Raw genomic sequence first — 72,089 nt, forward strand, 5'->3', positions numbered from 1 at the left:
CAGACTCAGTAACAGAGGCCCCCCCCCGCCCCCCCTCCCCTACCCTGCAGCAAGGGGACTATAAAGAGACAGCCGTGTTCCTCCTCTCCTCTCGTCGTCCCATGTCGTCATGCTCTTCCTCCCACCCTTTCTCCTCCTCCTCCTCCTCCCACCCCCCCTCCTCTACCTGTTCCTATCCCGTCTCCTCCTCCTCTTCCTCCCGTCCCATGTCCTCTTCCTCTTCCTCGGGTATAGGGGGATCTGTGCTGGGTTCTGAGGCAGGGGCCTTGGGGCCTCCCTGGGAGGATGAGAGCACTAGCAGTGAGTCCAAGTCTAGGTGGGTGCTGGTGAACAGAAACACACATTTATACTGGCCTATACAGGGCTTTTGGAAAGTATTCAGACCCCTTGACTTTTTCCACATTTTGTTACGTTACAGCCTTATTATAAAATGGATTAAATGAATACAAATTCTCAGCAATCTACACACAATAACCCATAATGACAAAGCGAAAAACTGAGCAATCGGGGGAGAAGGGCCTTGGTCAGGGAAGTGACCAAGAACCTGATGGTCACTCTGACAGAGCTTGAGAATTCCTCTGTGGAGATGGGAGAACCTTCCAGAAGGACGGCCATCTCTGCAGCACTCCACCAAATCAGGCTTTTATGGTAGAGTGGCCAGACGGAAGCCACTCCTCAGTAAAAAGCACATGACAGCCCGCTTGGAGTTTGCCAAAAGGCACCTAAAGGACTCTCAGACCATGAGAAACAACATTCTCTGGTCTGATGAAACCAAGATGGAACTTACTTCAACTAACTACTGAGTAAAGGGTCTGAATACTTATGTGAATGTGATATTTCCGTTTTGATTTTTTATAAATTTGCAAAAATGTTTTAAAGTTTTTTGCTTTGTCATTATTGGGTATTGTGTCTAGATTAATGAGAGGGGAAAAAATGATTTAATCAATTTTAGAATAAGGCTGTAACGTAACAAAATGTGGAAAAAGGGTCTGAATACTTTCCGAATGCACTGTACTTCCATATAGTCCAAGTCCATGTGAATGTTACACAGTAGAAGGCTTATATAACAAGTGTTGCTGTAAAGTTTGATCTCCTAGCTTGTGTAAGTTAACCTTTTACAGTGCTACCTGCTAAATGTTTGACTCTCCAGTTCTTCTGGTGGTCGGTGTTACCGGCCAGCCTGGAGGCCACGGAGGGAGGCCCTGAACATCGACAGCATCTTCACCCGCCAGAGAGGCTCTCCGCTGGGCTACAGCACCCTGCCCGGGCCCCGTCTACCTCCAAAGCTCCATCAACACTGTCCAACTAACACGCCTGATCTGCAGGGGGCAGGAGAGGTGGCCTGGGGTGTAGCGGGCTTGGGGGGACACACTGGCGGGGTGGCCGGTGTGGCAGGGATGCCTGGGTTGCTAGGCAATGGTACGGGCTGCCCCCCTCCTCCTCCCCCGTTGAGAGGGGTGGAGCTTCAGCCCTGTCTGATACAGAGGATGGAGAGTGGTTACGAGAGCAGCGAGAGGAACAGCAGCAGCCCTGACAGGTACACACACACACACACACACACACACACACACACACACACACACACACACACACACACACACACACACACACACACACACACACACACATACACACATACACACACACACACACACAATACGTTTTGTCCTTGTTGCAGTCTCGCAGAGTTTCTCTCTCTCTCTCTTTTCCCCTCCCTCTCTCTCAGAGAGGTAGGTCAGAAGCGTGTGTTGATGTCTGGTCCGTCGTGGCGCTCGGTGCCCAAGTCCAAGAGCACCAGTGCCATCCTGCAAGAGCTGCCAGCACCTAGCTGGGGCAGCAACAGCAACCTGGGTGTGTGTGTGTATATATGTGCGTGTGATACGTAACGGTGTCAGAGTGGCAGCGTGGGTTTGTGTGTTTGCATACGTATGTGCATGTGTGTTGTGTGTTTGCATACGTATGTGTGTGTGTGTTGTGTGTTTGCATACGTATGTGTGTGTGTGTTGTGTGTTTGCATACGTATGTGTGTGTGTGTTGTGTGTTTGCACAGTATTCAGACTCTAAAGTTTGTTTCTCCCACCTCCCCGTGCGTGTGCTTGTGTGTATGTGTGTGTGTGTGTGTGTTTGCATACGGTGTGCGTGTGTGTTGTGTGTTTGCATACGTATGTGTGTGTGTGTGCAGGCGCTGGCCGTAGCGAGCTGGATGAGCTTCAGGAGGAGGTGGTGAGGAGAGCGAGGCAGCAGGAGCAGCAGAGGAGGAAAGAGGCGGAGAGAGAAGCTGCCGTGGGATTCAACCCTAGACCCTCCAAATACATGGACTTAGACCAGCTGCAACACCAGGGTGAGGGCAGGGAGGGGCGTACGTCACCGCGACTGTCTGTTCCTTACACCTGTCTCCTTGGGTGGCTGTCTGTCCGTCCCGCCCTTTTGTCTTGTCAGGACACGAGAGAAGATACTTTTGTGTAGTGGCTCATTTTGGGTGTGCTTATGGTTACCTACTGTTTGTGTGTGTGTGTGTGTGTGTGTGGGATGCTATAACAGCGTATAGACGAGTGTTCTCGACTCCCTGGTTCTACCTAGACCTACAGTGGGTGCAGGCTTTTGTTTTGGCCCAGCACTGACACACCATCACTGGGTGGTTTTAATTGATCCGTTGAATCAGTAGGGGTGTGTGCCCCTGTGTGTCTGGTTGTCTGTCGTTCAACTTCTTCAACACACACACACACACACACACACACACAGACACACACATAACCTGCGGGTAAATCGGTGGCATTATTTCTAATGCGATTCAAAGGTTTTAGCGTCATAATGCCGTCAGTGCTTGAAGCTAATACTAACCACCTCAATCTGCCTGGTTCCATGTAACACATCACAGCTAACAACAGGAGAGGAACCGCACTGCCTGCACAGTACAAGTCAACATTAATGCAACTCATTGGGAACCTGCTTGTCGTCTCTGAACGTACCCCAGATTTGATGGTTGCTCTCCTGCTGTGTGTCTCTGCATCTTCTCCTAACCCACTAGCACCTCAGACAGCAGGGGGCACGTTCACTAGGGTTAAATCTGCACGAGCTGATACTCGATCTGTTCTGAAGGCCAGCGTCTTCCCCTGACCTCACGACCCCAGCTCTGCTCTCTCTCTCTCTCTCGCTCTCTTGAAAACCCTCATCTTTCTGTCATTGACTAACCGTCACGCATGCACACACACACGCGCGCACACACACACACGCGCACACACACACACACACGCGTGCACACACACACACATGCGCACACGCACGCACACACACACACACACATGCACACGCATAAAGGAGCTGTTTGCATGCTGGCCCCCTCAGAACCACTCCTCTACTCTGCTTCTCTTTTCTTCCGCCTCTCTTTCCCCTCTCTTTATTTATTTCCAACTCTCTCTTCTCTCTCTCTCCACCCTGTTCTCTCTCTCTTTTCATCTCTCACTCTTTCCATCTCTCGCTCTCTCTCTCTCTCTGTCCTCCTGCTCTCTCGTTAACATTCTCAGCTGTGCTCAGCCCCTTGCATGAGGCTAATGCTCATAGTGGATTGGCTGTAGCTGCGTGCATGAGGAGCCCTTGGGAACCAATCACACAGGATCAGGATATGGAGCAGGAGACAAGAAGCGTCCGTCCACAGGGGCATCGCAGGTACCATAACTGTCCCCTGTATGTCCCCAAAACCCACCCCAGGACCCTTCTGTGTGTGTCCCAGCTCTGCCTGTCCAAAAAAACACCCCTAACTCCTCTGTGTGTAGTGCAGTGGAGTGGAAAGTGTTTCTGCTCTGAGGTAGTTGGTCTGTACTGGTCTGTATTTGTCTGTGTTGGTCAATGTTGGTCTTTACTGGTTTGTACTGGTACCTGTTGTGTTGATGGTGAGATATCTGGTCCAGACCTGTCTCTGAGTGGGCTGTAGGTCTGTCTGCCTTTTTGCCTGTCTGTCTGTTCGTGAGGGGCTGGTGCTGTGTTGGATGGGAGGTATAATGTATATGTAGTCAGTAGGGGAAGATGAGGAGAGGAGACTAGTGCTTTCCTCTCATTCTTCAGTCCTCTCTTCCTCCTCTCCTCTGTCTGGTTATTTATTCCACTCTTCCTCTCCTCCTCTCTCTTGTTCTTAACTGCTCTCTCATTTATTCTTTATTCCCTTATTATATTTTTTTCCTCTCCTCTTCTATTGATCAACGTTGAGCTGTGATTAATGGGCGACTGCTGCAAAGGCTGCTGGGTAATTCCTGAGCCAGCGGAGATGTAGAGAGTTAATGTGGGGGGTGGTGGATTTTGTGTGTGTGCTTGCTTGCTGACTGGTGTCTTGATGATGAAGTGCCTTATAGCTTTATGAATCCTACATTACAGTCATGAGCCTGACATAAGATGCTTTTGTTTCAACACATTCCATTTGAAAAGTGTTTTCGTTTCATCCTTTATTTACTCTGATTGTGAATGGCTGCTGAGCGTCTCTGTCCCGCCCTTTCTCTCCTGTCGCCCAATCAGTGAACAGCCTGGCCCGCTCCAAGTACTGCTGACGCCCAATCAGGAGGGGGAAGAGGTCCGGCCAGCCTACCAGGATGCAGCCCTGGGCCCTGGCCAGCCCCTTCTCTCCTACAGACCCTCCCCCAACCTCACCCTTCTCCACTCATCCCTCCAACCCCCTCCCACCAACAACACCGCAGCACAGGTTGAGGAGGGGAGAGACAGCCTTTTTAGCGGGGGAGAGGGGAGAGAACGGGTCAGGAGGGAGGAGGATGTGGGGATGAGTGAGGTCGGGGGACAGGGACTGAGGAAAGTTGAGGAGGAGGAGCGGTTGAGGAGGGGTGAGGAAAGGCAGGGGGTGAGGCTGGAGGAGTTGTTACAGGTCGGGGGGGTGTGTGTGAGACCTCTAGGCAGACACCTGGCCATCTCTCTTCCCTCTTTACCTCTCAGACTCTGGGATATATCAGACACACACACTACCCCCTCACACACACATTCACCCTCTGACCCCCAACACACACGACCCCCACCCCCACATTCAAACACGGACTCCCCACACATGTATACAGACCCTGAGCCCCCACACAAACAGTCTGACCCTCCGCCCACCCCCCACTCATCCCGCAGTCAGCCCCACCACTCCCCGCCCACCGCCTCTTCTGATTGGCCCAATCAAGTTTCCACCTTCAACACCATCACAAGTCATTGGTCCTCCTGGAGCTTGGACCGCCCAGATGCCGTGGTTACGCCATATGACACACCTCCAGATCGCTGCCTCCCCATTAAGGCACACCTCTCCCACAGAAAATACAACTCCCAGCCTGCCCCTGCACAGCATGAACCCTGTGACCCTGAGGAGGCAGAGTTATCAGAGCTGGACTTCCTGTACCGGGCCAGTCTCCAGGCAGGAAGTAGAGGTACATACTGTAGATATTGTAGTTGTGTGTATGTGTTTATGTTTAAATTGTGTGCATGTACAGTAGCTGTGTGTCTAATGTGTGTATGAAGCTATGTGTGTATATAGTGTGTCTGATCCCTGACCTCCAGCTTTTCTCCTGCGTGGGAGCAGGTGGCAGCCCGGCCGGGAGCCTGCAGTGTGGGGTAAGAGGGCCAGCCCGCTCCTTCACTCCCAACACGGAGGGGAGTGTGTACCAGACTGACAGCAGCAGCACAATGGTCCGCAGTCTGAGCGGCACAGTCATCACCCCGCGTCGCCACCGTCTCACCGCAGCACGCAGCTTTGTGAGTTTATCATACGCAAACGCCACCGGAGGTTGGTGGCACCTCCAATTGGGGAGGACGGGCTCGTGCTAATGGCTGGAGAGGAATCAGTGGAATGGTATCAAATACATCAAACACATGGTTTCCATGTGTTTGATGCCATTCCATTTGCTCCACCCGTTCCAGCCATTATTATGAGCCGTCCTCACCTCAGCAGCCTCCACTGACACACACACACAGGCACTGCTGCACTCCAGTGGTCATGTTGTAGAGCTGCATCTCTGTTTTCACCTCCAATTCTCATCTGCAATACCATCATACTGCTGTTCTCTCTCTCTCTCTTTCTATCCCCGTCTCTCTCTCTCTCGCTAACCCCCGTCTCTCTCTCTCTCTCTCTCTCTCTATCCCCGTCTCTCTCTCTCTCTCTAACCCCCGTCTCTCTCTCTCTCTCTATCCCCGTCTCTCTCTCTCTCTCTAACCCCCGTCTCTCTCTCTCTCTCTCTCTCTATCCCCGTCTCTCTCTCTCTCTCTATCCCCGTCTCTCTCTCTCTCTCTCTATCCCCGTCTCTCTCTCTCTATTCCCCATCTCTCTCTCTCTCTCTCTATTCCCCGTCTCTCTCTCTCTCTCTAACCCCCGTCTCTCTCTCTCTCTCTATCCCCGTCTCTCTCTCTCTCTCTAACCCCCGTCTCTCTCTCTCTCTCTATCCCCGTCTTTCTCTCTCTCTCTATCCCCGTCTCTCTCTCTCTCTCTCTCTCTCTATCCCCGTCTCTCTCTCTCTATTCCCCATCTCTCTCTCTCTCTCTCTCTCTATTCCCTGTCTCTCTCTCTCTCTCTATTCCCCGTCTCTCTCTCTCTCTCTATTCCCCATCTCTCTCTCTCTCTATTCTCCGTCTCTCTCTCTCTCTCTCTCTATTCCCCATCTCTCTCTCTCTCTCTCTCTCTCTCTCTCTCTATTCCCCGTCTCTCTCTCTCTCTCTCTCTCTATTCCCCATCTTTCTCTCTCTCTCTCTATTCCTGTCTCTCTCTCTCTCTCTCTATCCCCGTCTCTCTCTCTCTCTCTCTCTCTATCCCCGTCTCTCTCTCTCTCTCGCTCTCTCTCTATCCCCGTCTCTCTCTCTCCTTCTGAAGGTGAAGCAGACAGATGTCAGTGCCTCTGCTTACTTACCTAATCTCCTCTGAGACCCTGTATTGTTACACCATCATCATCTTCATCATCACCATCTTCATCTTAGTCATCATCATCATCTTCAACTTCAGTATCTTCGTCTTCATAATCATCATCATTATCATAATTATCATCACCCAGTCCTTTCATGACCCATTACCCTTCACCTCTGGGGCCTGTCCGTCACTGTGTTGTCCCTCCCCCTGCAGGAGATGCCCAATGGCGCGGGGAGTTTCTGGTGTCTGACGGGGGTGAAGCTGACTTCAGACCACTTAAGACAGTGGTCTTCAAACCACTGACGTGCCTCCATATGCATCTACGCTACAGGCACCTCCCAGGGCAGCTCGCTGGGGTCCTTACCCTCCACACCGCTACAAGCACATCCCACATTGGACCTCTAGGGTCCTTACTTACCCTCCACACCACTACGGGGACCTCCCAGGGCAGTCTTCTAGGGTCCAAACCCTCCACAGTTCTAAAGGCACCTCCCAGGGCAGCTCTATGGGGTCCTTACCCTCCACACAGCTACAGGGACCTCCCAGGGCAGCTCTTTGGAGTCCTAATACTCCACACCACTAAAGGCACCTCCCAGGACAGCTATTTGCAGGTCCTTACCCTCGACACCGCTAAAGGCAGTTCCCAGGGCAGACATCCGGGGTCCTAACTCTCCACACCGCTACAGGCATCTTCCAAAGCAGCCATGCACCTCACCCAACGCCACGATAGGGGGTTGGTCTAGGACCCCCCCAACCCCAAACATACACCTCTCCCCACGTCCATCCCTCAGTGGTCTACTAACCTCCCTCTACCCCCATCTTGCACCCTCCGCCCTTCTTCAACTATTCAGTCTATGCAGTCATTCTTAGTCCCCCTCAGCAGGAATTACTCTGAAACCCAAAACAACAAACTCACCTAATTACACTTCTAGCTAGCTAGCTTGCGACCTGCTAGCCTGTTAGCCTCCTAATATAGTCCGACTCTGAACATTATCCTGCTAGCCTTCCCCTCTTTGGGCCTATAAAGGAGGGAGTAGATTAGCTAGCTAGGTTTAGCCTATGATCTCCCTGCTTTATCTGCCCCAATCAGAGGGGCTCTGGAACCTTGAGGTGACTGAAACATCCACAGGGGGAGGAGAGGGTTACCGATAAGCCACGGCTTCTTCCTTTTTCTTTATGGGCATTTCCTGTCTGATGACAGCACAGCACACCTGGATATGTTGTTTCCAAGGGAACCCCAGGACCAGTGTGTACGTGCCTACATAGCTACGTATAGACTGAACTCTAATAATAACTAAAGTCATGTACAGAAAAACGATATATGAAACCTGTATGTTATTAAGACCTTATGGAATGTTCATACTAATAATGATAATAATGAAGATATTGATAACTTTAGTGGTGACTCCTGGTCCTCCTGGTCCTGGATTGAGTGACCTTCACAAGTGTCCAGCTGGAGGTCACCTGACTGACCGTTGTAACGGCTAACGCTGCTCTCCCATTTCTATCGGGAGAAACTACCTTCCTTTTTCCTTTTCTAAAATTTAATTTATATTTTTTTTTACAGATAACGGTAGCTAAACAGAAACAAACTTTTGCACACCTGATGTAACGTGAGAGAGAGCGAGAGCTTTGACCGAGCGAGGGTAAGGGAACTAAATTGGGAATTTGGGAAGTGTGTTTGCTGAAGGGTACTTAGGAAAGTGTACCGGCTGAACAGTACTTGCTGAAGTGTACTCGATGAAGGGTAAATGTAATCTAATTTATTTGAGGCCTCAGGTTAACATGATTGGTTCTTAGTTACTGAGATTCTATATCTTCTTCTGGACCTTTCCGTTCAGCTCTGACCCTGATGTTACTCAGATATGAATGGTGAAACACTATATTATAAATATACTTCATATGTGTACTGTAGGTATTGTCTCTCATGCTCCAGTTATAACAGGGTTCTCTGACTTACCCCTAACTGAATAACACTGACATGTCTTGAAAATGTTATGATATGATTTAACCTGCTGAACATGTTATGACATATGTACATATAATATGTATGTATATACATAATAAGTACATACATTTAATACATTATAACTAATCCCTATTTGGAGACCAATGGCCAGTGCAGAACGAGATCTAGACAGAACTGATAAATGATTGTTGAATCTAAACCAAAGGTTGGCACTTAGACAAAGACACAGCTCTCTGTCTGTCTTTTAACATTGTGATTTAAAAAAAAAAATGTATTTATTTGATTATTTTGTTGCTGTTTGTGTTGTGGATGTTGGAGAATGTAGCCAACTGTAGCGCATGAGTCTGCTATGCAAATCAACCTTCCCTCCTGACCCTTGACCTCTGACCTGACAGATAGGAAGCAGGAAGTGGACACGCCCACGAACGGACGCTTTATTTACGAATATAAGTCAAGAAGATACGTGATTAAATGCTGCTGTTGAACACTGTCATAGGCTCGATTCCAAATGGCACCCGTCTCCCTATATACTACACACTACTTTTGGCCAGAGCCCTACATAGGGAATAGGGTGTGATTTCCGATTCGCACCATATACATACATAGTACTGAAGTGGTTCACTATGTAGTAAGAAGGGATAATGTATACCAAGGATATTCAACTCTGACCCTACGAGGTCCGGAGCCTGCTGTTTTTCTGTTCTACCTGATAATGAATTGCACACACCTGGTGTCCCAGGTCTAAAGCAGTCCCTGATTACAGGGGAACAATGAAAAGATGCAGTGGAACTGGCTTCGGGGTACAGAGTTGAGTTCGAGGGCTGTATACTATGCTAGGAACAGTCAATGGAAATTCAATGCAAAGAGAGAGTGGAAGAAAGAGAGTAATGGCGAATGAAAGAAAGTACATAGAGAGGAGATAAAATGATGTACTGTTTGTGTGTGAAATAGAGATGATGTGAGGATGAAAGAGGGCTAGGAGTCGTTTTTAGAGAGCGAGTTGTATGTGTTTGTGTGTGTGTAGGGTGTTTGTGTGTGTTGGTACTGGGTATCATTGCTTGGCGAACGAGGGAAAGAGGGATCCTGTATTTTTGCAATAAAGTTATTACCACTGCTCTCTTAATGGGGCGTAACCACTCATCTGACTCTGTCTTCTCATTGGCTGCTTTCTATGTGAAGGGAGGAGGCTGGGTATCATGGCATTTCAGCCTTATTTCTACTGTACCTGAGCAATTAGCTATGCAAAATGGCTTCCCTGCACAGTTTCGCCCATAGCTGCGCAAAGTAGGGGTGCTGGAGGTGTTGCTAATGGTAATACTCCTGTCTGAACAGACATCAATAAAATCATTCAAAATACTGCACCAGAGAGCCACAATTTGGGCAACACGCTCACCAAATATCAAACAGCTTGTTGAGTTGCCGCCATACAAAATAGAATCTTAACACAATTGAGATCCCTACCTATATGTACATGCAGTGCCTTCGGAAAGTATTCAGACCCCTTGACTTTTTCACACATTTTGTTACATTACAGACGTATTCTAAAAATGATTCAATAATCTACGCACAATACTCCATAATGACAAATATTATTTTTTTTGCAAATGTATTACACTACCGGTCAAAAGTTTTAGAACACCTACTCATTCAAGGGTTTTTCTTTATTTTTACTATTTTATACATTGTAGAATAATAGTGAAGACTTTAAAACTAGGAAATAACACATATGGTAAGTGTTAAACAAATATATTTTATATTTGAGATTCTTCAAATAGCCACCCTTTGCCCTGATGACAGCTTTGCACACTCATGGCATTCTCTCGACCAGCTTCATGAGGTAGTCACCTGGAATGCATTTCAATTAACACACATGCCTTAAAAGTTCATTTGTGGAATTTATTTCCTTCTTATTGCTTTTAGAGCCATTCAGTTGTTTTGTGACAGGGTAGGGGTGGTATACAGAAGATAGCCCTATTTGGTAAAAGACCAAGTCCATATTATGACAAGAACAGCTCAAATAAGCCAAGAGAAATGACAGTCCATCATTACTTTAAGACATGAAAGTCAGTCAATACGGAACATTTCAATAACTTTGAAAGTTTCTTCAAGTGCAGTCGCAAAAAACATCAAGCTCTATGATGAAACTGGCTCTCAAGAGGACCGCCAAAGGAATGGAAGACCCAGAGTTACCTCTGCTGCAGAGGTTCATTAGAGTTACCAGCCTCAGAAATTGTGGCACAAATAAATGCTTCACAGAGTTCAAGTAACAGACACATCTCAACATCAACTGATCAGAGGAGACTGTGTGAATCAGGCCTTCATGGTCGATTGCTAGAAAGAAACCACTACTAAAGGACACAAATAATAAGAAGATACTTGCTTGGGCCAAGAAATACGAGCAGTGGACATTAGACCGGTGGAAATGTGTTATTTGGTCTGGAGTCCAAATTGGAGATTTTTGGTTCCAACCGCCGTGTCTGTCACATCTGCTCCTGCTACGCCTTCTGGTGTTCATCCGGTGTCTTCTTGACCTGCAGTTACTCCCCCTGTACACTCTCTCCCTCTCCCTCTCTGTGTGATTGGAGACAGGTGTGCTGGAGTCAGAGCAGATCCCTACCAGCTGCAACTCGTTCCATAATCAAGACCTCTACAATTACTCAGTCCTGCCACTTCCACTCTGCCAGATTGTAATCTCTGCTTAGTCAGTTCATGATTCTAGACATGTATGATTATTCACGATCCTGTTACTCTGCTGTGCCTGTTTCCCTGCCTGACACCGTTTATCCTCTCATTGCAGTTACCGCTCTGTCTCTGTCTCCTGTTCCACATCTCACCACCCAACTATCTTGCTCTGGATTTTACTCAACCCCACCACCACCTTGGATTCCCCTCGACCTGTTTACCCTGTTCTACTCAGCTAACTCCAACCTCAGTCTCCACATCTGTTTTTTCTGCAACTCATCCGAGCTTCCCCAGATCTGCACTCCATATCTCTCTGTGTAACAAATATTTTGGTTCATGCATCCCTGTTTCCTCATCTGAGTCTGCTTTTGGGTTCCACTTAAGTGTCTTTGTGAGACATGTTGGTGAACGGATGATCTCCGCATTTGTATTTCCTACCGTAAAGCATGGAGGAGGTGTTATGGTGTGGGGGTGCTGGTAACACTGACTGTAATTGATTTAGAATTCAAGGCACACTTAACCAGCATGGCTACCACAGCATTCTGCAGTGATATGCCATTCCATCTGGTTTGGGCTTAGTGGGACTATCATGTTTTTCAACAGGACAATGACCCAACGCACCTCCAGGCTGTGTAAGGGCTATTTTACCAAGAATGAGCGTGATGGTGTGCTGCATCAGATGACCTGGCCTCCACAATTCCCCTACCTAAACCAAATTGAGATGATTTGAGATGTGTCAGACTGCAGAGGGAATGAAAAGCTGCCAACAAGTGCTCAGCATATGTGGGAACTCCTTCAAGACTGTTGGAAAAGGATTCCAGGTAAACACATGGACAAATACGTTTTCGACTCTGTGTGTTGTGGAAAGATAGTGTTTATCTTGGCATTAAATGGAGTCGGGAGTTTAGAAGCCTGCACGATGAAGAATGTTCCCGATATTAGCTACAGAGGCAATGCTTCTAAAATGCCTTTGCATTATATTTAAGATGTTATCTATTTCGCAAATCTGAAACATGTATGCGCTGCAAATAAATACAATAGGCACCTTTACATAGGCTGAAACACCGGACACTCTTCTAGCGAACCGCGTTCAGATTCCTGCGGGTGCAGGCATGGCAATGGAAGCTGTTCTTGTGGCTCTGTCGGCTCATTGTTTTCTTTATTTTAGTAGTTACCTGTATCAACTACTGTACATTGCATTTTTGTTACACTGCTTATACACACTGGCTATTTATATACAGGATTCTTGACATAGCTCACTCTAACACACTAAGTGTGCAAAACATGCTCTTTCCATCACGTGGACTGACCAGGTGAATCCAGGTGAAAGCTATGATCCCTTATTGATGTCACTTGTTAAATCCACTTCAATCGGTTTAGATGAAGGGGAGGAGACAGTTAAAGATGGATTTAAGCCTTGCAACAATTGAGACATGGATTGTGTATGTGTGCCATTCAGCGGGTGAATGGTCAAGACGAAAGTGCCTTTGAATGGAGTATGGTAGTAGGTGCCACGCGTACCGCGTTGAGTGTGCCAAGAACTGCAGTGCAGCTGGGTTTTTCACGCTCAACAGTTTCCTGTGTGTATCAAGAATGGACATCCAAAGGACATCCAGCCAACTTTGCACAACTGTGGGGAAGAATTGGAGTCACCATGGGCCAGCATCCCTGTGGAACACTTTCCACACCTTGTAGAGTCCATGCACAGACAAATTGAGGCTGTTCTGAGGGCAAAAGGGGGTGTAACTCAATAGTAGGAAGGTGTTACTAATGTTTTGTACACTCAGTGTATATCTACTGCTGAACATATAATTCTTAGATTGCATTTGGATTACTGATACACGGTTATTTGGGTACTTATTTGGATTCGTTCAGACAATTTTAGATTTTCTTGATTTAATTTTTTCTGTACTTGTTTGACATTTTACTGCACAGTTAGGAGCTAGTAACATGAGCATTTTGCTACAACCGCTATAACATCTACTAAATTCTGTACACGACCAATCAACTTTTATTTGGTTTGACTGATAAACTCATGGGTACACTTGCTATGGCTACCAGTTCTGACTTAAATGGAAATGTCCGCTCTATGGATTGTATTTCTATGCTTCTGTTTTCTATTTTTTGTTCACTGCTTCTGTGAGTGAACAGCAGCTACAATAGTCATTTTGCAAATGTCTAAATACAATGGTGGGAACAACTTAAGTTTGGAAATCAAATGATGCCTACTGTTGAAAAGAGAAGACTGATCTGTCTGTAGAAGCTACCAAATGTATTTTCAACAACTTCAATATTGAGCCAACCAGTAAGTGACGTTAAAGATGAGGTAAGTGGCGGTAGACGTTTCATGAGCATGGCCTTGTTTCTATTACAGCTGTAACGGTTTTCTTCCGCTGAAGGAGAAGAGGACCAAAATGCAGCGTGGTTAGTGTTCAACATCTTTAATATAGACGATAAAACGAGACCACTACAAAATACAAAACAATAAATGTGAAAACCAAAACAGTCCTATCTAGTACAAAGACAGAAGACAACCACCCACAGAATATGGCTGCCTAAATATGGTTCCCAATCAGAGACAACGATAGACAGCTGCCTCTAATTGAGAACCAATCTAGGCAACCATAGAGATAAAAACTACCTAGAAAGGAAACAGCCCCATAAACATACAAAACCCCTAGACCAGAAAAAACACATAAATCCCCCATGTCACACCCTGACCTAACCAAAATAATAAAGAAAACAAAGATAACTAAGGCCTGGGCGTGACAACAGCATATTGGATGACTCATTCATTTTCAAAATTGTCAAGTAAAAATTGTCAAAAATGTGAATAGTAAAGTACAGATAAAAAAAAACGACTTAAGTAGTACTTGAAAAGTAAAAAAAAACTAAATACTTTACACCACTGTCTGTACTTTACAATTTCTATTTTTGAAAAAACTGTATTTTACTCCACTACATTCATAAAGCAAATAATGTACTTTCTACTCCATACATTTTTCCTGACACCCAAAAGTATTCGTTACGTTTTGAATGCTTAGCAGTACAGGAAAATGGTCTAATTCACGCACTTAAAGAGAAAATGCCCGGTCATCTCCACTGCATCTGATCTGGCAGACTCACTAAACACAAATGCTTTGTTTGTAAATTATGTCGGAGTGTTGGAGTGTGCCCCTGGCTATCCTTAAATTTAAAAAACAATGTACTGTCTGGTTTGCTTAATATAAGGAATTTGAAATGATTTATACATTGATACTTAAGTATATTATAAACCAAATACTTTTTTTTACTTTTACTCAAGTAGATTTTACTTTTACTTTAGTAATTTTCTATTAAGGTATCTTTATTATTACTCAAGTATGAAAATTGTGTACTTTTTCCACCACTGACCGGTGGCAATAAATGAGTAAAACCAAACGCTAAGCTTGACTTGGAAGAGTTCCAGTGTTGTGTTGGACAGCCATAGCCAGGTAGCTAACATAGCATCCCTCTGTTTGAGAAGGGTGTTTCAATAGGCTAAACTAGCTAGCTGCATTTGCTAGCTAAGTCAGTGAAAAGAAATTAGGAAATCTTTCTCTCTCTCTCTTGCTTCTTCTTCATTGTGGAAGAAATGAATTTGTTCTAAACTGTTCAACTATTGTCTTTCTCTTTGAGTCAACTACTCACCACATTTTATGCACTGCAGTGCTAGCTAGCTGTAGTTTATGTTTTCAGTACTAAATTAATTATCTGATGCTTTGATTGGTTGGACAACATGTCAGTTCATGCTGCAAGAGCTCTGCTAGGTTGGAGGACGTCCTCCGGAAGTTTTCATAATTACTGTGTAAGTCTATGGAAGGGGGTGAGAACCATGAGCCTCCTAGGTTTTGTATTGAAGTCAATGTAGCTAGAGGAGGAAGGAAGCTAGTTGTCCTCCGGCTACACCATGGTACTACCCTACAGTGTGCTGTTGAAGCTACAGTAGACCTTTGCCAAATAGTGTGTTTTAGTAAATTATTTGGTGATGGCGTGATTATATTTAGTATAGTTTTATCTAAAAAGGATAACTTTTCAAATCTTTTACAATTAAAAAAAAAATTCACTGAGGAGGATGGTCCTCTCCTTCCTCCTCTGAGGAGCCAACAGCTCTGTTTTTCAAAGTACCCTATCTTGACATAGGCTATTGGAATGAGCACATCCAAGTCGGCCATCACTGGTGAGTAGCCTATGCATATTAATGCCGTCTTTATCATTGGGTGACTGAGTGCCACTGGAAAGTTAATTTAGTAGCCTATAGCCTACCCCAGCCTTTAAAATCTAAATTTCCTCCTAATATTGTACAATCTGTGTGTCTCCCCTCTTTTTTATTGCCCTAGGCTATTTGTTGCATTTGTCAGTGTCAGAGTAGACACTGATTTCTGTCATATGTGTAGTATAAAATTTTTTTCTGCTAAAGTCTCCAGTCATGTAAATGAAGTAGAGTTGCATGAAATGTGTTTTATAAAATGCAACCCCCCAAAAAAGGACCTGTGCAAATTCTAAAAATACCTCTGCTCAACTGTATGCTTCTATGCAAATGCGATGATACTGTAGAAGCATGCAATGCTTTATTATGAAGAGCATCCCAAACTCAAAATGTCTTCCCGCAGCTATGCTTGCACTGCAAAATTAGCTAATTGTGTTCTTGCATTACATACTTGCATCCGGTACGAATGAAGCTTCACGGAGTACAACACTACGTAGTGAAACTCATAGTGGTCTGACTGACTGATCCACAAGTCCCGACCAGCCAATGAGAATTAAGCTGCAGTCTGCCAATCAACCAGAAGAGGTCAGTATAGAAACTTAAAGCCTCTCTCTCTCTCTCTCTCTCTCTCTCTCTCTCTCTCTCTCTCTCTCTCTCTCTCTCTCTCTCTCTCTCTCTCATGCACACAAGAAAGCATGCACACACCGTCACGACTATTAGCTTAACGTTTGGTATAGTTAAATTGGGATTGACAGTTAGCTGTAGTGGTTCCTGGAAAGGAAACAATAACTTCATAACTTTCAATACAAGTATTAGTGCGTGTGTGCACGCGTGCATTAGTGTGTGCCACCTGAATGTAACTGCATTCCCATGTGTCTCCTCTCCTCAAAGGAATATTCATCTATTTGATTAACCAGCTGCAGCAATTCAATCTCACTCTTTCCATCCCTTTGTCTCTATTTATCTTGTTCTTTCTTTATGCTTCTCTCTGAGTCGTTTCAATGAGTCACCTCTCTTCCTTTCTCTCATCCTCTCCTCTTTCTCCCTCCACCTCCTTCCCTCTCTTCATCCCTTACGTCGTTCCTACATCGTTGAGCACTGTGAGTGTGAGTGTTAGTGCACGTGCCGGGAGCCTGCACGTGGCAGACTGGTACACGCTGCTCTCTGAATGAGAAATGTCTTGAGCTAAAAATAGGAGGAGAAGAAGGGAGGAGGAGAGAAATATAGAAACTGCAGTTTATTTTTACCCCCAGAATCCCCTGCCTGAACCTAAAGCGTGACATCCTCATTTTATATTTATTTATTCATGCATTTCTGCCACTTCTTTCTCTCTCTGTATCTCTCCAATTGTTATCTCTCTCTCCCCATCAGAAAAGGTATTTTAAGAAGCAGGGTTTCTACAGGAAAGGTGTTTCCTAAATGTAGATTTCCTCCTAAATCAACATACCCAAAAGTAACTGCTTTTCATGTGTAATTACATGATTCTGACATGCAGAAAACGTGGTATATTTGGAAAGAAGACATCTTGGAAACCATGAGGAAATTATCAGAAGATAGATAGGAGTTACATACTTCAGAATACACCAGATCAAGCACACACAAAATAACTGTTTTTTAATTAATTAACATGTTTAATTTTGAATAATAAAAAAAAGGAACCTATATTTAACCAGGAAAAGCCCATTGAGACTCAGAGTGTCTTTTTCAAGAGAGACCTGGCCAACAAGGGAGCAACAATCCATACATTACATAATTAAAACACACAACAATACAATAACATGATCCAGCCTAAAAAACTAACATATCTAGATGAAGCATCGATTGTAGACTATTTCATGCATCTGGTGCACAAGAAGAGAAGGCAGTCTTGCCTAATACTGTGAATGTCCTGGGGACTTTAAGTAGCAACCACCTAGCAGACTGGGTATGGTAACTGCTGGTGGTGAAGGAGACCAGACTACAGAGGTAAAGAGGGAGTTTACCCAAAAGGGCTTTGTAGATGAACACATACAAATGTTTCTTTCTGCGCATATAAAGTGGGGTCCAATCTACCATTTGGTACAATGTGCAATGGTGGGTGAGTGACTTGGCATTGGTAATAAAGCGCAAGGATGCATGATAAACAGAGTCCAGTCTCTGTAAGACGGAGGAGGCTGCATGATAAACAGAGTCCAGTCTCTGTAAGACGGAGGAGGCTGCGTGCATATACAACAAGTCACCATAATCAATTACAGAGACAAAAGTGGGCTGAACAAGCTTCTTTCTAGCCATAAGTGGGAAGCAAGCCTTATTACGAAAATAAAAACCCAATTTCAACGTAAGCTTTGTCACAAGATTATCCACATGAACTTTAAAGGACAACTTGTCATCCAACCATACATAGGTATTTGTAGGATGACACTTTGTCAATGGATAAGCCACCAGATGTGACAATGCTAACCTTCTCTGGCAGAGGTCTAGCTCTGGTAAAGGTCATGAATATAGTTTTTTCTACATTCAAGACCAGCTTGAGACCATAAAGGGAGGCCTGCAGTGACTGAAAAGCAGTCTGGAGCTCTCCAACAGCCTGAACCAGAGAAGGAGCACATGAATATATGACTGTGTCATCTGCATATATATCTTTGCTGGTTGCATCCCATTTTCTATTGTGTAATTGACTGTACGTTTGTCTATCCCATGTGTAACTCAGTGTTGTTGTTTTTGTCGCACTGCTTTGCTTTATCTTGGCCAGGTCGCAGTTGTAAATAAGTTAATTATTGATGACTAGAGCTGGAAACACATCAGATGGCTTCCACAACATGTGAACAATATCAGAAAAAAATGGGATTGATGGACCTAACAACTAGAAATGGGCAGATGTTTTAGTCAGTTGTGGTCACGGGACGTTTCCAAGTGTCCCTAAACCTCTCCAAAGTGGCATATTTCTGTAAATTAGAAAATTCCAGTGATACTACATATTTGCAATCCTTAAATGCTATTTCTTCAGTATAAAAACACAATTTCTACCATATCAAACAACAAATAAGATATACTCATGATCTGTGGAGTCCTGGCTTTCGTTGTGTATCAACGTATTCTGTGTTTATTTTGGCTCGGCTCCCCTTATAAATGCGTATGCCCATGTATGGTAGTAAGTCATACAAAAGATTTGAAGGCACCGATCAATAGCCAAGATACTCAGCTTTCCGCAGACACCCTGCTTTTGCAGATAGGGGCTACCGTTCTCATACCAGACTGAATTGAATAAAAACAATCTAATAGGGTCTTTACATTTAAGAGGTTTTAAAACACACTGTTTTGCAACAAAGGTCTTCAGTAGCCTCAACTGGACTCTCTGGGGTTGCACCATGGTGTAGCCAGAATACAGGTATTTTCCATCCTCCCCTGGGTACATTGACTTCCATACAAAACGTAGGAGGCTCATGGTTCTCACCCCCCTTCCATAGAGTTGCACAGTAATTATTACCCTCTTGCAGCACAAACGGACATGTTGTCCACCCAACCAAAGGATCAGAGAATGAACTTAACACTAAAGCATAAACTACAGCTAGCTAGCACTGCAGTGCAGAAATGTGGTGAAATTAATTTTTTTCTCTTTCCCTTACTTAGCTAGCTAATTTATCCTACTCAAACACCAGGCTCAAACAGAGAGGAATGCTATTTATTTGAGTTAGCTAGCTAATGCTATCCAACACTGGAACTCCTTCAAGTCAAGGTAAGCTTTCGGTTTTATTAATGTATTGCCACCGGGGCTCGCCGGTGTAACTGCTAAACTGCTTGCTGCAAGCCACTTTACTGCTTGATTGTAGCGGGTTTACTAATCCGTTAGTTATAGTAGCTATGTTGACTATGACGTTAGTTAATATGGTGACAACGATGTAGTTGTTAGCGGTTATGGTATAAAGGTTTGGCTTGGAATTTTTTTTCCGCCTGGTCGTAGACGGCTGTTGTGTTGTGCACTGAAGCCCACAAGCGAAGGGAAAAGGTGAAAGGGTGAGAGCGAACAGACAACGTACCACTGTTACAAAATTAGAGCAAGCAGGTAAGATTATCTCTTTCATTTTGAGCCCACGGCAAGAAGGCACAAGAGCCTGCAGTGCTAACAGTTTCCCACTAGATAACCCAGCCACAAAGTCTGTGAAGCGCGTTAGCCAGCTTGAGCTAGCTACTGAGCTAGCATATGAACTTGGTAGCATAGAGTAGATCCTCCATATGATGTTGAAAATAGTGCATTGTGGGTAGTTCCAAAGATATCCAGAAATAAGTTAATAATTATGTTAAAAAAACACAACTATGTTTCTAGTTATAGGTAACCAAATCGTGACTACAACTAAGTTACTAAGTCTTTGACCACACTGTGTTGTGACTAAAAAAATAATAATGCTTGCTACCCTTTAAGAGAAAGATACTAACATTACTTGCAAAGTCTCCAACCCCCTAAACGGGAAACTCTCTGCAAATTTCAGGAGAGTCTATATCCCCTTCCCTTCTGAAATTTGAAAGATGCGAGTGCCTGCAAAATTGTGAATTATCCAAATAATCAGAGACGAAAAATCTACGTCCTGAATCAAAGTTCCTCGTTAGTCATCGCATCCCACAGCCTGTTGACAGACGGATGCTACAACCATTTATGTTAGAGATTAGAAGCCACAAGGAAGATGGGTATCGGCCATAACATAGTCGTCACCTCCGATAAACAATATGTAAACATAAACATAAGTATAAAGTATAAACAACTAGCCCAGGGAGCAGTGGTGTGCATTCATGGAAGCCAAGGGAAGCTGGGCTTCCCCCAAAATTTACCCCCCAAAAATTATATAAAACATATCAAAGAATGTATCTTTCATATCTCTGTGTTTCATAATTTTGCTTCAATTTTCAAGAGACTGGACGTATCTCACCGGAGAAAGCATCCAAGCGAGCGAAACAGCACCCCCGTCCGTATGTGTAGAAAAGGTTCAAATTTATCTCACACTTTTTATTTAACCGTTCCTTTAATTGCACTTTTTTGTTCACGGTTCCTTTAATTGCAGGCACCTCTGAGTGAAGAACTTTGTGAAGAACTTTGAAAGTGTCTTCAAGTGCATTCGCAAAAACCATCAAGCGCTATGATGAAACAGGCTCCCTGAAGACCGCCACAGGTAAGGAAGAGCCAGAGTTACCTCTGCTGCAGAGGAGACGTTTATTAGAGTTACCAGCCTCAGATTGTAGCCCAAATAAATACTTCAGAGTTCAAGTAACAGACACATCTCAAAATCAACTGTTCAGAGGAGACTTGCTTTGGCCAAGATACACGAGCAATGGACATTAGACCAGTGAAAATCTGTCCTTTTTTCCATATCACTGATTTTTGCAATAAAATGCAAATTAATTACTTAAAAATCATACAATGTGATTTTCTGGATTTTTGTTTTAGATTCCGTCTCTCACAGTTGAAGTGTACCTATGATAAAAATTACAGACCTCTACATGCTTTGTAAGTAGGGAAACCTGCAAAATCGGCAGTGTATCAAATACTTGTTCTCCCCACTGTATATATATATATTTTTTACCCCAAATTGAATTTTTCTCCCCAAATTCATGGTATCCAATTGTTAGTAGTTACTATCTTGTCTCATCGCTACAACTCCCGTATGGGCTCGGGAGAGATGAAGGTTGAAAGCCATGTGTCCTCCGAAACACAACCCAACCAAGCCGCACTGCTTCTTAAAACCTCTTACTTCTACCCCCTCCTTTTTCGAAAATTCTGTTAAAAATCGCGCAACTTTTCAGCGTCCTGCTACTCATGCCAGGAATATAGTATATGCATATGATTAGTATGCGTGGATAGAAAACACTCTGAAGTTTATAAAACTGGTTAAATCACGGCTGTGACTATAACAGATCGTGTGTTTCATTGAAAAACGCAAGAAAAACTGCTCTCTGAAAGCTAAAAATAATTTCCATAAGTCACTTCCACGAGTTGTTAAAAGAGAACAGAATTTAATATCGAACTGCCTGCAATTCATACAAATTCCGCACGATGGCGCCATTGTCCCCATTTTCAATTGAATTAATTGTTGGAAAATCCATCTATCTGACCTCCATTTTCCCAGTCTTCACCCGGATGCAGTTGATGAAGACATTAGAAGCCATTGTTTTGCAAGTGAAGACCTATTGAAAAGACATCGCCCTGTAATCATTTTGATAGATTATAAACGTTTACTAATACCTAAAGTTGGATTACAAAAGGATTTCGAAGTGTTTTGTGAAAGTTTATCGTCAACTTTTTTAATTTAAAAAAATTACGCAGCGTTTAAAAACGATGATTTTTTCTGAATGACACAGCTTCCATACAAAGCTATTTTGGGTATATATGGACCGATTTAAACGAAAAAAAGACCCAATAGTGATGTTTATGGGGCATATAGGAGTGCCAAGAAAGAAGCTCGTCAAAGGTAATGAATGTTTTATATTTTATTTCTGCGTTTTGGGTAGCGCCGGCTACCGCAAAATCTGTTGTTTACGTGTCGTGCTGGCATTTTGGGGGGTGCATGCTATCAGATAATAGCTTCTGATGCTTTCGCCGAAAAGCATTTTAAAAATCTGACTTGCTGGCTAGGTTCACAACGAGTGTAGCTTTAATTCAATACCCTGCTTGTGAATTTTGATCAAAGATTGAGTTGTAACGAGTACATTTAGCATTTAGCGTAGCGCATTTGCATTTCCAGGGGCATACTTGAGACGTCTGCGTCTCAAGTATGGTCAAGAAGTTAACACAGCGCGCATCCAACCCGGAAGCCAGTCGCACCAATGTGGTCGGAGGAAACACTGTGCACCTGGCAAGCTAGTTAGTGTGCACTGCGCCCGGCCCACCACAGGAGTCGCTAGTGCCTGATATTCAGACCACCTTTTGATATGAGACTCAAAATTGAGCTCAGGTGCATTCTGTTTCTGTTGATCATCCTTGATGTTTCTAAAACTTGGAATCCACCTGTGATAAATTTAATTGATTGGACATGATTTTGACAGGTGTGTGCCTTTCCAAGGTCCCACAGTTGACCGTGCATATCGGAGCTAAAACCAAGCCATGAGGTCAAAGGAATTGTCCATAGAGCTCTGAGACAGAATTGTGTCGAGGCACAGCATTGAAGGTCCCCAAGAACAGTGGCTTCCATCAGTCTTAAATGGAAGTAGTTTGGAACCACCAAGGATCTTCCTAGAGCTGGCTGCCTGGCAAAACCTGAGCGATCGGGGGAGAAGGGCCTTGGTCAGAGAGGTGACCAAGAACCCTATGTTCACTCTGACAGAGCTCCAGAGTTCCTCTGTGAAGATGGGAGAACCTTCCAGAAGGACAACCATCTTTGCAGCACTCCACCAATCAGGCCTTTATGGCAGGTTGGCCAGACAGAAGCCACTCCTCAGTAAAAGGCACATGACAGCCTGCTTGGAGCTTGCCAAAAGGCACCTAAAGGACTCGCAGACCATGAGAAACAATATTCTCTGGTCTGACGAAACCAAGTGGCAGGGACTAAGAGTCTAGTCCGGATCGAGGCAAAGATGAACAGAGCGAAGTACAGAGGTCCTTGATGGAAATCTGCTTCAGATCGCTCAGGACCTCCGACTGGGGCGAAAATTCACCATCCAACAAGACAACGACCCTAAGCACACAGCCAAGTCAATGCAGGAGTGGCTGCATTTGGGACAAGACAGCCAGAGCCCGGACTTGAACCCGATCGAACGTCTCTGGAGAGACCTGCAGCAATACTCCCCATCCAACCTGACAGAGCTTGAGAGGATCTGCAGAGAAGAATGGGAGACTGTCTAAATAAACGTGTGCCATGCTTGTAGCATCATACCCAAGAAGACTCAAGGCTGTAAACGTTGACAAAGGTGCTTCAACAAAGTACTGAGTAAAGGGTCCGAATACTTATGTCATATTTCCATTCATTTTTTTTATAAATGCGCAAAAATGTCAACTGTTTTTACTTTGTCATTATGGGGTATTGTGTGTGTACATTCAGGTAAAAAAAAATATATTTAAAAAATGTGGGAAAAGTCAAGGGATCTAAATACTTTCTGAATATACTGTACTGTAGGTGCGCTCAGAAGGACTGGTAGCAGGTACAGGTTCCCTCTCTAGGGCTTGGCAAATGTCCACATCTACGTCCCAGAGCACAACTCGAGAGGGCAGAATTATGGGTGCACTCAATACATACGTCTCTTTAAAAAAAAAACCTGGGCGACATGTCAGCGTGAAATTGAATCTGGTGGGAAAAAAGGGCCCGCTCACTGTCCGTAATGTACTCCACGGTTCCGATTGGTCGGTGATAATAAGACATTTGTCCTGGGTCCCCATACCTACTTCTGAAGCGTCCACCTCCACCACGAAGGGTAGCGTAGGATCTGGATGTTTGAGAAATGGGGTGGAATTGAAACTTCCCTTCAGTAGGCAGAAGGCTTTGTCAACTGCAGGATTCCACCCCAACTTCCTGGGACCACCCTTGACATGCTTGGTGGTCGAGCTAAATATCTTACTGAATCGGCGGTAGAAGTTGACAAATCCCAAACTGTTGTAACTGGCCATGACCTGACGCTGATCTGGTAATCCAAAAAGGAGACATCCTCCTGATAAAATTGGCCCTGCTACGCTTTGACATAGTTGGTTAACCAGAAGGCGTTCCAGGACTACTCTGATGTGAGAGACGTGATCCTCCAAGGTAGCAGAGGTGACCAGGATGTCGTTGATATACACGACCACCTGGCGTCCAAGCATGTCCTGGAACACATCGTTGATGAATGCCTGGAACACTGGTGGAGCATTGAGCACTAATCCAAAAGGCATCACCAAGTACTTGTAGTGACCAGACATGGTGCTGAAGGCCATCTTCCATTCATCCCCCTCCCAGATGCGGATCAAATTTTAGGCACTCCATAGGTCCAACTTGGTTAACAAAAAAAACTGGTCCCCGCTGAGTTGTTAGATTGTGGCCGACACCAACTGGAGAAGGTATCGGTACTTCGTGGTGATGGAATTCAGATTTCTTTATTAATCAATGCGCAACCTTCCGTCCTTCTTGGCCACGAAGAAGAAGCCTGCCGACGTAGGGGAGGTGGACGTGCGAATGAAACACTGCTGAAGTGCACCCTGGATGTACTACTCATAGCCTTGGTTTCAGCCACTGACAGTGGGGTGGATGCAGCCGCGCAGAGATCGAAGGCACAGTCTCAGGGGCAATAAGGAAGACCGGTGGCATGGGTCTTGGGGAAAAAACTCCTGAAGATCCTGGTATACCTCCGGGATGTTGGGCTGAAGGGCAACCACAGGACTCTCAACCGACATGGAACCACAGGGAAAGGAAAAGTAGGTCTTCCGGCATTTGAGTGTTCCGACTGTGATTTTCATTGTCGGCCATGAGATGGCGGAATTTTGACAGTATAGCCATTCGAGGCCGAGCACGATCTTGTGTACGGGTGCACTGATGATGCGGAAAGAAAGCTTTTCTTGGTGTGTGTGTGTGTGTGTCCCGGATCCTAGTGGTTGACTATCGAGTGCTTGAACTGGACAAGGAGAGGAGAGCGGGTATGAGGGGATGTTAAGGTAGGATGCGAGGGCCTGTTCAATAACATTCCCTGTTGCACCAAAGTCCACTAGAGCTAGAAGGCCAGCATCCCAGAGTCGCCTCTTCACTGTTGACATTAAGACTGGTTTTTTTGCGGGTACTATTTAATGAAGCTGCCAGTTGAGGACTTGTGAGGCGTATGTTTCTCAATTCTCTAATGCACTTGTCCTCTTGCTCAGTTGTGCACCGGGGCCTCCCACTCCTCTTTCTATTCTGGTTTGCGCTGTTCTGTGAAGGGAGTAGTACACAGCGTTGTACGAAATCTTTAGTTTCCTGGGAACTTCTTGCATGGAATAGCCTTAATTTCTCAGAACAAGAATAGACTGATGAGTTTCAGAAAGTTCTTTGTTTCTGGCAATTTTGAGCCTGTAATTGAACCGACAAATGCTGATGCTCCAGATACTCAACTGGTCTAAAGAAGGCCAGTTTTATTGAATCAGAACAACAGTTTTCAGCTGTGCTAACATAATTGCAAAAGGGTTTTCAATTAGCCTTTTTAAAAATGATAAACTTGGATTAGCTAACACAACGTGCCATTGGAAAAGAGGAGTGATGGTTGCTGATAATGGGCCTCTGTATATCTGTAGATATTCCATTTAAAAAATCAGCTGTTACCAACTGCAATAGTCATTTGCAACATTAACAATGTCTACACTGTATTTCTGATCAATTTGTTATTTTAAATGGACAAAAAATGTGCTTTTCTTTAAAAAACAAGGACATTTCTAAGTGACCCCTAACTTTTGAACTGTAGTGTATATTCATGAGCTCACCTTGACTGACAGCTCTTTGAAATGCCTATGTTGAGAAACTTGGATGCAGTCAGCAATGTTCCAGTAAAATCATCTGAAAATAATTTGGTGACACACAAAGCAACTCAAACAACATAAAAATTGCATCCGTTGCTAGATTTCAATCTAACGTGCAACAAATTTTCATGACAATGTGCATTTTGCCACCAGATATGTGTTCCCATCATAGTGACCCTATTGTGGATAAAAGGCTGTGTAAAATAAAACATTTAACTCTACTGATGGTTTTATCACAAACTGCTGTGTTTATATATAGAAAACATGCTCACTCTGGTCTTGGGATGTGTGCTCTATCCAACAGCTCGCAGATACAGTGCGGATAGGCTACCTGCATTGAGATTATTATGGATAAGAGCGATTTAGTTTTTGTCAAACGACAGCCAAGCATCGATCATCATTCACCAGAATAAGATATTTATTGGAAAGGAGCATCACGTGCACTTTCACCACCCTGTGAAGTCCATAACTTATTTGATCTGTAGCTTAATAAACTGCATGGTTTTCCAAGTCGTAGTGGATTACCACACAACATATCATCACGTGCCTTCGATATGATAGTTATTATCTCAATATTTGTACAGAAAGGCACTTCCACCACCATTTATTGCATAATTAGTTTACTGACACAACGATCAAACCATGTCGAATGAACAAATTGTTGGCATTTATAAAATTGTGCCAGCATATCCTGTTTCCATCAGCTCGGTTATTACTTTTTTTTTCATGCGTCAGGTAATTCATCTGCATGAAATGGTTGGATGGAAACTTGGTTATTGATATCCATTTTTACACAGCCTACTCTCCTGTTTGGCATGTCTCTTGTGATGCAGTTCACAGCATCACTGATGGATGTGTTGACGTGACAACTGGGTCAGAGTTTTGAACGACCCTTCCCGCTCTTTGGTTCCAGGCTGGATTAAGCCCTAGCTAGCCAGTAACTAGCTAACACTAGGGATGTTACGTTTGATACTGGAGCGCTGAGGCATGCGTCGAAATGAGCAGCTAACGTTGAAAGAGTGTGCCGATCCGTCTATCACTTTATCAGTTGTACGTCATCGATGGCGTCCAGAGCTTCGTTTGATGACGTGCTTTTTCGAGCAAAATGCGAGACCCCACTGACATCAAGGTGCTTTCTGCTTTCAAATGTCAACCTCTACTGGACACTGTACTTAAAAATATGGTTTGGATTTTGTACATGTGGTTTCACCTGACTGGTAGCTTAGCAGGTAGAGTAGGGAACTATAGAACATTTCAGGGTATGAGGTCGAATCCTTTTGAAGGCACACTGTTTTGCACTGTTGCTCAAATAATTTGTTATTTAGTATAAGCTTAAGCGTCCCAAATAATGCCATAGATTCCCTTTTTGAAAAATGTGTGAACTTGAAGGCATAAATGGAAGCATTATGTAAGATGCAAACCTGGTATTCCAACTGATTATATGCTACTAAACCCAAACAACTTCCATTATCGCTGTGCTACACAATTTTTATGAAAATGGTGGAGGAAAACAACTCTAATCACACGCTGCTATTTATTGCTAATCGGCAAATGTCACTAATGTACATTCTGAACCGATAATGAAGCTCAGCGTAACAGTTTCTCCGCACAATTTGGTGAATGCTCCTAAGTCAGTTTTTTCCCCTCTCCCGTCACTAGCCAACACCAGATACAGATGAAAGGGGAAACATAGGTATCTTTGCCATAGATTAATAGTGTAAACATTTTATTATACTTGCTGACATCTCACAGTTCAATTATTGGCACCAGTATTGTAGCTACTGTATCTAGCTACATCAAACACGCCTTCTACGATGTTGGTTACAAGGCGGTGCTTAATTAGGTAAGAGAATGTTTGAATATATTCAAATGAGAGTTGGGGTGATGTCCCACCGCAAATTGTAGACTGCAAATTGACCACAAGAAGCCCAATCAGTTATTTCATTAAAACATAATCATTTCAAACCTTGCTTACATTTTGTATACAATCTCTCCATAATATGTGGGAACAGATTTAGAAAATTCAAATCACTTGGAGCTGATTTCCTGGTGTTTTTACAGTCACATACCCCCCCCTGCCCTATGCCTTACTAATCTCACTTTTGAATACAGGTGTTTGACATGGGAGAGGGGACCAGGATGATCAAACTTGTATCAATGTAAAGGCAACAGTAATTAAAAAAATGACTTTTAGTCATCATGAATGACGTGATTGACTGTTTTTGTGAAATTGAATAGGAGGGTTATATTTGCATATTGTGTTCTTTATTGAGTAGTATGCTCTCCTTGCTTTCTATGCCAGTGTTGTGTTTTGATAGTGATGTCAAACCACCCTGATGCGCTGATGTTAAGACCGAGGTAGGTTTAATTGCTGGTATGGTTAAATTTGATCTCTCGTAGGGTGAAGTTGTATTTATTTCCTTTCCCCAAACTCAAAATGTCTTCCCGCAGCTATGGTTGCACTGCAAAATGATGCAAAAGTATGCAACCCAAAATGTCAGCCAAATGCTGCCATTTTGCATAACTAATTGTGATCTTGCATTACATACTTACATCCGGTATGAATGAAGCTTCATGGAGTACAACACTACATAATGAAACTGATAGTGGTCTGACTGACTAATCCACAGGTCCTGACCAGCTCTGGCCAATGAGAATGAAGCTGCAGTCTGCCAATCAACCAGAAGAGGTCAGTATAGAAACTTAAAGCAACAATCTCTCTCTCTCTCTATCACTCTCTCTCGACAAAGCACTTTAGCTACCACCTGTTGTCAGCTCTGTCAAGTGCTCTTGGGGCTGTCCAATTGTTAGATGTTTGGGTGGGAATAATGCTGTAGAAGGATTAGGGTTGGATTAACAATAATTCTGATAAAACGGAGAGCTCTCGTTGGTAATCCCCGTCTCTCCGGAACTCTCCTCTCCTGTCTCTCAGGAATTCTCTCCTCTCTCTCTCCTTCCCTCCTTTCTTTCATGCCTCGCTCCCTGTAAGAAGACCTCCCTGCCAGCATATTTTTTTCCTGACAGATGGCTGACCGTAGCAGTTCTATAGTTGGGTTATAGCCTTCTAGTCCGCTACTGGGCTGTCCCAAAGTGTGTGTTTATTATGACATAAACAGGAGAGAACCATAGTTCCCATCAGGTCATATCTCTGTCCTTATCATATGTCACTGAACAGACTGACAGCATTTTTATTCTATGGAATGTTCCATATAAACTTTATGATTTAGCCAACTCACTTGTTATTGTTGTCATGCAATGTTTATTCATACTGTCCTTTGTGGATGCACCTTCTTCAAAGGACTCTGTCCCTGTATGGCTGACACAAAACCATGCTCACAACATTAACCAAGTCAACCAGTGGCGGTCAGGGCCATTTTTAAGAGGAGTGAGGATGATTATTGCACACTTTCGACCTGCATCTAGCTGATCTAGGGTGTAATCATTAGTCCAACAGTTGAAAACGAGAGTTTCTATTGAACAAATTCAGGTATGTTTATCCCTGTTTTGATCCGTTTGCTTCCGTTTAGGTATCTTTTTTCCACAGAAACGGCGAAATGAATACACCCCTGATCACATGCAAACAGTTCAGTTTCATAGTTTCACAGTTCAGTTCCACAGTTCAGTTTCCTTTTCCCTTCGCTCGTTGACTTCAATGCACAACACTTCATCATAACAGCTACACACAGCATACATTGTTGTCACCATATTAAATAAAGTAACGTCATAGTCAACATACTGTAGATAATAAAACTAATGTGTTAGTAAACCCGCTACAATCATGCAGTACAGTCAGTAAGTAATTAGCAGTTACACCAGCAGACCCCGGTGGCAATAAATTAGTAAAAGCAAAAGCTTACCTGGACTTGTTCCAGTGTTGGATAGTTGTAGCCAGCTAGCATAGCATCCCTCTCTGTTTGAGCCGGGTGCTTGGGTAGGCTAAACTAGCTAGCTGCATTTGCTACCTCTTGCTCTCTCTCTTGCTCTGCCTTCATTTTGAAGAACTCAATTTGTTTAAAACTGTTAAACTATTAGAGAGAATACAGTAGACTGCATCCATCAAAGCAGTGATTTATGACCTATTTTATGGGTCACGTGGTTATGCCCATATATGTACATCCTGTCCTTCCGTTCTCACGCTACCGAGTGGGTGCTTATGCCCATATATGTACATCATGTCATTCCATTCTCACGCTATCGAGTGAGTGTTTATTTAACCAGATAGTGCATCTGTTTATGTTAAAGCTTAAAGCTGTCATGATGGTTGATGTGTAGTGACCTCGTTGAACTGTGGAATGTGTTTGGACATTTCAAAGATTATGGCCACCCTGTTGTATATGAAACAGTAATGGGTATTGGTCAGACGGAGTATAAGTAAGAGCTGTGAACCCTACAAACGACCTCGATAAACCCCCAGAACACTAAATAAGAAATTCAAATAAACCGAGAACACTAACCAAGAAATTAAACATGTCTCCTAGGCCAATTGTAGGTGTGTCTCGTGTCAAGAACACAATGACAAAAACATTGAGGACATTCTGTGTGAGGCCCCTGATTGTTTTAATAGAGTGCTGGATATCAGTGATGGACATATGGGTTACATTTTCCAACCGGAGGATTCACCTGTGACGATTTTCACAGACAGCGGCCACAGCCCCCTTTATCAAACAAAACCCGGGGGGTTTTCTCCTGCGCTGCATATGAGAGAATGTCTTAAAAACTTCTTATGGCTGCAATCCCGTTAACGGGATCGATATGACAACAGCCAGTGAAAGTGCAGGGCGCCAAATTCAAAACAACATAAATCTCATAACTAAAATTCCTCAAACATACATGTATTTTACCCCGTTTTAAAGGTAATCTTGTTGTTAATCCCACCACAGTGTCCGATTTCAAATAGGCTTTACAGCGAAAGCACCACAAACGATTATGTTAGGTCACCATTAACTCACAGAAAAACACAGCCATCTTTACAGCCAAAGAGAGGAGTCACAACAAGCACAAATAGAGATAAAATGAATCACTAACCTTTGATGATCTTCATCAGATGACACTCATAGGACTTCATGTTACACAATACATATATGTTTTGTTTGATAAAGTTCATATTTATATTTTTAAAAATCCCACTATACATTGGCGCTAGTTCACTAGTTCCAAAAACATCCGGTGATATTGCAGAGAGCCACATCATTTTGCAGAAATACTCATTATAAATGTCGATGAAAATTCAAGTGTTAGACATGGAAATATAGATATACTTCTCCTTAACTGCCCAAGGCCTATGAGCATAGTGTTTCTTGCAAAGCATGCTTGATGCTCTTGGACCTCGACCCTAGAAAGTGGCCACTGGCATTGGCTATTCTGTGTCACCAAACAGGGCTTTGCAGGAGAGAGCGGCCAACGGAATGGTGTAATCCATCAACCGGTGTAGGTAGAAGTAAGAAGGAAACATGCTGGTTACATAGATGGGTAACACTTCATTTGGATAGTCCATCTGTAGATGTTTTACAGACTCTCCGTAACATTTCAACTAACTATCCACTAACCCTAGCTCTAAATCCTAACATTAACCCTTATCCTAACCCTAAATGTAATCCTTGCCCTTACGCTAACCTTAAGGGGAGAGAGTTTTAACTTGGAGGGCACAAAAACTACCGAATGTTAGGTGAACTGGGCCAGAGAGCCAAACTAGCAGTGTGGCAGGCCGCTAGAGCGTTATGCCTAGGTTAGCAGCAGTGTTGACTGGACACTTGAACTTGTGGCGAAATCCTGCACGGAGCCTTCACCGTGCACTGCCACTTTAAGAGCGCATCAGCAGTAAGGAAGGAGGAAATAAAGACTCTCTTTGGGGAGGAGCTCTTGGTTGGCGCGACAGTTTGATTGTGTGTGCTATGCTGCAGAAGTTTGTTTTATTTTCAGCGTGTGTAGTTAATAAAGTATTTAACTCAATCATCGGTGTGACAGCTCTAGGTCGTGGTTGTTATCGTATGGGACCGCGCCGGTTATGGATCGCATGGATTAGTAGCAACATTGTTGCGAAGTTTTGACATACAAACCAACAAACCAACAAACCGACAGACAGTACACCAGCAAGCCTGAAGAGCACAGCTAAGATCTCTCTTGTTCTCTTTCTCTCTTTCTCTTCCCGCTATCTTCCAGTGCTTTACCCTGCAACAGACTTTCTATTTTTCAAATGCACTTCCCATTGAAGTTCATTAGAGCTGGACTATTATTGCTCTGCCAGAAGTATTTGGGTGGACATTTTAGTTAAAAAGGAGGTTGTTTGCAAGTTGTGTATTGTTATTTGAACTGTATTGAGGTGGGGTGTACTAATGACATGTGGCCGAGAAGATTGTGGACATTTTTCCTCGTGGAGTGCAATGTAATCATGTGGTTAGAGCATTGGACTAGTTAACTGTAAGGTTGCAAGATTGGATCCCCCGAGCTGACAAGGTGAAAATCTGTCGTTCTGCCTCTGAACAAGGCATTTGAACCCACCGTTCCTAGGCCGTCATTGAAAATAAGAATTCTGTTTTTAGCTGACTTGCCTAGTTAAATAAAAGGTATAAAAATAAATAAAAAAATCGGCAAAATCAGCGCCCAAAAATACCGATTAACAATTGTTATGAAAACTTGAAATCGGCCCTAATTAATCGGCCATTCCGATTAATCAGTCGACCTCTAGTTCATAGACACAACAAAGGCTTTTACGAGGAGCCTGCCTGTTACTCGAATGCAGTAGAAGCCAAGATAAGTTGCTAGTTAGCATTAAACTTCTTATAAAAAAACAATCAATCAATCATAATCACGAGTTATAACTACTAATCCAGGTTAGCAGGCAATATTAACCAGGTGAAATTGTGTCATTTCTCTTGCGTTCATTGCACGCAGAGTCAGGGTATATGCAACAGTTTGGTCAGCCTGGCTCATTGCGAACAAATTTGCCAGAATTTTACAGAATTATGACATAACATTGAAGGTTGTGCAATGTAACAACAATATTTAGACTTGGGGATGCCACCCGTTAGATAAAATACCGAACAGTTCCGTATTTCACTGAAATAATAAACGTTTTGTTTTCGAAATGATAGTTTCCGGATTCGACCATATTGATGACCAAAGGCTCGTATTTCTGTGTGTTGTGTTATAATTAAGTCTGATTTGATAGAGCAGTCTGACTGAGCAGCAGCAGGCTCGTAATCATTCATTCAAACAGCACTTTTGTGCGTTTTGCCAGCAGCTCTTCGCAAGCACAGCGCTGTTTATGATTTCAAGCTTATCAGCCTAATGGCTGGTGTAACCGATGTGAAATGGCTAGCTAGTTCGCTGGGTGTGCGCTAATAGCATTTCAAACGTAACTCGCTCTGAGACATGGAGTAGTTATTCCCCTTGCTCTGCAAGGGCCTCGGCTTTTGTGGAGCGATGGGTAACACTGCTTCGAGGGTGGCTGTTGTCGATGTGTTCCTGATTCGAGCCCAGGTAGGGGCAGGGAGAGGGACGGAAGCTATACTGTTACACTGGCAACACTATAGTGCCTATAGGAACATCCAATAGTCAAAGGTATATGAAATACAAATGGTATAGAGATAAATAGTCCTAACTATATTAACTACAACCTAAAACCTCTTACCTTGGAATATTGAAGTCTCATGTTAAAAGGAACCACAAACTTTCATATGTTCTCAGCAAGGAACTTAAACTTTAGCTTTTTTTACATGACACATATTGCACTTTTACTTTCTTCTCCAACACTTTGTTTTTGCATGATCTAAACCAAATTGAACATGTTTCATTATTTATTTGAGGCTAAACTGATTTTATTGATGTATTATATTAAGTTAAAATAAGTGTTCATTTAGTGTTGTTGTAATTGTCATTATTACAACAAAAACAATTGGCCGATTTTAATCGGTATCGGCTTTTTTGGTCCTCCAATTATCGGTATCGGCGTTGAAAAATCGTTATCGGTCGACCTCTTCTATGAACACCCCCCACATTCATACCCTCTGCACTCCTCCACTGGAAGATAATACATATGACTGCAAATCCTCTGCTGATGACTGGGTTCTTTCTTGTATGAAGTTCTGTTCAATTGCTCTGCTATTATTATTATTATTATTATTATTATTATTATTATTATTATTATTATTATTATTGTATGAGGTATTCTTGGTGGGGTTACCCCTGTGCTGTGATGTGGGTTTTATAGGGTGTGTATTCTCTTTTCTCTCCACTGGCTATCTGGTAAACAGGCTACACTCTAGGCAGTCTCTTCTGCTGATGTGTGTGGGTCTGGTAGTGGTACTCTCTCTATTCTACTCTTTTCCTTTCGGCATGGTTAATACCTGCCCGGCGCCTGAACAAAAGCTTTATCTTTACCCCTGTCTAATAAATACTGCTACCAACTATTTAGGAGGATGGGAGACCCGCGGTAAACATTTTAATAAAGGCATTTATAGTAAAATATAATTAGTAATGGGAATGAGAGGGCTACTTACGCCATGTTGGGAAGGGATCACAGCAGTGATTTGAATGAGGGTATGAAGCATGAGTTAAGGTGTTCAGAGGCTTGACTTCAGTGCAGGACCTGGGTTGAGATGTTCAGAGGATTCAGTTCAGGACAAGATCATCATGGATGGATGGTGTTGGAGAAGAACTCAACTCTTCCAATGAGGACAGGATTTGACTGGGAAGACCAAAAAAAACAACTTAAAACACAGTTAGACAAAAGAGCTAAGAATGGGTTAGTCAAAGCAAGAATTACAATCACATTTATGTGGAATAATGTGATTGTTATTAAAACTACATGCAGTAATGAGAGAATTGACAGGGCTACTCAGTGTGTCACGCCCTGACCTTAGAGACTTTTTAGGTCTCTATTTGGTTTGGTGAGGGTGTGATTTGGGTGGGCATTCTATCTTCTATGTTTTTGTATTTCTATGTTTTGGCCGGGTATGTTTCTCAATCGTTGCCTCTGATTGGGAATCATACTTAGGCAGCATTTTCCCCTTTTGTCATTGTGGGAAGTTGTCTTTGTTAGGGGCACTGTAGCCCTTGTAAGCTTCACGTTCATTTTTGTTATTTCTTGTTTTGTTGGCGACATTTTACTAAATAAAAGAAAATGTACGCTCACGACGCTGCACCTTGGTCTTCCTTGAACGACGGCCGTGACACAGTGCTTGGAGAGGAAATATTCAGTGAGCCAGTGAATGAGAGGGCACATGAGACATGGCTTCAGTTCAGTACAGAGTTGACACTGGAAGTGGAGTAGTCATCTCCTCTTAAATCAGGGAACAGGAGGGCATTTCGCTGTAAATAGCAGATACTGTACGTTCCATTACAACAGTGCCATCATAGGTTTGGGCAACAAGTTTCTCCATTAAGTTCAACTCCGACAAAGTCAAACACAGACTGCGCATCTCGCCCACTTGACACATCAAAGTAGCCCAAGAAAAGTTCATGAATAAAGCCCGAATCATCCGCATACCTGACAACAACTGCAAGTGACAGCTGATGTCTGTGGTTTCCTCCATTTGCCAATGTGAAAAAAAATAGACTGTGTCAACCTCTCTTTTAATCTCACTTTTAATGGATTTATTTCGACATCACAGAGAAAACCGAAGAAATGTCCATGTGCTCAGCAAGTAAAGCATAATGATATGAAATTACCTCTGCAAGCTCCTAGTAGTTGCCCTTGTTAGCGGAACTTTCCCTCATCTTGTCCCCTTGCTTCGTCCCACAAAATGCATCTCTGGTTTGAGGTCTCTGTAAACTATGCCAAGATGGTGCAGGTGGTCGAGGGCCAGAGCCAGCTCTGCTAGGTAGAATTTGACATATTCCTCTATAAACATAACCTAGTGAGAACTGGACACATTTTACTGTCTGTTCTGGCCTCGGAAGGAAGAGTGACAGTCAATACAACATTATATCATATTATTACTAAATACAGTTAACAGCTACAGTACACATAAAATAATATTATATACATTATATTAAGTTAACACTATTTACACATTTAAATACAGCCATATTGTTGTACATTGTGGCCAGTTTATTAGGTACACCACTCCGTTCACAATAATGGTTCGCTCCAACAGACAGTGAGTGGCGTGACCGTGGCTTAATATAAAGCAGGCATCGAGGCATTCAGTTACTGTTTGATTGAACGTTAGAATGGGGAATATGAATGACTTAAGCCACTGCGTGTGGTATGATCGTCGGTGCCAGGCGCTCGGCGCCGTATCCTTAGAAACGTCTGGCCTCTTTGGGTTTTCACGCACGACAGTGCCTAGGGTTTACCCGAGAATGGTGCGACAAACAAAAACATCCAGTCAGCGACAGTCCTGTGGCTAAAAACAGCTTGTAGATGACAGAGGTCAAAGGAGAATGGCAAGAATTGTGCAAGCTAATAGGCGGGCCACAAACCGACAAATAATGGCACTGTACAACAGTGGTGTGCAGAACGACATCTCGGAATGCACAACTCATCATAATAGATGGGCTATTGCAGCAGACGACAACACCAGGTTCCACTCTTATCAGCTAAAAACAAGAAGCGGCTCCAGTGGGAACACGATCGCCCACATTGGACAATTGAGGAGTGAAAAAACATTGCCTGGCCCGACGAATCCCGGGTTCTTGAGGCATTACGCCGAGAGTCAGGATTTGGCGTAAGCAGTCCATGGCCCCACCCTTCCTGGTGTCAATGGCTGGTGGCCTGCACCAATGCCAACTCTTACATGCACAAAAATGCAGTACCCCTGTTTCTCCAACCTTCTAGTTGTGTTGCACAGGTTGAATATGCAGAATCTGATGTGGGCAATGAAAGGGCTTCTTCAACAAAAAATTCACTACATTGTTGTTAGCGTTATCTAGCCATTCTGGTGGAAAAAAACTGCACTCTAGTAGTAAAGTTAGCAGGGCAAATTTAAATAAATGGCCCTAATGCTACAAAAGAATGTAGTTCTAAAACCAAGAAAACAATATATAATCTGCCTGCTCCGTCTCCTGTAGATTGAAGAAACTAATTTGAATGGAATAATATCGTAAAAATGCTAAAAAATAACTATTCAATATCTCAATATATCCTACAATGTCACTAACTCGGCAAGCTTCTAAATCACACGTGTAGTACTAGGTACATTTTCTACGTACATTTTCTGATCCTTTGCTTGGATGGACATGTCAGTTCATTCAGCAATAGCTTTGAATGGTTGAAGGATGTCCTCCGGAATTCATCATAATCACCATGTACTGTAGGTCTATGAAGGGGGGGGGGGTGAGAGGCACGAGCCACAGGTTTTGTATTGAATTCAATGTATGCAGAAAAGGAAGGAAAATAGCTGTCCTCCGGCTATACCGTGGTGCTACCCTAGAAGGTGCTATTGAGACTACTGTTTTAATCAGGTATTTGGTGACGTGAATATATTTAATATAGTTTTATCAAAAAGGATAACTTTTTCGCTCACACTCTTACCCTGGCAGATCTCTCCATGGTGTAGGCCAGGCCAGAGTGAACAATGTCCTTCTCAGAAGCTCCTGGAGTGGAGAGGAAGGAAATATGTGTTGTCAAACTGCCAACATATTACATAATGTGTGTGTGTGTGCTCACAGCAACTCTGGCCTGGAAGTCAGCGGTGGGAACAACAGGGATCGGCCCTCGCTGTTTTCCAAACTTCCTCTCCAAACTCTCTTGAACGGACACTGAGAGACAGCGAGGGATAGAGAGGGAAATAGTTAGATGGCAATGTAGCAATGTAACCTGATCATTGGCAACCATCGTATTTTCAAGTATATCCAGTCGATCAACATTCATCCCTGAAGTTTCATCTGGGTTCACTCACACATTTCAGATTAGTATCGTTTTCATTCAGTCAAAACCTGAACGTCAGAAAGGCTCTGGCACGTCACCTTAATGTAACCTACGTTATATACGGGAGTGGCCAGCGGAAATATCACCAGTTACACTTCTTTCACGATCATCTTTTCAGTTGTCCTTACAACTCTGAAAACACGGAGACCATTTCCTAGAGAGGACACAGTACTGTATCTCCTGCTACACCGAGGTTGTTAAAAGGAAGAGGAAAAGGCTTCAGAACTGAACGAACACAGATCCTCTACAGACCGAGAAAGCGGACACACAGCTCCAGAGTGAGTACAGATGAAAGACTTCCAATAGTATTCAAGGAAATACAGGGCCCTGCTCCTAATATTTAACCTGGCTTTTTTGTGAAAGAGAATATGTTGTTAATGAGTGACCTAGATAATAAATACATTAACATCTTTATTACAGGTGGTAGTAAACAAAGAGTCAAAGGAAATCTAGTTGCCACATCTAGAAATGGCAGAGGTAAAACAACTGAACAATTTGCCCCCCCTCATCCCCTACCCTGAGGGGATGACAGATGAAAAGGAAAAGAAAATATATAAAAAAAACATTTTGCATGAAAATCCAGAGACTTTATATCGTGATGAAAGAAAAAATGCTCCGTGCGACCTCATTTTCTACACAACAAATGGTCCTACATGGGAAGAGGAAATACTGAAACACTATCCTGAGGGAAAACGGTGGGATAAAAGATCTAAGGAATATTTCAAACAACTGAAAAGGAAGGCAGGCACTATAAATGTGTATTATACTACTGGGATAATCATGGTGCAGGATAATAGTGAGACGTTAAAGATATTCCCAAATGATTTCCCTGCCTTGAGAGAGAGAGTGAGACAGAGCATCGAGATGACAGAGCGTGTGGAGGAGAAAATGGCAGAGCTAGGCATTGAGGAAAGAGGAGAGCAGAGGAAAAGAGAGAGCGAGGACATAAAAGAGGAAGACATAAAAGAGGAAGACATAAAGGGTGAAATAAAGGAAGAGGTTGAAGGAGGAAAAGGGAAGCACTGAACATTCCAGGGCAGATCAGAAGAGAAACATTATTTTACGGGATGTATAATTTGATGAACAATTATGCTAAAGCCTGCTGTTCCTCTCACCTTATTATTTGAATGTTGTATCTTTTACCTTTTAATGTGTGTTTTTTATTGAGCTTGTATGAAAAATGCATTTATAAGAGCTCACCATCATCATTATCTTGCTTTGGTTATAGTTTAGCACTTTCCCAATGATAAAGGTGCTTAAAGCAAAAGGTGGTGGTCCCTGTGAATTTCCCCAGCAATATGTGTTTCATTTTGTTTCAAAATGTGTGCTCTAAAATGTATCAAGATTTTTTAAACACAATTCTAATAAAGTTTGATTTAACAAGTGTCAGGAGTCAGGACCTACTATATATACAGTACCCTGCCCCCGTATCCCAATTTTTGCCACCTGTAAGTGAGAAACCTACATGCCAAGTACTGACCGTGTATTGTGTTCCCTGTGGTTAAAGAACAGAGCAGAAGCGCTGAACTCTGTTCAGAACTCAGACCTACAGGTTATGGAACATTTGCTCTTTTAGTATTTCTGCAGTATGTTTCCTCAAGGTGAAGGCTTCCCACTTCTATGTCAAAGATAATGCAACAAAAACACTTTAGTGAATACTACAGTAATGTCCCCAAAAACACAACAGTAAACACTACAGGATACTACAGTCCGCAAAAACACTACAGTAATTACTATAGTGTATATATACACACACTACTCTTTTTTACACAGCATTTATACTATAGTATACTGCAGTAAATACTACCGTATTCACTGTAGTGTTTCTGCAGATTCCAGTCTGCAAAAAACACTATGGTGAAATGGAGAACAGAGAAAAATGAGTGTCCCCCTGCCTGAGAGATGAGTCCCTGGATGACTCCTTTCCAGTTGTTAGTGAAAGTCTACACACACCTTGGCACTCTGGATCAGATCAAATGGTGGTTGTCACGTGCCGAAAAAACAGACTTTAGAGTGAAACGTTTACTTACAAGCCGGGAAACCATTTTATTTTTTATTTTTTATTTATTTATTTCACCTTTATTTAACCAGGTAGGCAAGTTGAGAACAAGTTCTCATTTACAATTGCGACCTGGCCAAGATAAAGCAAAGCAGTTCGACACATACAACGACACAGTTACACATGGAGTAAAACAAACATACAGTCAATAATACAGTATAAACAAGTCTATATACGATGTGAGCAAATGAGGTGAGATAAGGGAGGTAAAGGCAAAAAAAAGGCCATGGTGGCAAAGTAAATACAATATAGCAAGTAAAACACTGGAATGGTAGATTTGCAATGGAAGAATGTGCAAGTAGAAATAAAGTAGAAGTAAAAGTAGAAATAAAAAAATAATGGGGTGCAAAGGAGCTAAATAAATAAATTAAATACAGTAGGGAAAGATGTAGTTGTTTGGGCTAAATTATAGGTGGGCTATGTACAGGTGCAGTAATCTGTGAGCTGCTCTGACAGTTGGTGCTTAAAGCTAGTGAGGGAGATAAGTGTTTCCAGTTTCAAAGATATTTGTAGTTCGTTCCAGTCATTGGCAGCAGAGAACTGGAAGGAGAGGCGGCCAAAGAAAAAATTGGTTTTGGGGGTGACTAGAGAGATATACCTGCTGGAGCGCGTGCTACAGGTGGGAGATGCTATGGTGACCAGCGAGCTGAGATAAGGGGGGACTTTACCTAGCAGGGTCTTGTAGATGACATGGAGCCAGTGGGTTTGGCGACGAGTATGAAGCGAGGGCCAGCCAACGAGAGCGTACAGGTCGCAATGGTGGGTAGTATATGGGGCTTTGGTGACAAAACGGATTGCACTATGATAGACTGCATCCAATTTGTTGAGTAGGGTATTGGAGGCTATTTTGTAAATGACATCGCCAAAGTCGAGGATTGGTAGGATGGTCAGTTTTACAAGGGTATGTTTGGCAGCATGAGTAAAGGATGCTTTGTTGCGAAATAGGATGCCAATTCTAGATTTAACTTTGGATTGGAGATGTTTGATATGGGTCTGGAAGGAGAGTTTACAGTCTAACCAGACACCTAAGTATTTGTAGTTGTCCACGTATTCTAAGTCAGAGCCGTCCAGAGTAGTGATGTTGGACAGGTGGGTAGGTGCAGGTAGCGATCGGTTGAAGACCATGCATTTAGTTTTACTTGTATTTAAGAGCAATTGGAGGCCACGGAAGGAGAGTTGTATGGCATTGAAGCTTGCCTGGAGGGTTGTTAACAGTGTCCAAAGAAGGGCCAGAAGTATACAGAATGGTGTCGTCTGCGTAGAGGTGGATCAGAGACTAAAGAGTGACTGTCCCTGTAAAGCAAGTAACTCAGCTTATGTGGCATCGATATGAGTCAGAAACCTTTTGACTACAAAGGGGCCTCCTGAGTGGCGCAGTGGTGTAAGACACTGCATTGCAGTGCTATAGGTGTCACTACAGACCCGGGTTCGATCCCGGGCTGTCAAAGCCGGCCACGACCAGGAGACCCATGATGCAAAGCACAATCGGCCCAGTGTTGTCCGAGCTAGGGGTGGATTTGGCCAGCCTAAATGTTCTTCTTCCATTGTAGCGAATCTTTGTGGCGGGCACATTCACACTGACTGGGGTTGCCAGTTGTATGGTGTTTCCTCTGACACATTGGTGCGGCTTGGCAGGGTCGTGTTTTAGATGACCTTTGACTCTCCCGTACGGGAGTTGCAGCAATGAAACAAGACTGTAACTACCAATTGGCGGTAAAATGTAAATGGAAACATTTTGGTCATAAAGTCAGTCCCGTCTAAAACTGAGTTTAGAACTAGAGTAAATTCAAGTGGGGTTTGGATTACAATTATGTCAACAAATCATGCCCCCTTTGGACAAGCTCCACCTGCAAATCACCCCTCCGCCCACTTGGCTTCCCTTCATTGAAAGGCGCTCTATTGTTTCATAGCCCATAAAACATTCAAAGGATCACGGGCCCGATACAGATTGACCATTCGTCCACAGCCAAAGTTCTATGATTGACATGCTCTGCTGAAGGACCCCAGCTAGTATGCAGAACAGGTGCTTGGAGTTCGTCGTCTCCCAATTATGCAGCAGTAACGCCTGCTTGGTCTGCAACGACCAGTAGTGGTCAGTATAACCAGAGATACTGAAATATAATGACTTCTGGTATAACTTAGCTAATGCCGTTAAATAACGTTCTTGATGGTTATGGAGGTAACCATATTATTTTATAAAGTGAGGCAGGCTAGCTAATGTTAGCCTACAAGGCAGATTTGCAAGTTAGTTCGTAGCTCACACAAGTGTTTTCTTTATCGTTTACTGCAAATCAAAATAATGGATGCAGTTAATGGTAGTTAACTTATGTCTGAGTCTGACTGATACAGTGAACTAGGAGCAACAACCCGTAATGGTGTCACCAGCCTGAATCTGATCCAATCTGGAGCTACAGTCAGTCTACATCTGTAAAGCATAGACTTAGGGTGTAATTTGTTACCACACCTATAAAGTCAGAATCGTCTATAGCTTAAAAATGTATGATAACAACAACATTTTCGTTTTGGTCCTAAATAAAGGTTAGGCATTAGGTTAGCAGTGTGTTTTAAGATTAGGGTTAGGTTTAAAATCACATTTTAATCTGGCATAGGCATCCCGCTAGTGGGACACCTGTCAACAAATTCCTGTGAAATTGGAGGGCGCGCAATTCAAATAAATAATCATAACAATTATGGATATTAAACATTTGGTACATACAAGTATCTTATATCTGTTAATTAAAAGCTTAAATTCTTGTTAATCTAACTGCATTGTCTGATTTACAATAGGATGTACAGTGAAAGCATACCATGCGATTGTTTGAGGATGGCGCCCCACATCAACATATTTTTTCAACCAGCACAGGCTTCATAAAATCACAAATAGCAATTAAATAATCACTTACTACTTGAAAATCTTCCTCTGTTTGCAATCCAAAAGGGTCCCAGCTACAACATGCATGGTCGTTTTGTTATATAAAATCCTTCTTTATATCCCTAAAAAGTTTAGTTGGGGCCATTGATTTGAGTAATCAACTCGTTCAACATGTAGACAAAAGAAACCAAAAAGCTACAGCTAAACTTTGTTAAAACAAGTAAAACAAAGTTTCTATTAGTTTCTATTTAAGCCTCAGGTACCTTACAATGTAACTAAACTATAATATTTCATACAGAAAGAAGTATGTTCAATAGAAAAGTAAAATTAGCAAGTGCACGTCCTCTTCGTCGCGCGCCCACAGACTGATTTCCTACTGTGATTCCCGGTTCCAAAACTCCAAATTCTTCCTTGTTTGGGAAGAAACAAGCCTGAAACCTTGAACAAAGACTGTTGACATCTAGTGGAAGCCATAAAAATTGCAAGCTGGGAGCCAGGTTTACCATTGTCCCTATACGTTGTAATGGAAGAGCATGGGATCTCAAAACCACAAGAAATTCTGGTTGGTTTTTCTCTGGATTTTGTCCTACCATATCAATTGTGTTATAGTCTCATGCATTATTTTAACATTTCACAAACTTCAAAGTGTTTTCTATCCAATGCTACCAATTATATGCATATCCTGGCTTCTGGGCCTGAGTAACAGGCAGTTTATTTTGGGCACGTCAGACAGGAAGTGGAAAAAATAGGGGCCTAGCACTAATTAAGAAGAGTCATTGTAGAAATAGGCAGGCTTTATGACTTTGTGGCTATGGTAACTAGTGACAACCTAGAATTAGCTTGACCCTAGTTCAGTGGTTCTTAACCTGGGTTCGATCGAAAGTCTCAGGAGTTCGGCGGAGGTCAAGACACACATCCGACTCATATGATTTGTGATGACACACCCCGCTTGGCCATCATTGGCTGCAGGTGATCACGCTACATCGCTTGGCCTATCTGTGCTGCAGGGAATTTGGTGCGCTCAGTAGTCGACTTGTGACTGTCGTGATGGTACGTCTTGTGATTTCTTTCTTAATATTTTAATCCCTTCATACTTACTATGTCGAGCAAAAAAAGAAAGTGCTCGGACGAATATGTACAATATGGATTCACATGTATAACGGAACGTGATGGGAGTCAGCGTCCTAACTGCATTATTTGCAATGCCAAGTTGAGCAATTCTAGTCTAGCACCGGCAAAACTAAGAGAACACTTCCTTAAGCTGTATGGAGATGGAAAATACAAGAACACAACGCTCGCTGAATTCAAGGTGAAGAGAGCCAGATTCGATGAAAAGGCTACTCTGACTGTTCTCGGCTTTGTACCCATCAACAAACCGATCCTCACAGCATCGTACGAAGTTGCTTACCTGATCGCAAAGCAGGGCAAACCGCACACCATTGGTGAAACACTCATAAAACCAGCTGTGTTGAAGATGGCGAATATCATGCTGGGACAAGAGGCTGAAGTTAAGTTATCCCAAATTCCTCTTTCAAATGACACCATCAGCGACAGAATAGAGGATATGAGCAAAGACATCTTGGCTCAAGTAGTTTCAGATCTGATTTCAAGCCCGGCAAAATTCAGCCTCAACTCGACGAGACCACAGACGTTTCCAATCTAAGCCAGCTTGCTGTATTCGTGCGCTATGTGAAAGACGACGTGATAAAGGAAGATTTTTTTATTTTGTAAGCCTCTTACAACAACAACAACTAAGGCAGCCGATGTGAAGAAACTTGTGGATGACTTCTTCAAAGACAACAATTTTTCGTGGGATATGGTTTCTGCAGTTTCTGCAGTCATGCTGGGAAGAAAGTCTGGTTTTGGTGCGCTAGGGAAAGCAGATGCACCACACATCATTGTTAGGCATTGTATTCTGCACAGGCATGCGTTGGCAACAAAAACCTTGCCTCCAAAACTGGCAGAAGTATTAAAAATTGAACTAGTGCTCTGAAGCACCGCATCTTCAGTGTAAAGAAATGGGCTCTGAATTCGAGGTACTTCTGTACCATTCTAACGTTCGGTGGTTATCCCGGGGACAGGTGCTGAATCATGTTTTTGCCGTGCGTGTGGAATTAGCCCTGTGTTTGCAAGAGCACCAACATTGTCATGCAGATTGCTTCAAAAATTCTGAGTTCATTCTCATTTTAGCATACATGGCTGATATCTTCGCAGCTCTCAATCATCTCAATCAAAAGATGCAGGGCGGTGGAGTCAACATCATCGAAGCGGAGAAAAACCTGAAGGCTTTTCAAAAAAAGCTACGGTTATGGAAACGACGAACAGAGAACGAAAACTTCGCAAACTTTCCCCTGCTGGACGACTGTGTAAGTAAGATCGAAGATGTATCTGGAATCGGAGACATTTCTGTTTCCGCGGAACTGAAGCAAGCAATTGCCAAAACTTAGATGAGCTTGCAAAGTCTCTCGACGGATACTTCCCTACAAGAGAGTCATATCCAGCATGGGTGAGACAGCCGTTCACGTTTAGTGTTGAGACAACAGATGTCAATGATGAATACCTCGATGAAATCATTGAAATTCAGCAGAGCCAGGTTCAACAGCAACTCTTCAGAACAACAACGCTTTCAACGTTTTGGTGTCAACAAATGGTAACTTACCCTGTTAAGCTCTGGAGATTTTCATACCGTTTGTTACAACATATCTTTGCGAGCAATCCTTTTCGACGATGCTGGACATAAAAACGAAGAAAAGGAACAGACTTAGTTGCGAAAATGACATGAGTGCCACTTGCCAAGGTTAAGCCGCGCATTTCTGAACTGGTCTCTGAAAGGCAACAGCAGAATTTGCAGTAAATATTCATTATTATGTTTTTGTTTTTGTGTGAAAATCATGTTTTGATGATTTTGTTCTTTGAAACAGTGATGTTGATGCACGGTTAATTTTGTGCACCAGTAAAATATATACCTATGTTTTGAATTTGAAAAAAATCATATTTTATTTTTCCAATTAAGGGTTCGGTGAATGCTCATATGAAACTGGTGGGGTTCAGTACCTACAACAAGGTTAAGAACCACTGCCCTAGTTACTGCCCTGATTACACAGATGGCTTCATCAACAACGGTAATGTTGCAATGTTATGCCCGGTTTGATAAACTAGTAGGTTAATTACACAGCCTAACAGATACAAGCAGTAGTCATTTTGGTTGTGAAGTGCATTATCAAAAAGCTTTGTCCTTTCTTTATAACAAAATGCAGTTCATCACTTGGCTGTCTAGTATATCACCCTGTCACAGTCAACCCCAGCTCATAAGATGAGGAAGTACATTGTTTATGAGTATTGCCTGCTGCAGTTGTTTGAGATGTCCAGTTTTCAGCCAAACATGCAACATAGAGAAGACCAGCAAGAGGACCCTCAGCATCACGCAGACATGCCCTCTCTGTGAGCATTCCTATAAATGGACAGGGAGGACACTTGAATCAGGTTGGTGACATTTGACCTGGTAAAAGGTCAAAACAGTTTCGAGTTTTGTCCCAATTTACCTTCATAATCGAGCCTGGTGGAACCAGCCTGATTGCTACGTTTCCCATTTGATTTAATTTCACTTCACATATCATGATATCTGAAGTGAAATAGAAAGGTGAACGCATGAAGTTGGTCCCTCTCTGTTCGGACGGCGTTCGGCAGTCGAAGTCACCGACCTTCTAGCCATCGCAGATCCACTTTTCATTTTCTATTGGGTTTGTCTTGTCTTCCATCACACCTGGTTCCAATTCCATCAATTCCATGTTGTGTATTTAACCCTCTGTTCCCCCCCATGTCCTTGTCCGTAATTGTTTCTTGTAGTGCTTATGCAACGGTATGCTGGTATTTACCGGGTTTTGTATTGTATTGTATTGTATTGTATTGTATTGTATTGTATTGTATTGTATTGTATTGTATTGTATTGTATTGTATTGTATTGTCTTGTATTGTATTTACCATTTATTTGTATTGTTCTGTTGACGGTGGTTTATGGATATTAAACGACACTGTTGTAAATCAGTTTACGCTCTCCTGCGCCTGACTTCTCTGCCTCCAGTATGCACCTCATTACATATCTAGCTGTTCTGGTGGGAAAAAACTGCACTCTAGTAGTAAAGTTAGCAGGGCAAATTTAAATAAATGGCCCTAATGCTGCAAAAGAATGTAGTTCTAAAACCAAGAAAACAATATATAATCTGCCTGCTCCGTCTCCTGTAGATTGAAGAAACTCATTTGAATGGAATAATGTCGTAAAGAGGCTAAAAAAGAACTATTCACTATCTCAATGCCGGCCTCGTTGTAGACCTTGAACACCTTCTCGATGGCGTTGACGTACGCAGCCGTCCGCAGGTCCAGACCCAGGTTGTACTTACTGGCCGTACGCATGATTTGCTGCAGGGGGACAAAACACACAAACACTAGTTAGATACCAGTTACACTGGCAAAACCAGTCACACACATTGACACAAACATACACAGACACATGGTGGTGTGATTGAGAGGTGCCCCGGGCCAGGGCGGGGGCATTGTCATTATCACAGTCTGTCTCATAGAGAACATATGATTAAATTCTAGGATCTGACTCATCGGCACTAACCTCACCAACACACGCAGACACACACGCACACAGACACACACGTGTACGCACGCTCACACTCTTACCCTGGCAGATCTCTCCATGGTGTAGGCCAGCCCAGAGTGAACAATGTCCTTCTCAGAAGCACCCTGGAGTGGAGAGAGGAAGGAAAGATGTGTTACCAAACTGCCAACACACCACATCACTTCCATACCACATAGGTTGTGTGTGTGTGTGTGTGTGTGTGTGTGCTCACAGCGACTCTGGTCTGGAAGTCAGCAGTGGGAACAACAGGGATCGGTCCTCCCTGCTTTCCAAACTCTCCTGAATGGACACAGAGACAGCGAGGGATTGAGAGATAAATAGTTACATGGCAATGTAGCAATGTAACATGATCATTGGCAACCATCGTATTTTCAAGTATATCCAGTCGATCAACATTCATCCCTGAAGTTTCATCTGGGTTCACTCACACATTTCAGATTAGTATCGTTTTCATTCAGTCAAAACCTGAACATCAGAAAGGCTCTGGCACGTCACCTTAATGTAACCTACGTTATGTACGGGAGTGGCCAGCGGAAATATCACCAGTTACACTTCTTTCACGGTCTTCTTTTCAGTTGTCCTTACAACTCTGAAAACACAGAGACAATTTCCAAGAGGGGACACAGTACTGTATCTCCTGCTACACCGAGGTTGTTAAAGGAAGAGGAAAAGTCTTCAGAACTGAACGAACACAGATCCTCTACAGACAGAGAGACGAGATCAGAAAGCGGACACACAGCTCCAGAGTGAGTACAGATGAAAGACTTCCAATATTAGTCAAGGAAATACAGGGCCCTGCTCCTAATATTTAACCTGGCTATTTTGTGAAAGAGAATATGTTGTTAATGAGTGACCTAGATAATAAATACATTAACATCTTTATTACAGGTGGTAGTAAACAAAGAGTCAAAGGAAATCTAGTCGCCACATCTAGAAATGGCAGAGGTAAAACAACTGAACAATTTGCCCCCCCTCATCCCCTACCCTGAGGGGATGACAGATAAAAAGGAAAATAAAATATATTAAAAAAAAGTTTTGCATGAAAATCCAGAGACTTTATATCGTGATGAAAGAAAAAATGCTCCATGCGACCTCATTTTCTACACAACAAATGGTTCTACATGGGAAGAGGAAATACTGAAACACTATCCTGAGGGAAAACGGTGGGATGAAAGATCTAAGGAATATTTCAAACAACTGAAAACGAAGGCAGGCACTATAAATGTGTATTATACTACTGGGATAATCATGGTGCAGGATAATAGTGAGACGTTAATGATATTCCCAAATGATTTCCCAGCCTTGAGAGAGAGAGTGAGACAGAGCGTCGAGACGACAGAGGATGTCGAGAAGAAAATGGCAGAGCTAGGCATTGAGGAAAGAGGAGAGCAGAGGAAAAGAGAGAGCGAGGACATAAAAGAGGAAGACATAAAAGAGGAAGACATAAAGGGTGAAATAAAGGAAGAGGTTGAAGGAGGAAAAGGGAAGCACTGAACATTCCAGGGCAGATCAGAAGAGAAACATTATTTTACGGGATGTATAATTTGATGAACAATTATGCTAAAGCCTGCTGTTCCTCTCACCTTATTATTTGAATGTTGTATCTTTTACCTTTTAATGTTTGTGTTTTTTATTGAGCTTGTATGAAAAATGCATTCATAAGTGCTCACAATCATCATTATCTTGCTTTGGTTATAGTTTATCACTTTCCCAACGATAAAGGTGCTTAAAGCAAAAGGTGGTGGTCACTGTGAATTTCCCCAGCAATATGTGTTTCATATTGTTTCAAAATGTGTGCTCTAAAATGTATCAAGATTTTTGAATCGCAATTCTAATAAAGTGTGATTTAACAAGTGTCAGGACGTACTATATATACAGTACCCTGCCCCCGTATCCCAATTTTTGCCACCTGTAAGTGAGAAACCTACATGCCAAGTACTGACCGTGTATTGTGTTCCCTGTGGTTAAAGAACAGAGCAGAAGCGCTGAACTCTGTTCAGAACTCAGACCTACAGGTTATGGAACATTTGCTCTTTTAGTATTTCTGCAGTATGTTTCCTCAAGGTGAAGGCTTCCCACTTCTATGTCAAAGATAATGCAACAAAAACACTTTAGTGAATACTACAGTAATGTCACCAAAAACACAACAGTAAACACTACAGGATACTACAGTCCGCAAAAACACTACAGTAATTACTATAGTGTATATATACACACACTACTCTTTTTACACAGCATTTATACTATAGTATACTGCAGTAAATACTACCGTATTCACTGTAGTGTTTCTGCAGACTCCAGTCCGCAAAAACACTACAGTGAAATGGAGAACAGAGAAAAATGAGTGTCCCCCTGCCTGAGAGGTGAGTCCCTGGATGACTCTTCTCCAGTCGCTAGTGAAAGTCTACACACACCTTGCACTGCTGCACTGTCCTGCCTGAAGGAATTATCTGTGTAGGTCACACTAATTCTCAAAAGCGCATCGCCTGTTTTTCCAAACAGTGAGTGTCGAAGGGGCACTGGCACTCTGGAGAATATGTTTTTCGCGACGCGGATCCTGTGTTCTGCCTTACAAACAGGACAACGGAGTGGATCCTATGCAGCGACCCAAAAAAACGACTCCGAAAGAGAGGGAAACGAGGCGGTCTTCTGGTCAGACTCCGGAGACGGGCACAGCGCGCACCACTCCCTAGCATTCTTCTTGCCAATGTCCAGTCTCTTGACAACAAGGTTGATGAAATCCGAGCAAGGGTAGCATTCCAGAGGGACATCAGAGACTGTAACGTTCTTTGCTTCACGGAAACGTGGCTTACTGGAGAGACGCTATCCGAAGCGGTGCAGCCAACAGGTTTCTCCACGCATCGCGCAGACAGGAAAAAACATCTTTCTGGTAAAAAGAGGGGCGGGGGCGTATGCCTTATGACTAACGTGACATGGTGCGATGAAAGAAACATACAGGAACTCAAATCCTTCTGTTCACCTGATTTAGAATTCCTCACAATCAAATGTAGACCGCATTATCTACCAAGAGAATTCTCTTCGATTATAATCACAGCCGTATATATCCCCCCCCCAAGCAGACACATCGATGGCTCTGAACGAACTTTATTTAACTCTCTGCAAACTGGAAACAATTTATCCGGAGGCTGCATTCATTGTAGCTGGGGATTTTAACAAGGCTAATCTGAAAACAAGGCTCCCCAAATTTTATCAGCATATCGATTGCGCAACCAGGGGAGGAAAGACCTTGGACCATTGTTACTCTAACTTCCGTGACGCATATAAGGCCCTGCCCCGCCCCCCTTTCGGAAAAGCTGACCACGACTCCATTTTGTTGATCCCTGCCTACAGACAGAAACTAAAACAAGAGGCTCCCACGCTGAGGTCTGTCCAACGCTGGTCCGACCAAGCTGACTCCACACTCCAAGACTGCTTCCATCACGTGGACTGGGAGATGTTTCGTATTGCGTCAGATAACAACATTGACGAATACGCTGATTCGGTGTGCGAGTTCATTAGAACGTGCGTTGAAGATGTCGTTCCCATAGCAACGATTAAAACATTCCCTAACCAGAAACCGTGGATTGATGGCAGCATTCGTGTGAAACTGAAAGCGCGAACCACTGCTTTTAATCAGGGCAAGGTGTCTGGTAACATGACCGAATACAAACAGTGCAGCTATTCCCTCCGCAAGGCTATCAAACAAGCTAAGCGCCAGTACAGAGACAAAGTAGAATCTCAATTCAACGGCTCAGACACAAGAGGCATGTGGCAGGGTCTACAGTCAATCACGGACTACAGGAAGAAACCCAGCCCAGTCACGGACCAGGATGTCTTGCTCCCAGGCAGACTAAATAACTTTTTTGCCCGCTTTGAGGACAATACAGTGCCACTGACACGGCCTGCAACGAAAACATGCGGTCTCTCCTTCACTGCAGCCGAGGTGAGTAAGACATTTAAACGTGTTAACCCTCGCAAGGCTGCAGGCCCAGATGGCATCCCCAGCCGCGCCCTCAGAGCATGCGCAGACCAGCTGGCCGGTGTGTTTACGGACATATTCAATCAATCCCTATACCAGTCTGCTGTTCCCACATGCTTCAAGAGGGCCACCATTGTTCCTGTTCCCAAGAAAGCTAAGGTAACTGAGCTAAATGACTACCGCCCCGTAGCACTCACATCCGTCATCATGAAGTGCTTTGAGAGACTAGTCAAGGACCATATCACCTCCACCCTACCTGACACCCTAGACCCACTCCAATTTGCTTACCGCCCAAATAGGTCCACAGACGATGCAATCTCAACCACACTGCACACTGCCCTAACCCATCTGGACAAGAGGAATACCTATGTGAGAATGCTGTTCATCGACTACAGCTCGGCATTCAACACCATAGTACCCTCCAAGCTCGTCATCAAGCTCGAGACCCTGGGTCTCGACCCCGCCCTGTGCAACTGGGTACTGGACTTCCTGACGGGCCGCCCCCAGGTGGTGAGGGTAGGCAACAACATCTCCTCCCCGCTGATCCTCAACACTGGGGCCCCACAAGGTTGCGTTCTGAGCCCTCTCCTGTACTCCCTGTTCACCCACGACTGCGTGGCCACGCACGCCTCCAACTCAATCATCAAGTTTGCGGACGACACAACAGTGGTAGGCTTGATTACCAACAACGATGAGACGGCCTACAGGGAGGAGGTGAGGGCCCTCGGAGTGTGGTGTCAGGAAAACAACCTCACACTCAACGTCAACAAAACTAAGGAGATGATTGTGGACTTCAGGAAACAGCAGAGGGAACACCCCCCTATCCACATCGATGGAACAGTAGTGGAGAGGGTAGCAAGTTTTAAGTTCCTCGGCATACACATCACAGACAAACTGAATTGGTCCACTCACACAGACAGCATCGTGAAGAAGGCGCAGCAGCGCCTCTTCAACCTCAGGAGGCTGAAGAAATTTGGCTTGTCACCAAAAGCACTCACAAACTTCTACAGATGCACAATCGAGAGCATCCTGGCGGGCTGTATCACCGCCTGGTATGGCAACTGCACCGCCCTCAACCGTAAGGCTCTCCAGAGGGTAGTGAGGTCTGCACAACGCATCACCGGGGGCAAACTACCTGCCCTCCAGGACACCTACACCACCCGATGTCACAGGAAGGCCATAAAGATCATCAAGGACATCAACCACCCGAGCCACTGCCTGTTCACCCCGCTATCATCCAGAAGGCGAGGTCAGTACAGGTGCATCAAAGCTGGGACCGAGAGACTGAAAAACAGCTTCTATCTCAAGGCCATCAGACTGTTAAACAGCCACCACTAACACTGAGTGGCTGCTGCCAACACACTGACACTGACTCAACTCCAGCCACTTTAATAATGGGAATTGATGGGAAATGATGTAAATATATCACTAGCCACTTTAAACAATGCTACCTTATATAAATGTTACTTACCCTACATTATTCATCTCATATGCATACGTATATACTGTACTCTATATCATCGACGGTATCCTTATGTAATACATGTATCACTAGCCACTTTATACTATACTATGCCACTTTGTTTACATACTCATCTCATTTGTACATACTGTACCCGATACCATCTACTGTATCTTGCCTATGCTGCTCTGTACCATCACTCATTCATATATCCTTATGTACATATTCTTTATCCCCTTACACTGTGTACAAGACAGTAGTTTTGGAATTGTTAGTTAGATTACTTGTTATTACTGCATTGTCGGAACTAGAAGCACAAGCATTTCGCTACACTCGCATTAACATCTGCTAACCATGTGTATGTGACAAATAAAATTTGATTTGATTTGATTTGATTTGGATCAGATCAAATGGTGGTTGTCACATGCAGACTTTAGGGTGAAACGTTTACTTACAAGCCGGGAAACCATTTGATTAAAGAGTGACTGTCCCTAAAAAGCAAGTAACGCTTTGAAAACAGCTTATGTGGCATCGATATGAGTCAGAAACCTTTTGACTACAAAGGGGCCTCCTGAGTGGCGCAGTGGTGTAAGGCACTGCATTACAGTGCTATAGGTGTCACTACAGACCCGGGTTCGATCCCGATCCAGCAGGAAGGACAGGCACTAACAACCATCTTGGCTAACTGTGGGTGACAGTCCTTCTCTGTACCACCCCATTTAGGTATGATTAGGTGCTGCTGTTTACTGCTGTAAACCCAGGTTTACCCTGTTAATGCTGTTAGCTTTGAGTTACCCCTCAGTCTCTGCTGGGTAGGACCATTGTTTCCCCTCCCGGAGCTCCGGCTGGTTATGGCCTGAGAGAGACCGACCAAGGACATCAATTTCAATCCCCAGAAACACCCACAGAGCAGATACAACACTCTGGAAAAACAACTGGGTCTGTTGGATGAAACACTCATCACTGAATGAAACTGGATGAAACACAACCCCTTATCATCTCCGTCTCTCACCGATGAGTTAAACAACCCTGGCTTTTGGCAGTAGGAGCCTGATACAACTAAGTAGCTATGGGAACTGGAAGTATGGGAACTGTAGCTATGGGAACTGTCTAACTCAAACAGTCAGTACACAGTAAACAAACACAGACCCCCTACAGAGGCTTACCCAATGATGTGTTTTTAGGGCAAATTAATCATGTCTAAAGGAGAGAGAGGGGTATTGTCTCTCTAGACATATGACTTTCTCTGTCAGGTCAGTGCTACCCTGCAGCAGAACTATTTCCATCATAGGACCAACATGTGATGCAGACATACAGGTAACTGCCAAAATGAAGGAAACACTAACATGGAGTGTCTTAATTGGTCATTGGGCCACCACGAGCCAGAACACTACAGTGAATACTACAGTAATGTCTGCAAAAACACCACAGTGAATACTATTACACTATCGTATTTTTTCATGTGTGGAGTTGGCACTCTGGAACATTCTGAGGGTAGAAATGCTGTCCAGTTGGTCTGTTCAGTGACAGTAAATTATAAACTGATTTGATGTTTGGGCAGCTAACAGTCAGACCCTTTGGGTGATGTTTGGGCAGCTAACAGTCAGACCCTTTGGGTGATGTTTGGGTAGCTAACAGTCAGACCCTTTGGGTGATGTTTGGGTAGCTAACAGTCAGACCCTTTGGGATGTGACAGAACTTGGTTGGTCCTCACAGTCACACTCCCTCTGTGCCCAGCTTTATCAGAATGAGACTGGTCTGACAGGATTTGAACTGCATGACGTCCCCTATGACTGGCGAACCCATCTCTCATGTACTGTACATCATTTGATTGTGAGCCAAATGACAAGGTAGCAGCCAGACGACTGGTTATTCTACACAAAGCCCCATTCTGCACTAACTGTTCTTTTTATTCAGACATTTGGAACAATACAAATAAATATTAACATTTAAAACTATAGAAATGTATATATATATATACAAAGACTCATAAATATAAAAAAAAGTAACAAAACCAAATATAAATAAATTGTAGTATATAAATGCAAATAAAGAGTATCAAATAATTACACTATTGCCCTATTGCTGACAAACACACAAATACAACTAAATTGCACAAATCCTATATCACACAAATAGAATAACACACTTATAAAGAAGAAACTATTGCACTTCAAACAAAAAACACACAAACTAAATTGCACAACTAATTGCATTACTAATTGCATTAGTACTGTACAAAGTTAGAGGTGCTCTATTTAATAGATTCCCCCGCTCCCCCTACCTCGGGCTTCCAGTGGGGAGACCTGACCATCTTGTAGTTCTGAGTGGGAGACCTTCCCAGTCAGTAGCCTGTCTAGCTCACAAACTAGAATCAGGGCATCCACTCCGAAAACCGATCGAGCAAATGTCACCATTCAGGAATAAAAAAAATCTATATATTTTTTTGTGTATTTTGTATATATATTTTTTTGTGCGGGCACCCCATGCCGCCTCCAGCTAGGCGGCTGCCCATGTCGCCTATGCCTAAATCCGCCACTGATTCCACATGTCAACTTAATGTGAAGAGATGCTCTCTCTTATTTCCTTGTTCACTCTTACACAATAGTGAGGACAACATTAGTTACCTGAATACTGCTCTTTCAGACTAGCAGACTGAAACTTGAGTGGATTCACTAAAACTAAATCTGACGGTTCTATGAGAAAATAGAGAACAGAGAACAGAGAAAAATGAGTGTCCCCCTGCCTGAGAGGTGAGTCCCTGGATGACTCTTTTCCATTCGCTAGTGAAAGTCTACACACACCTTGCACTGCTGCACTGTCCTGCCTGAAGGAATTATCTGTGTAGGTCACACTAATTCTCAAAAGCGCATCGCCTGTTTTTCCAAACAGTGAGTGTCGAAGGGGCACTGGCACTCTGGATCAGATCAAATGGTGGTTGACAAGTGCCGACTTTAGGGTGAAACATTTACTTACAAGCTGGGAAACCATCTGATTAAAGAGTGACTGTCCCTAAAAAGCAAGTAACGCTTTGAAAACAGCTTATGTGGCATCGATATGAGTCAGAAACCTTTTGACTACAAAGAGGCCTCCTGAGTGGCGCAATGGTGTAAGGCACTGCTACAGTGCTATAGGTGTCACTACAGACCCGGGTTCGATCCTGATCCAGCAGGAAGGACAGGCACTAACAACCATCTTGGCTAACTGTGGGTGACAGTCCTTCTCTGTACCACCCCATTTAGGTATGATTAGGTGCTGCTGTTTACTGCTGTAAACCCAGGTTTACCCTGTTAATGCTGTTAGCTTTGAGTTACTCCTCAGTCTCTGCTGGGTAGGACCATTGTTTCCCCTCCCGGAGCTCTGGCTGGTTATGGCCTGAGAGAGACCGACCAAGGACATCAATTTCAATCCCCAGAAACACCCACAGAGCAGATACAACACTCTGGAAAAACAACTGGGTCTGTTGGATGAAACACTCATCACTGAATGAAACTGGATGAAACACAACCCCTTATCATCTCCGTCTCTCACCGGTGAGTTAAACAACCCTGGCTTTTGGCAGTAGGAGCCTGATACAACTAAGTAGCTATGGGAACTGGAAGTAGTCTAACTCAAACAGTCAGTACACAGTAAACAAACACAGACCCCCTACAGAGGCTTACCCAATGATGTGTTTTTAGGGCAAGAGTGAATCATGTCTAAAGGAGAGAGAGGGGTATTGTCTCTCTAGACATATGACTTTCTCTGTCAGGTCAGTGCTACCCTGCAGCAGAACTATTTCCATCATAGGACCAACATGTGATGCAGACATACAGGTAACTGCCAAAATGAAGGAAACACTAACATGGAGTGTCTTAATTGGTCATTGGGCCACCACGAGCCAGAACACTACAGTGAATACTACAGTAATGTCTGCAAAAACACCACAGTGAATACTATTACACTATCGTATTTTTTCATGTGTGGAGTTGGCACTCTGGAACATTCTGAGGGTAGAAATGCTGTCCAGTTGGTCTGTTCAGTGACGGTAAATGATAAACTGATTTGATGTTTGGGCAGCTAACAGTCAGACCCTTTGGGTGATGTTTGGGTAGCTAACAGTCAGACCCTTTGGGTGATGTTTGGGTACCTAACAGTCAGACCCTTTGGGTGATGTTTGGGCAGCTAACAGTCAGACCCTTTGGGTGATGTTTGGGCAGCTAACAGTCAGACCCTTTGGGTGATGTTTGGGTAGCTAACAGTCAGACCCTTTGGGTGATGTTTGGGTACCTAACAGTCAGACCCTTTGGGTGATGTTTAGGCAGCTAACAGTCAGACCCTTTGGGTGATGTTTGGGTAGCTAACAGTCAGACCCTCTGGGTGATGTTTGGGTAGCTAACAGTCAGACCCTTTGGGTGATGTTTGGGTAGCTAACAGTCAGACCCTTTGGGATGTGACAGAACTTGGTTGGTCCTCACAGTCACACTCCCTCTATGCCCAGCTTTATCAGAATGAGACTGGTCTGACAGGATTTGAACTGCATGACGTCCCCTATGACTGGCGAACCCATCTCTCATGTACTGTACATCATTTGATTGTGAGCCAAATGACAAGGTAGCAGCCAGACGACTGGTTATTCTACACAAAGCCCCATTCTGCACTAACTGTTCTTTTTATTCAGACATTTGGAACAATACAAATAAATATTAACATTTAAAACTATAGAAATATATATATATATATACAAAGACTCATAAATATAAAAAAAAGTAACAAAACCAAATATAAATAAATTGTAGTATATAAATGCAAATAAAGAGTATCAAATAATTACACTATTGCCCTATTGCTGACAAACACACAAATACAACTAAATTGCACAAATCCTATATCACACAAATAGAATAACACACTTATAAAGAAGAAACTATTGCACTTCAAACAAAAAACACACAAACTAAATTGCACAACTAATTGCATTACTAATTGCATTAGTACTGTACAAAGTTAGAGGTGCTCTATTTAATAGATTCCCCCGCTCCCCCTACCTCGGGCTTCCAGTGGGGAGACCTGACCATCTTGTAGTTCTGAGTGGGAGACCTTCCCAGTCAGTAGCCTGTCTAGCTCACAAACTAGAATCAGGGCATCCACTCCGAAAACCGATCGCGCAAATGTCACCATTCAGGAATAAAAAAAATCTATATATTTTTTTGTGTATTTTGTATATATATTTTTTTGTGCGGGCACCCCATGCCGCCCCCAGCTAGGCGGCTGCCCATGTCGCCTATGCCTAAATCCGCCACTGATTCCACATGTCAACTTAATGTGAAGAGATGCTCTCTCTTATTTCCTTGTTCACTCTTACACAATAGTGAGGACAACATTAGTTACCTGAATACTGCTCTTTCAGACTAGCAGACTGAAACCTGAGTGGATTCACTAAAACTAAATCTGACGGTTCTATGAGAAAATAGAGAACAGAGAAAAATGAGTGTCCCCCTGCCTGAGAGGTGAGTCCCTGGATGACTCTTTTCCATTCGCTAGTGAAAGTCTACACACACCTTGCACTGTCTGCACTGTCCTTCCGTATTAAGGAGTTATCTGTGTAGGTCACACTACTTCTCAAAAGCACATCGCCTGTTTTTCCAAACAGTGAGTGTAGAAGGGGCACTGGCACTCTGGATCAGATCAAATCAAATTGTAGTTGTCACATGTGCCGAAAAAAACCAGGTGTAGACTTTAGAGTGAAACGTTTACTTACAAGCCGGGAAACCATTTGATTAAAGAGTGACTGTCCCTAAAGTAACTCAAGTAACTCTTTGAAAATGGCTTATGTGGCATCGATATGAGTCAAACATTATTCTAATGTCAAAATTGACTACAAAGGGGCCTTCCGAGTGACGCAGAGGTCTAAGGCACTGCATCGCAGTGCTATAGGGGTCACTACAGACCCAGGTTTGATCCCGGGCTGTCGCGACCGGGAGACCAACTACATCCCATAGCTACTTATTTGCACAATTGGCCCAGCATCGTCTGGGTTAGGGGAGGATTTGGCCGGCCGTAATGTTCTTCTCCCATCTCACTCTAGCGACTCCTTCTGGCAGGCTCCTTGCACACTGACTTGTGTTGCCAGTTGTACGGTGTTTCCTCTGACACATTGGTGCGGCTGGCTTCCGGGTTAAGTGAGCAGTGTGTCAAGAAGTAGTGTGGCTTGGCAGGGTCGTGTTTCAGAGGATGCATGGCTCTCGACATTCGCCTCTCCCGAGTCCATACGGGAGTTGCAGCGATGGGACAAGACTAACTAACAATTGGGGGTAAAAAGTACTAATAATAAAAAATACAAATGTAAATGGAAACATTTTGGTCATGGAGTCAGTCTCGTCTAAAACTGAGTTTAGAACCTCAGCGTGTCACAAAGAGTAAATTAAAGTGGGGTTTGGATTACAATTATGTCAACAAATCATGCCCCCTTTTGCCAAGCTCCACATGCAAATCACCCCTCCGCCCACTTGGCTTCCCTTCATTGAAAGGTGCTCTATTGTTTCATAGCCCATAAAACATTCAAAGGATCACGGGCCCGATACAGATTGACCATTCGTCCACAGCCAATGTTCTATGATTGACATGCTCTGCTGAAGGACCCCATTCAGTATGCAGAATAGGTGCTTGGAGTTCGTCGTCTCCCAATTATGCAGCAGTAACGCCTGCTTGGTCTGCAACGACCAGTAGTGGTCAGTATAACCAGAGATACTGAAATATAATGACTTCTGGTATAGCTTAGCTAATGCCGTTAAATAACGTTATTGCTGGTTATGGAGGTAACCATATTATTTTATAAAGTGAGGCAGGCTAGCTAATGTTAGCCTACAAGGCAGATTTGCAAGTGAGTTTGTTGCGCATACAAGTGTTTTCTTTATCTTTTAGTGCAAAACCAAATAATGGATGCAGCTATGGTGGTAGCTAACTTATGTCTGAGTCTGACTGATACAGTGAACTAGGAGCAACAACCCGTAACGGTGTCACCAGCCTGAATCTGATCTAATCTGGAGCTACAGTCAGTCTACATCTGTAAAGCATAGACTTATTTTTTCCATTAGTTACTACACCTATAAAGTTTTGTCTATCTTAAAAATGGATGAAAACAAAAATGTGCTTTTTGGTCTTAAATGAAGGTCAGGCATTAGGTTAGCAGTGTGTTTTAAGATTAGGGTTAGGTTTAAAATCACATTTTATGAAGTGAAATTGTAGGAATAGACAGGCTTTACGACTTTGTGGCTGTGGTAACTAGTGACGACCTAGAATTAGCTTGACCCTAGGTACTGCCCTGATTACACAGGTGGCTTCATCAACAACGGCAATGTTGCAATGTTATGCCCGGTTTGATAAACTAGTAGGTTAATTACACAGCCTAACAGATACAAGCAGTAGTCATTTTGGTTGTGAAGTGCATTATCAAAAAGCTTTGTCCTTTCTTTATAACAAAATGCAGTTCATCACTTGGCTGTCTAGTATATCACCCTGTCACAGTCAACCCCAGCTCATAAGATGAGGAAGTACATTGTTTATGAGTATTGCCTGCTGTAATTGTTTCGGAGATGTCCAGTTTGCAGCCTAACATGCAACATAGAGAAGACCAGCAAGAGGACCCTCAGCATCACGCAGACATGCCCTCTCTGTGAGCATTCCTAGAAATGGACAGGGAGGACACTTGAATCAGGTTGGTGACATTTGACCTGGTAAAAGGTCAAAACAGTTTCGAGTTTTGTCCCAATTTACCTTCATAATCGAGCCTGGTGGAACCAGCCTGATTGCTACGTTTCCCATTTGATTTTATTTCACTTCACATATCATGATATCTGAAGTGAAATAGAAAGGTGAACGCATAGATCAGGTTGGTTCCACCATGAAGTTGGTCCCTCTCTGTTCGGACGGCGTTCGGCAGTCGAAGTCACCGACCTTCTAGCCATCACAGATCCACTTTTCATTTTCTATTGGGTTTGTCTTGTCTTCCATCACATCTGGTTCCAATTCCATCAATTCCATGTTGTGTATTTAACCCTCTGTTCCCCCCCATGTCCTTGTCCGTAATTGTTTCTTGTAGTGCTTATGCAACGGTATGCTGGTATTTACCGGGTTTTGTATTGTATTGTATTGTATTGTATTGTATTGTATTGTATTGTATTGTCTTGTATTGTATTTACCATTTATTTGTATTGTTCTGTTGACGGTGGTTTATGGATATTAAACGACACTGTTGTAAATCAGTTTTCGCTCTCCTGCGCCTGACTTCTCTGCCTCCAGTATGCACCTCATTACATATCTAGCTGTTCTGGTGGGAAAAAACTGCACTCTAGTAGTAAAGTTAGCAGGGCAAATTTAAATAAATGGCCCTAATGCTGCAAAAGAATGTAGTTCTAAAACCAAGAAAACAATATATAATCTGCCTGCTCCGTCTCCTGTAGATTGAAGAAACTCATTTGAATGGAATAATGTCGTAAAGAGGCTAAAAAAGAACTATTCACTATCTCAATGCCGGCCTCGTTGTAGACCTTGAACACCTTCTCGATGGCGTTGACGTACGCAGCCGTCCGCAGGTCCAGACCCAGGTTGTACTTACTGGCCGTACGCATGATTTGCTGCAGGGGGACAAAACACACAAACACTAGTTAGATACCAGTTACACTGGCAAAACCAGTCACACACATTGACACAAACATACACAGACACATGGTGGTGTGATTGAGAGGTGTGATTGTCATTATCACAGTCTGTCTCATAGAGAACATATGATTAAATTCTAGGATCTGACTCATCGGCACTAACCTCACCAACACACGCAGACACACACGCACACAGACACACACGTGTACGCACGCTCACACTCTTACCCTGGCAGATCTCTCCATGGTGTAGGCCAGCCCAGAGTGAACAATGTCCTTCTCAGAAGCACCCTGGAGTGGAGAGAGGAAGGAAAGATGTGTTACCAAACTGCCAACACACCACATCACTTCCATACCACATAGGTTGTGTGTGTGTGTGTGTGTGTGTGTGTGTGTGTGCTCACAGCGACTCTGGTCTGGAAGTCAGCAGTGGGAACAACAGGGATCGGTCCTCCCTGCTTTCCAAACTCTCCTGAATGGACACAGAGACAGCGAGGGATTGAGAGATAAATAGTTAGATGGCAATGTAGCAATGTAACATGATCATTGGCAACCATCGTATTTTCAAGTATATCCAGTCGATCAACATTCATCCCTGAAGTTTCATCTGGGTTCACTCACACATTTCAGATTAGTATCGTTTTCATTCAGTCAAAACCTGAACATCAGAAAGGCTCTGGCACGTCACCTTAATGTAACCTACGTTATGTACGGGAGTGGCCAGCGGAAATATCACCAGTTACACTTCTTTCACGGTCTTCTTTTCAGTTGTCCTTACAACTCTGAAAACACAGAGACAATTTCCAAGAGGGGACACAGTACTGTATCTCCTGCTACACCGAGGTTGTTAAAGGAAGAGGAAAAGTCTTCAGAACTGAACGAACACAGATCCTCTACAGACAGAGAGACGAGATCAGAAAGCGGACACACAGCTCCAGAGTGAGTACAGATGAAAGACTTCCAATATTAGTCAAGGAAATACAGGGCCCTGCTCCTAATATTTAACCTGGCTATTTTGTGAAAGAGAATATGTTGTTAATGAGTGACCTAGATAATAAATACATTAACATCTTTATTACAGGTGGTAGTAAACAAAGAGTCAAAGGAAATCTAGTCGCCACATCTAGAAATGGCAGAGGTAAAACAACTGAACAATTTGCCCCCCCTCATCCCCTACCCTGAGGGGATGACAGATAAAAAGGAAAATAAAATATATAAAAAAAAAGTTTTGCATGAAAATCCAGAGACTTTATATCGTGATGAAAGAAAAAATGCTCCGTGCGACCTCATTTTCTACACAACAAATGGCTCTACATGGGAAGAGGAAATACTGAAACACTATCCTGAGGGAAAACAGTGGGATAAAAGATCTAAGGAATATTTCAAACAACTGAAAACGAAGGCAGGCACTATAAATGTGTATTATACTACTGGGATAATCATGGTGCAGGATAATAGTGAGACGTTAAAGATATTCCCAAATGATTTCCCAGCCTTGAGCGAGAGAGTGAGCAAGAGTGTCGAGAGCAAGCGTGTCGAGGCGAGTGAGCGTGTCTTGAAGAAAACGGCAGAGCTAGGCATTGAGGAAAGAGGAGAGCAGAGGAAAAGAGAGAGCGAGGACATAAAAGAGGAAGACATAAAAGAGGAAGACATAAAAGAGGAAGACATAAAAGAGGAAGACATAAAAGAGGAAGACATAAAAGAGGAAGACATAAAAGAGGAAGACATAAAAGAGGAAGACATAAAGGGTGAAATAAAGGAAGAGGTTGAAGAAGGAAAAGGGAAGCACTGAACATTCCAGGGCAGATCAGAAGAGAAACATTATTTTACGGGATGTATAATCTGATGAACAATTATAATAAAGCCTGCTGTTCCTCTCACCTTATTATTTGAATGTTGTATCTTTTACCTTTTAATGTTTGTTTTTTATTGAGCTTGTATGAAAAATGCATTCATAAGTGCTCACAATCATCATTATCTTGCTTTGGTTATAGTTTATCACTTTCCCAATGATAAAGGTGCTTAAAGCAAAAGGTGGTGGTCACTGTGAATTTCCCCAGCAATATGTGTTTCATATTGTTTCAAAACGTGTGTTCTAAAATGTATCAAGATTTTTGAAATGCAATTCTAATAAAGTGTGATTTAACAAGTGTCAGGACGTACTACATATACAGTACCCTGCCCCCATATCCCAATTTTTGCCACCTGTAAGTGAGAAACCTACATGCCAAGTACTGACCGTGTATTGTGTTCCCTGTGGTTAAAGAACAGAGCAGAAGCGCTGAACTCTGTTCAGAACTCAGACCTACAGGTTATGGAACATTTGCTCTTTTAGTATTTCTGCAGTATGTTTCCTCAAGGAGAAGGCTTCCCACTTCTATGTCAAAGATAATGCAACAAAAACACTTTAGTGAATACTACAGTAATGTCCCCAAAAACACAACAGTAAACACTACAGGATACTACAGTCCGCAAAAACACTACAGTAATTACTATAGTGTATATATACACACACTACTCTTTTTTACACAGCATTTATACTATAGTATACTGCAGTAAATACTACCGTATTCACTGTAGTGTTTCTGCAGACTGCAGTCCACAAAAAACACTATGGTGAAATGGAGAACAGAGAAAAATGAGTGTCCCCCTGCCTGAGAGGTGAGTCCCTGGATTACTCTTTTCCAGTCGCTAGTGAAAGTCTACACACACCTTGCACTGTCTGCACTGTCTGCACTGTCCTGCCTGAAGGAATTATCTGTGTAGGTCACACTACTTCTCAAAAGCGCGTCACCTGTTTTTCCAAACAGTGAGTGTCGAAGGGGCACTGGCACTCTGGATCAGATCAAATGGTGGTTGTCACATGCCGAAAAAACAGACTTTAGAGTGAAACGTTTACTTACAAGCCGGGAAACCATTTCATTAAAGAGTGACTGTCCCTGTAAAGCAAGTAACTCTTTGAAAACAGCTTATGTGGCATCGAGTCTTTTGACTACAAAGGGGCCTCCTGAGTGGCGCAGTGGTGTAAGACACTGCATTACAGTGCTATAGGTGTCACTACAGACTCGGGTTCGATCCCGGGCTGTCAAAGCCGGCCACGACCAGGAGACCCATGATGCAGCGCACAATCGGCCCAGTGTCGTCCATGTTAGGGGTGGATTTGGCCAGCCTAAATGTTCTTCTCCCATTGCCCTCTAGCGAATCTTTGTGGCGGGCACATGCACACTGACTGGGGTTGCCAGTTGTACGGTGTGGCGCTTGACCTTTGACTCTCCCGAGTCCGTAAGGGAGTTGCAGCAATGAAACAAGACTGTAACTACCAATTGGTGGTAAAAATGTAAATGGAAACATTTTTGTCATAAAGTCAGTCCCGTCTAAAACTGAGTTAAATTAAAGTTGGGTTTGGATTACAATTATGTCAACAAATCATGCCCCCTTTGGACAAGCTCCACCTGCAAATCACCCCTCCGCCCACTTGGCTTCCCTTCATTGAAAGGCGCTCTATTGTTTCATAGCCCATAAAACATTCAAAGGATCACGGGCCCGATACAGATTGACCATTCGTCCACAGCCAAAGTTCTATGGTTGACATGCTCTGCTGAAGGACCCCATTCAGTATGCAGAATAGGTGCTTGGAGTTCGTCTCCCAATTATGCAGCAGTAACGCCTGCTTGGTCTGCAACGACCGGTAGTGGTCAGTATAACCAGAGATACTGAAATATAATGACTTCTGGTATAACTTAGCTAATGCCGTTAAATAACGTTATTGCTGGTTATGGAGGTAACCATATTATTTTATAAAGTGAGGCAGGCTAGCTAATGTTAGCCTACAAGGCAGATTTGCAAGTTAGTTCGTAGCTCACACAAGTGTTTTCTTTATCGTTTACTGCAAAACAAAATAATGGATTCAGTTAATGGTAGTTAACTTATGTCTGAGTCTGACTGATACAGTGAATTAGGAGCAACAACCCGTAATGGTGTCACCAGCCTGAATCTGATCCAATCTGGAGCTACAGTCAGTCTACATCTGTAAAGCATAGACTTAGGGTGTAATTTGTTACCACACCTATAAAGTCAGAATCGTCTATAGCTTAAAAATGTATGATAACAACAACATTTTCGTTTTGGTCCTAAATAAAGGTTAGGCATTAGGTTAGCAGTGTGTTTTAAGATTAGGGTTAGGTTTAAAATCACATTTTAATCTGGCATAGGCATCCCGCTAGTGGGACACCTGTCAACAAATTCCTGTGAAATTGGAGGGCGCGCAATTCAAATAAATAATCATAACAATTATGGATATTAAACATTTGGTACATACAAGTATCTTATATCTGTTAATTAAAAGCTTAAATTCTTGTTAATCTAACTGCATCGTCTGATTTACAATAGGATGTACAGTGAAAGCATACCATGCGATTGTTTGAGGATGGCACCCCACATCAACATATTTTTTCAACCAGCACAGGCTTCATAAAATCACAAATAGCAATTAAATAATCACTTACTACTTGAAAATCTTCCTCTGTTTGCAATCCAAAAGGGTCCCAGCTACAACATGCATGGTCGTTTTGTTATATAAAATCCTTCTTTATATCCCTAAAAAGTTAGTTTAGTTGGGGCCATTGATTTGAGTAATCAACTCGTTCAACATGCAGACAAAAGAATCCAAAAAGCTACCGCTAAACTTTGTTAAAACAAATAAAACAAAGTTTCTATTTAAGCCTCAGGTACCTTACAATGTAACTAAACTATAATATTTCATACAGAAAGAAGTATGTTCAATAGAAAAGTAAAATTAGCAAGTGCACGTCCTCTTCGTCGCGCGCCCACAGACTGATTTCCTACTGTGATTCCCGGTTCCAAAACTCCAAATTCTTCCTTGTTTGGGAAGAAACAAGCCTGAAACCTTGAACAAAGACTTGACATCTAGTGGAAGCCATAAAAATTGCAATCTGGGAGCCGGGTTTAACATTGTTCCTGTAGGTTGTAATGGAAGAGCATGGGATCTCAAAGCCACAAAAAATTCTGGTTGGTTTTTCTTTGAATTTTCTCCTACCATATCAATTGTGTTATAGTCTCATGCATTATTTTAACATTTCTACAAACTTCAAAGTGTTTTCTATCCAATGCTACCAATTATATGCATATCCTGGCTTCTGAGCCTGAGTAACAGGCAGTTTATTTTGGGCACGTCAGTCAGACAGGAAGTGGAGAAAATAGGGGCCTATCCCTAATTAAGAAGAGTAATTGTAGAAATAGGCAGGCTTTATGACTTTGTGGCTAAGGTAACTAGTGACGACCTAGAATTAGCTTGACCCTAGTTACTGCCCTGATTACACAGGTGGCTTCATCAACAACGGTAATGTATGTTATGCCCGGTTTGATAAACTAGTAGGTTAATTACACAGCCTAACAGATACAAGCAGTAGTCATTTTGGTTGTGAAGTGCATTATCAAAAAGCTTTGTCCTTTCTTTATAACAAAATGCAGTTCATCACTTGGCTGTCTAGTATATCACCCTGTCACAGTCAACCCCATCTCATAAGATGAGGAAGTACATTGTTTATGAGTATTGCCTGCTGCAGTTGTTCGAGATGTCCAGTTTTCAGCCTAACATGCAACATAGAGAAGACCAGCAAGTGAACCCTCAGCATCACGCAGACATGCCTTCGCTGTGAGCATTCCTATAAATGGACAGGGAGGACACTTGAATCAGGTTGGTGACATTTGACCTGGTCATAGGTCAAAACAGTTTCGAGTTTTGTTCCAATTTACCTTCATAATTGTTATGAGAATTTTGTTCTCAATGTTCTTAAACTGTACTTAAATTAAACTACTCAGTCTGCAACCCAGAGTTTGTAAGATTTTGGTTGAATGAAACAGACAGAATCCCAGCTTACAATAGTCAACATTTTTATACACGAGAGCTCTAACATCATACAATGGTTATATACCTCATATTTGGTCATAACTGCCCCCCCTCTTCTCCTAACACTGTCAATACTATTTACCAGTCTTCTCCTACACATACATTGCTTATCATATCCTGCAACATGTTACATCATCTACTGCAAGCCTAATGGTTTTTCCCCTCCCTGGGTGGGGAGGCCTCTTTTCCTGTTATCAGTTTCACAGTGGTCACAAGTTGTCTGTTGATAGTTCCTCTTTTCCTATGCACACACACACTGTCTCGACTACATTGCTAAATAGTAAAGTCTTAACTTATCCAAAGCACACACATTAAAGAATTCTAGTCGTATGATTACAAATACATTTCCCTCCACTATACAGTGACAGGGTGGAATACATTTAGTCATTATCTTAACATCCCCTTAAACATATAAATCATATACATTTCTATATCAATAATCTAGCCTGGTCTAACCAGCCTGATTGTTACGTTTCCCATTTCATTTCACTTCAGATATGGGGATAGGTGAAGGTGAACACATAGATCAGATTAGTTCCACCAGGCTAATCATAAACACCATTGATAATGTAATCAGTGCTCTGTGTGTGTGTTTGTTTGTGCGTGAACGACCAGTATCTTTGATCAGGGGCCAGAAGCTTATCTACACTGCCATGCCCATCAATAGGGCGCTGGCAAAGACCTTACCTCCAGTCTCACCTCTGGCCTACTCACAATGGTCGTCAATGGGGAGACCAGAATTAGGTAGGTTTAGTCTGACCTGTTCAAACTTCAACATTGTATATGTTTGTTTGTCAGATATCACCTATCCTAACTGTCATTGGTAATAGAACAGTGACTGTGTACTGTTTGTGTTCACAAATGCATCTCCGGAGCCAGCACTTGGAGACTTGCAAGATGGAGTCCAGACTGACAGACAGGCTTGATATTGATGTCTCTAAATGGAGCGAGACCTGGCACTAGTCAACAACATAGTACTAGACAAAACTATTTTAAATGTTTTATTATTGAATTGAATGGTATTAGTCAAAATGGAGAGAGAGAAACCTTGTGTATTCTGCACCAGGGTCAGGGGACTCCTGTTGTATACAGGACACCAGGGTCAGGGAACTCCTGTTGTATACAGGACACCAGGGTCAGGGAACTCCTGTTGTATACAGGACACCAGGGTCAGGGAACTCCTGCTGTATACAGGACACCAGGGTCAGGGAACTCCTGTTGTATACGGGACACCAGGGTCAGGGAACTCCTGTTGTATACGGGACACCAGGGTCAGGGAACTCCTGTTGTATACGGGACACCAGGGTCAGGGAACTCCTGTTGTATACAGGACACCAGGGTCAGGGAACTCCTGTTGTATACGGGACACCAGCGTCAGGGAACTCCTGTTGTAGCAGTGTGAAGCGCAATTGAGTTTGCATCATCTGTGGATCTGTTGGGGCGGTATGCGAATTAGGGTGGGTACATGGTGTCAAGGATGATGGTGTTAATTTGTGCCATGACCAGCCTTGTAAAACACTTCATGATTACAGATGTGACTGCTACGGGGATGATAGTCATTCAGGCAGATCGTCAATGATCTTGAGTGGCAGGCTTGTCGCATTCAGATTCATCCTCCCACGGGCCATTCCCAGAGGGCCATGGCTACTGGGTGAGGATGGCAAATCTCTGCGTACGCTTGGGTCAGAAGATCCCTGCGTAACGGTGGTTACCAGGACTGGTTGTAAAGCATGAAAGTGATCTCTGCTAAACAGGGCACCTCTGGTCATCGAGGGGCTCGAAGATGAGGGATAAGCCTGTTACATCACTCTGCTAAGAGTCAGGGGTACCAGGCAGAGGGGAGAGAGAAAGCGTAGGGCATCACCCTTAACTCTACCTACTGTACGTGTACATACTACCTCAACTAACCGGTGCCCCCACACATTGACTCTGTACCGGCACCCCCCTGTATATATTGTTATTGTTTTACTGCTGCTCTTTCATTACTTGTTTCTTTTATTCTTATCTTTAAAAAAAACTGCACTGTTGGTTAGGGGCACGTAAGTAGACAGTACAACAGTACCTGTTGTACTCGGCACATGATTAATAAAATGTTATTTTACAGTGCCTTGCGAAAGTATTCGGCCCCCTTGAACTTTGCTACCTTTTGCCACATTTCAGGCTTCAAACATAAAGATATAAAACTGTATTTGTTTGTGAAGAATCAACAACAAGTGGGACACAATCATGTAGTGGAACGACATTTATTGGATATTTCAAACTTTTTTAACAAATCAAAAAGTGAAAAATTGGGCGTGCAAAATTATTCAGCCCCTTTACTTTCAGTGCAGCAAACTCTCTCCAGAAGTTCAATGAGGATCTCTGAATGATCCAATGTTGACCTAAATGACTAATGATGATAAATACAATCCACCTGTGTGTAATCAAGTCTCCGTATAAATGCACCTGCACTGTGATAGTCTCAGAGGTCCGTTAAAAGCACAGAGAGCATCATGAAGAACAAGGAACACACCAGGCAGGTCCGAGATACTGTTGTGAAGAAGTTTAAAGCCGGATTTGGATACAAAAATATTTCCCAAGCTTTAAACATCCCAAGGAGCACTGTGCAAGTGATAATATTGAAATGGAAGGAGTATCAGACCACTGCAAATCTACCAAGACCTGGCCGTCTCTCTAAACTTTCAGCTCATACAAGGAGAAGACTGATCAGAGATGCAGCCAAGAGGCCCATGATCACTCTGGATGAACTGCAGAGATCTACAGCTTAGGTGGGAGACTCTGTCCATAGGACAACAATCAGTCGTATATTGCACAAATCTGGCCTTTATGGAAGAGTGGCAAGAAGAAAGCCATTTCTTAAAGATATCCATAAAAAGTGTTGTTTAAAGTTTGCCACAAGCCACCTGGGAGACACACCAAACATGTGGAAGAAGGTGCTCTGGTCAGATGAAACCAAAATTGAACTTTTTGGCAACAATGCAAAACGTTATGTTTGGCGTAAAAGCAACACAGCTGAACACATCATCCCCACTGTCAAACATGGTGGTGGCAGCATCATGGTTTGGGCCTGCTTTTCTTCAGCAGGGACAGGGAAGATGGTTAAAATTGATGGGAAGATGGATGGAGCCAAATACAGGACCATTCTGGAAGAAAACCTGATGGAGTCTGCAAAAGACTTGAGACTGGGACGGAGATTTGTCTTCCAACAAGACAATGATCCAAAACATAAAGCAAAATCTACAATGGAAATGGTTCAAAAATAAACATATCCAGGTGTTAGAATGGCCAAGTCAAAGTCCAGACCTGAATCCAATCGAGAATCTGTGGAAAGAACTGAAAACTGCTGTTCACAAATGCTCTCCATCCAACCTCACTGAGCTCGAGCTGTTTTGCAAGGAGGAATGGGAAAAAATGTCAGTCTCTCGATGTGCAAAACTGATAGAGACTCTGATACTCCAAGCGACTTACAGCTGTAATCGCAGCAAAAGGTGGCGCTACAAAGTATTAACTTAAGGGGGCTGAATAATTTTGCACGCCCAATTTTTCAGTTTTTGATTTGTTAAAAAAGTTTGAAATATCCAATAAATGTCGTTCCACTTCATGATTGTGTCCCACTTGTTGTTGATTCTTCACAAAAAAATACAGTTTTATATCTTTATGTTTGAAGCCTGAAATGTGGCAAAAGGTCGCAAAGTTCAAGGGGGCCGAATACTTTCGCAAGGCACTGTATTTGACAGGGTGTGCCAGCGCTTCCATCCCTACTGGTGCGTTTATCACTGTGTAGGGATGGAGTCTCCAAAAACATTCATAGAGTTGACGCTTCAAACAATTTGTCTCTTGATTCAGTCTGGATAGATGCAGAGAGCAGGCTCTCAGAAGTTGGTAATGTGCCAGCGCACGCGAGTCATTCCCACTGCTAGGGGAGCAGAGAGTGTGTTAACTGCCCGAGGCCTATGAGCATAGTGTTTCTTGCAAAGCATGCTTGATTCTCTTGGACCTCGCCCCTAGAAAGTGGCCACAGGCATTGGCTATTCTGTGTCACCGAACAGGGCTTTGCAGGAGAGAGCGGCCAACGGAATGGTGTAATCCATCAACCGGTGTAGGTAGAAGTAAGAAGGAAACATGCTGGTTGCATAGATGGGTAACACTTCATTTGGATAGTCCATCTGTAGATGTTCTACAGACTCTCCGTAACATTTCAACTAACTATCCACTAACCCTAGCTCTAAACATTAACCCTTATCCTAACCCTAAATGTAATCCTTGCTCTTACGCTAACCTTAAGGGGAGAGAGTTTTAACTTGGATGGCACAAAAACTACCGAATGTTAGGTGAACTGGGCCAGAGAGCCAAACTAGCAGTGTGGCAGGCCGCTAGAGCGTTATGCCTAGGTTAGCAGCAGTGTTGACTGGACACTTGAACTTGTGGCGAAATCCTGCACGGAGCCTTCACCGTGCACTGCCACTTTAAGAGC

The 72,089-nt window shown here is 43.1% G+C and overlaps 2 protein-coding genes and 3 long non-coding RNA genes across 6 annotated transcripts in view; 3 read left to right on the forward strand and 2 right to left on the reverse strand.

Moving 5' to 3' along the window:
- LOC139376599 (ubiquitin carboxyl-terminal hydrolase 54-like) overlaps window positions 1–9,977 on the forward strand; it is a 36,538-nt gene extending 26,561 nt beyond the window's left edge. The window contains exons 12-19 of one of the 2 annotated variants that reach the window (XM_071119376.1): window positions 4–316; window positions 1,151–1,537; window positions 1,727–1,851; window positions 2,183–2,341; window positions 3,525–3,666; window positions 4,507–5,402; window positions 5,555–5,727; window positions 7,082–9,977. In XM_071119376.1, coding sequence (XP_070975477.1) covers window positions 4–316; window positions 1,151–1,537; window positions 1,727–1,851; window positions 2,183–2,341; window positions 3,525–3,666; window positions 4,507–5,402; window positions 5,555–5,727; window positions 7,082–7,171 — 2,285 coding nt within the window. In that variant the 3' untranslated portion in view covers window positions 7,172–9,977. Of the gene's footprint in view, window positions 1–3; window positions 317–1,150; window positions 1,538–1,726; window positions 1,852–2,182; window positions 2,342–3,524; window positions 3,667–4,506; window positions 5,403–5,554; window positions 5,728–7,081 lie in introns of those variants that run through there. The other variant, XM_071119378.1, reaches the window with a different exon arrangement.
- A 25,905-nt stretch (window positions 9,978–35,882) lies between these two features.
- LOC139376602 (uncharacterized) lies at window positions 35,883–37,720 on the reverse strand. The gene is made up of 3 exons (XR_011627942.1): window positions 37,635–37,720; window positions 37,313–37,419; window positions 35,883–35,972 (listed from the first exon to the last, which is right to left on the reverse strand). It is a non-coding gene; the product is annotated as an uncharacterized lncRNA (long non-coding RNA).
- Window positions 37,721–37,772: 52 nt separating this feature from the next.
- LOC139376601 (uncharacterized) lies at window positions 37,773–39,414 on the forward strand. Its single transcript, XR_011627941.1, has 2 exons — window positions 37,773–38,308; window positions 38,451–39,414. It is a non-coding gene; the product is annotated as an uncharacterized lncRNA (long non-coding RNA).
- Window positions 39,415–47,013: 7,599 nt separating this feature from the next.
- On the reverse strand, window positions 47,014–47,970 carry LOC139377123 (glutamate dehydrogenase, mitochondrial-like). Its single transcript, XM_071120145.1, has 3 exons — window positions 47,818–47,970; window positions 47,648–47,710; window positions 47,014–47,377 (listed from the first exon to the last, which is right to left on the reverse strand). The coding sequence occupies exons 1-3, from the start codon at window positions 47,968–47,970 to the stop codon at window positions 47,156–47,158; spliced, it is 438 nt and encodes a 145-aa protein (XP_070976246.1). The 3' UTR covers window positions 47,014–47,155.
- Window positions 47,971–62,211: 14,241 nt separating this feature from the next.
- On the forward strand, window positions 62,212–63,838 carry LOC139376603 (uncharacterized). Its single transcript, XR_011627943.1, has 2 exons — window positions 62,212–62,625; window positions 62,768–63,838. It is a non-coding gene; the product is annotated as an uncharacterized lncRNA (long non-coding RNA).
- The last annotated feature ends 8,251 nt before the right edge of the window (window positions 63,839–72,089 follow it).

This window comes from Oncorhynchus clarkii, chromosome 20 (genome assembly GCF_045791955.1).
Source record: "Oncorhynchus clarkii lewisi isolate Uvic-CL-2024 chromosome 20, UVic_Ocla_1.0, whole genome shotgun sequence".
Taxonomy (NCBI): Eukaryota; Metazoa; Chordata; class Actinopteri; order Salmoniformes; family Salmonidae; genus Oncorhynchus; species Oncorhynchus clarkii.

What these genes read in the sequence shown, in the direction of transcription:
- LOC139377123 (XM_071120145.1), bottom strand. Translation starts at nt 47,970, where the DNA reads ATGGTTGCCAATGATCATGTTACATTGCTACATTGCCATGTAACTATT. An exon ending in ACTTCCAGACCAGAGTCGCT is followed by an intron (nt 47,711 to 47,817) that starts GTGAGCACACAC and finishes TCTCCACTCCAG; the next exon opens with GGTGCTTCTGAGAAGGACAT. An exon ending in CCATGGAGAGATCTGCCAGG is followed by an intron (nt 47,378 to 47,647) that starts GTAAGAGTGTGA and finishes GTCCCCCTGCAG; the next exon opens with CAAATCATGCGTACGGCCAG.